The following is a 70,585-nucleotide window of genomic DNA, read 5'->3' on the forward strand; positions in this document are numbered from 1 at the left end:
ATTTGGACCTTTGACCTTTTGACCTTTGACCTTTGACCTTTTGACCTTTGACCTTTCTAGCGTTTTGGCCAAAAAAAAGCAGTTTTCTATGCATTTCAGGGGTACTGTGGGGTTTTTTGATTTTTGTATTGGCTGTGCCAAAAAAAAAAGCAGTTTTCTATGCATTTCAGGGGTACTGTGGGGTTTTTTGAACCCCCAATTTTTTTATTGGCTGTGCCAAAAAAAAGCAGTTTTCTATGCATTTCAGGGGTACTGTGGGGTTTTTTTAACCCCCAATTTTTTTATTGGCTGTGCCAAAAAAAAGCAGTTTTCTATGCATTTCAGGGGTACTGTGGGGTTTTTAGATTTTTGTATTGGCTGTGCCAAAAAAAAAGCAGTTTTCTATGCATTTCAGGGGTACTGTGGGGTTTTTTTAACCCCCAATTTTTTTATTGGCTGTGCCAAAAAAAAGCAGTTTTCTATGCATTTCAGGGGTACTGTGGGGTTTTTTGAACCCCCAATTTTTTTATTGGCTGTGCCAAAAAGAAGCAGTTTTCTATGCATTTCAGGGGTACTGTGGGGTTTTTTGAACCCCCAATTTTTTTATTGGCTGTGCCAAAAAAAAGCAGTTTTCTATGCATTTCAGGGGTACTGTGGGTTTTTTTTAACCCCCAATTTTTTTATTGGCTGTGCCAAAAAAAAGCAGTTTTCTATGCATTTCAGGGGTACTGTGGGGTTTTTTGATTTTTTTATTGGCTGTGCCAAAAAAAAAGCAGTTTTCTATGCATTTCAGGGGTACTGTGGGGTTTTTTGAACCCCCAATTTTTTTATTGGCTGTGCCAAAAAAAAGCAGTTTTCTATGCATTTCAGGGGTACTGTGGGGTTTTTTGAACCCCCAATTTTTTTATTGGCTATGCCAAAAAAAAGCAGTTTTCTATGCATTTCAGGGGTACTGTGGGGTTTTTTGATTTTTTTATTGGCTGTGCCAAAAAAAAAGCAGTTTTCTATGCATTTCAGGGGTACTGTGGGGTTTTTTTAACCCCCAATTTTTTTATTGGCTGTGCCAAAAAAAAGCAGTTTTCTATGCATTTCAGGGGTACTGTGGGGTTTTTTGAACCCCCAATTTTTTTATTGGCTGTGCCAAAAAAAAGCAGTTTTCTATGCATTTCAGGGGTACTGTGGGGTTTTTTGAACCCCCAATTTTTTTATTGGCTGTGCCAAAAAAAGCAGTTTTCTATGCATTTCAGGGGTTTTGACCTTTGACCTTTCTAGTGTTTTGACCTTTGACCTTTCTAGCGATGTAAAAAGCGCATCGTGGCATTTTGACCTTTCTAGCGATTTGACCTTTGACCTTTTGACCTTTGACCTTTTGACCTTTGACCTTTCTAGCGTTTTGACCTTTGACGTTTTGATTTTTGACCTTTCTAGCGATTTGACCTTTGACCTTTTGACCTTTGACCTTTTGACCTTTGACCTTTTGACCTTTGACCTTTCTAGCGTTTTGGCCAAAAAAAAGCAGTTTTCTATGCATTTCAGGGGTACTGTGGGGTTTTTTGAACCCCCAATTTTTTTATTGGCTGTGCCAAAAAAAAGCAGTTTTCTATGCATTTCAGGGGTACTGTGGGGTTTTTTGAACCCCCAATTTTTTTATTGGCTGTGCCAAAAAAAAGCAGTTTTCTATGCATTTCAGGGGTACTGTGGGGTTTTTTGAACCCCCAATTTTTTTATTGGCTGTGCCAAAAAAAAGCAGTTTTCTATGCATTTCAGGGGTACTGTGGGGTTTTTTGATTTTTGTATTGGCTGTGCAAAAAAAAAGCAGTTTTCTATGCATTTCAGGGGTACTGTGGGGTTTTTTGAACCCCCAATTTTTTTATTGGCTGTGCCAAAAAGAAGCAGTTTTCTATGCATTTCAGGGGTACTGTGGGGTTTTTTTAACCCCCAATTTTTTTATTGGCTGTGCCAAAAAGAAGCAGTTTTCTATGCATTTCAGGGGTACTGTGGGGTTTTTTGATTTTTGTATTGGCTGTGCCAAAAAAAAAGCAGTTTTCTATGCATTTCAGGGGTACTGTGGGGTTTTTTGAACCCCCAATTTTTTTATTGGCTGTGCCAAAAAAAAGCAGTTTTCTATGCATTTCAGGGGTACTGTGGGGTTTTTTTAACCCCCAATTTTTGTATTGGCTGTGCCAAAAAAAAGCAGTTTTCTATGCATTTCAGGGGTACTGTGGGGTTTTTTGATTTTTGTATTGGCTGTGCCAAAAAAAAAGCAGTTTTCTATGCATTTCAGGGGTACTGTGGGGTTTTTTGAACCCCCAATTTTTTTATTGGCTGTGCCAAAAAGAAGCAGTTTTCTATGCATTTCAGGGGTACTGTGGGGTTTTTTTAACCCCCAATTTTTTTATTGGCTGTGCCAAAAAAAAGCAGTTTTCTATGCATTTCAGGGGTACTGTGGGGTTTTTTGAACCCCCAATTTTTTTATTGGCTGTGCCAAAAAAAAGCAGTTTTCTATGCATTTCAGGGGTACTGTGGGGTTTTTTGATTTTTTTATTGGCTGTGCCAAAAAAAAAGCAGTTTTCTATGCATTTCAGGGGTACTGTGGGGTTTTTTGAACCCCCAATTTTTTTATTGGCTGTGCCAAAAAAAAGCAGTTTTCTATGCATTTCAGGGGTACTGTGGGGTTTTTTGAACCCCCAATTTTTTTATTGGCTATGCCAAAAAAAAGCAGTTTTCTATGCATTTCAGGGGTACTGTGGGGTTTTTTTATTTTTTTATTGGCTGTGCCAAAAAAAAAGCAGTTTTCTATGCATTTCAGGGGTACTGTGGGGTTTTTTTAACCCCCAATTTTTTTATTGGCTGTGCCAAAAAAAAGCAGTTTTCTATGCATTTCAGGGGTACTGTGGGGTTTTTTGAACCCCCAATTTTTTTATTGGCTGTGCCAAAAAAAAGCAGTTTTCTATGCATTTCAGGGGTACTGTGGGGTTTTTTGAACCCCCAATTTTTTTATTGGCTGTGCCAAAAAAAAGCAGTTTTCTATGCATTTCAGGGGTACTGTGGGGTTTTTTGAACCCCCAATTTTTTTATTGGCTATGCCAAAAAAAAGCAGTTTTCTATGCATTTCAGGGGTACTGTGGGGTTTTTTGATTTTTTTATTGGCTGTGCCAAAAAAAAAGCAGTTTTCTATGCATTTCAGGGGTACTGTGGGGTTTTTTTAACCCCCAATTTTTGTATTGGCTGTGCCAAAAAAAAGCAGTTTTCTATGCATTTCAGGGGTACTGTGGGGTTTTTTGAACCCCCAATTTTTTTATTGGCTGTGCCAAAAAAAAGCAGTTTTCTATGCATTTCAGGGGTACTGTGGGGTTTTTTGAACCCCCAATTTTTTTATTGGCTGTGCCAAAAAAAAGCAGTTTTCTATGCATTTCAGGGGTTTTGACCTTTGACCTTTCTAGTGTTTTGACCTTTGCCCTTTCTAGCGATGAAAAAAGCGCATCGTGGCATTTTGACCTTTCTAGCGATTTGACCTTTGACCTTTTGACCTTTGACCTTTTGACCTTTGACCTTTCTAGCGTTTTGACCTTTGACGTTTTGATTTTTGACCTTTCTAGCGATTTGACCTTTGACCTTTTGACCTTTGACCTTTTGACCTTTGACCTTTTGACCTTTGACCTTTCTAGCGTTTTGGCCAAAAAAAGCAGTTTTCTATGCATTTCAGGGGTACTGTGGGGTTTTTTGAACCCCCAATTTTTTTATTGGCTGTGCCAAAAAAAAGCAGTTTTCTATGCATTTCAGGGGTACTGTGGGGTTTTTTGATTTTTTTTATTGGCTGTGCCAAAAAAAAGCAGTTTTCTATGCATTTCAGGGGTACTGTGGGGTTTTTTGAACCCCCAATTTTTTTATTGGCTGTGCCAAAAAAAAGCAGTTTTCTATGCATTTCAGGGGTACTGTGGGGTTTTTTGAACCCCCAATTGTTTTATTGGCTGTGCCAAAAAAAAAAGCAGTTTTCTATGCATTTCAGGGGTACTGTGGGGTTTTTTGAACCCCCAATTGTTTTATTGGCTGTGCAAAAAAAAGCAGTTTTCTATGCATTTCAGGGGTTTTGACCTTTGACCTTTCTAGTGTTTTGACCTTTGCCCTTTCTAGCGATGAAAAAAGCGCATCGTGGCATTTTGACCTTTCTAGCGATTTGACCTTTGACCTTTTGACCTTTGACCTTTTGACCTTTGACCTTTCTAGCGTTTTGACCTTTGACGTTTTGATTTTTGACCTTTCTAGCGATTTGACCTTTGACCTTTTGACCTTTGACCTTTTGACCTTTGACCTTTCTAGCGTTTTGGCCAAAAAAAGCAGTTTTCTATGCATTTCAGGGGTACTGTGGGGTTTTTTGAACCCCCAATTTTTTTATTGGCTGTGCAAAAAAAAGCAGTTTTCTATGCATTTCAGGGGTTTTGACCTTTGACCTTTCTAGTGTTTTGACCTTTGACCTTTCTAGCGATGAAAAAAGCGCATCGTGGCATTTTGACCTTTCTAGCGATTTGACCTTTGACCTTTTGACCTTTGACCTTTGACCTTTCTAGCGTTTTGACCTTTGACGTTTTGATTTTTGACCTTTCTAGCGATTTGACCTTTGACCTTTTGACCTTTGACCTTTTGACCTTTGACCTTTCTAGCGTTTTGGACAAAAAAAAGCAGTTTTCTATGCATTTCAGGGGTACTGTGGGGTTTTTTTAACCCCCAATTTTTTTATTGGCTGTGCCAAAAAAAAGCAGTTTTCTATGCATTTCAGGGGTACTGTGGGGTTTTTAGATTTTTTTATTGGCTGTGCCAAAAAAAAGCAGTTTTCTATGCATTTCAGGGGTACTGTGGGGTTTTTTGAACCCCCAATTTTTTTATTGGCTGTGCCAAAAAAAAGCAGTTTTCTATGCATTTCAGGGGTACTGTGGGGATTTTTGAACCCCCAATTTTTTTATTGGCTGTGCCAAAAAAAAAGCAGTTTTCTATGCATTTCAGGGGTACTGTGGGGTTTTTTGAACCCCCAATTTTTTTATTGGCTTTGCCAAAAAAAGCAGTTTTCTATGCATTTCAGGGGTACTGTGGGGTATTTTGAACCCCCAATTTTTGTATTGGCTGTGCCAAAAAAAAGCAGTTTTCTATGCATTTCAGGGGTACTGTGGGTTTTTTTGAACCCCCAATTTTTTTATTGGCTGTGCCAAAAAAAAGCAGTTTTCTATGCATTTCAGGGGTACTGTGGGGTTTTTTGAACCCCCAATTTTTTTATTGGCTGTGCCAAAAAAAAAGCAGTTTTCTATGCATTTCAGGGGTACTGTGGGGTTTTTTGAACCCCCAATTTTTGTATTGGCTGTGCCAAAAAAAGCAGTTTTCTATGCATTTCAGGGGTTTTGACCTTTGACCTTTCTAGTGTTTTGACCTTTGACCTTTCTAGCGATGAAAAAAGCGCATCGTGGCATTTTGACCTTTCTAGCGATTTGACCTTTGACCTTTTGACCTTTGACCTTTGACCTTTCTAGCGTTTTGACCTTTGACGTTTTGATTTTTGACCTTTCTAGCGATTTGACCTTTGACCTTTTGACCTTTGACCTTTTGACCTTTGACCTTTCTAGCGTTTTGGACAAAAAAAAGCAGTTTTCTATGCATTTCAGGGGTACTGTGGGGTTTTTTTAACCCCCAATTTTTTTATTGGCTGTGCCAAAAAAAAGCAGTTTTCTATGCATTTCAGGGGTACTGTGGGGTTTTTAGATTTTTTTATTGGCTGTGCCAAAAAAAAGCAGTTTTCTATGCATTTCAGGGGTACTGTGGGGTTTTTTGAACCCCCAATTTTTTTATTGGCTGTGCCAAAAAAAAGCAGTTTTCTATGCATTTCAGGGGTACTGTGGGGATTTTTGAACCCCCAATTTTTTTATTGGCTGTGCCAAAAAAAAGCAGTTTTCTATGCATTTCAGGGGTACTGTGGGGTTTTTTGAACCCCCAATTTTTTTATTGGCTTTGCCAAAAAAAGCAGTTTTCTATGCATTTCAGGGGTACTGTGGGGTATTTTGAACCCCCAATTTTTGTATTGGCTGTGCCAAAAAAAAGCAGTTTTCTATGCATTTCAGGGGTACTGTGGGTTTTTTTGAACCCCCAATTTTTTTATTGGCTGTGCCAAAAAAAAGCAGTTTTCTATGCATTTCAGGGGTACTGTGGGGTTTTTTGAACCCCCAATTTTTTTATTGGCTGTGCCAAAAAAAAAGCAGTTTTCTATGCATTTCAGGGGTACTGTGGGGTTTTTTGAACCCCCAATTTTTGTATTGGCTGTGCCAAAAAAAACAGTTTTCTATGCATTTCAGGGGTTTTGACCTTTGACCTTTCTAGTGTTTTGACCTTTGACCTTTTGACCTTTGACCTTTTGACCTTTGACCTTTCTAGCGTTTTGACCTTTGACGTTTTGATTTTTGACCTTTCTAGCGATTTGACCTTTGACCTTTTGACCTTTGACCTTTTGACCTTTGACCTTTTGACCTTTGACCTTTCTAGCGTTTTGGCCAAAAAAAGCAGTTTTCTATGCATTTCAGGGGTACTGTGGGGTTTTTTGAACCCCCAATTTTTTTATTGGCTGTGCCAAAAAAAAGCAGTTTTCTATGCATTTCAGGGGTACTGTGGGGTTTTTTGAACCCCCAATTTTTTTATTGGCTGTGCCAAAAAAGCAGTTTTCTATGCATTTCAGGGGTACTGTGGGGTTTTTTGATTTTTTTTATTGGCTGTGCCAAAAAAAAGCAGTTTTCTATGAATTTCAGGGGTACTGTGGGGTTTTTTGAACCCCCAATTTTTTTATTGGCTGTGCCAAAAAAAAGCAGTTTTCTATGCATTTCAGGGGTACTGTGGGGTTTTTTGAACCCCCAATTTTTGTATTGGCTGTGCCAAAAAAAAGCAGTTTTCTATGCATTTCAGGGGTACTGTGGGGTTTTTTGAACCCCCAATTGTTTTATTGGCTGTGCCAAAAAAAAAGCAGTTTTCTATGCATTTCAGGGGTACTGTGGGGTTTTTTGAACCCCCAATTTTTTTATTGGCTGTGCAAAAAAAAGCAGTTTTCTATGCATTTCAGGGGTTTTGACCTTTGACCTTTCTAGTGTTTTGACCTTTGACCTTTCTAGCGATGAAAAAAGCGCATCGTGGCATTTTGACCTTTCTAGCGATTTGACCTTTGACCTTTGACCTTTCTAGCGTTTTGACCTTTGACGTTTTGATTTTTGACCTTTCTAGCGATTTGACCTTTGACCTTTTGACCTTTGACCTTTTGACCTTTGACCTTTTGACCTTTGACCTTTCTAGCGTTTTGGACCAAAAAAAGCAGTTTTCTATGCATTTCAGGGGTACTGTGGGGTTTTTTGAACCCCCAATTTTTTTATTGGCTGTGCAAAAAAAAGCAGTTTTCTATGCATTTCAGGGGTTTTGACCTTTGACCTTTCTAGTGTTTTGACCTTTGACCTTTCTAGCGATGAAAAAAGCGCATCGTGGCATTTTGACCTTTCTAGCGATTTGACCTTTGACCTTTGACCTTTCTAGCGTTTTGACCTTTGACGTTTTGATTTTTGACCTTTCTAGCGATTTGACCTTTGACCTTTTGACCTTTGACCTTTTGACCTTTGACCTTTTGACCTTTGACCTTTCTAGCGTTTTGGACCAAAAAAAGCAGTTTTCTATGCATTTCAGGGGTACTGTGGGGTTTTTTGAACCCCCAATTTTTTTATTGGCTGTGCCAAAAAAAAGCAGTTTTCTATGCATTTCAGGGGTACTGTGGGGTTTTTTGATTTTTTTATTGGCTGTGCCAAAAAAAGCAGTTTTCTATGCATTTCAGGGGTACTGTGGGGTTTTTTGAACCCCCAATTTTTTTATTGGCTGTGCCAAAACAAAGCAGTTTTCTATGCATTTCAGGGGTACTGTGGGGTTTTTTGAACCCCCAATTTTTTTATTGGCTGTGCCAAAAAAAAGCAGTTTTCTATGCATTTCAGGGGTACTGTGGGGTTTTTTGAACCCCCAATTTTTTTATTGGCTTTGCCAAAAAAAGCAGTTTTCTATGCATTTCAGGGGTACTGTGGGGTTTTTTGAACCCCCAATTTTTGTATTGGCTGTGCCAAAAAAAAGCAGTTTTCTATGCATTTCAGGGGTACTGTGGGTTTTTTTGAACCCCCAATTTTTTTATTGGCTGTGCCAAAAAAAATCAGTTTTCTATGCATTTCAGGGGTACTGTGGGGTTTTTTGAACCCCCAATTTTTTTATTGGCTGTGCCAAAAAAAAAGCAGTTTTCTATGCATTTCAGGGGTACTGTGGGGTTTTTTGAACCCCCAATTTTTTTATTGGCTGTGCCAAAAAAAGCAGTTTTCTATGCATTTCAGGGGTTTTGACCTTTGACCTTTCTAGTGTTTTGACCTTTGACCTTTTGACCTTTGACCTTTTGACCTTTGACCTTTCTAGCGTTTTGACCTTTGACGTTTTGATTTTTGACCTTTCTAGCGATTTGACCTTTGACCTTTTGACCTTTGACCTTTTGACCTTTGACCTTTTGACCTTTTGACCTTTGACCTTTCTAGCGTTTTGGCCAAAAAAAAGCAGTTTTCTATGCATTTCAGGGGTACTGTGGGGTTTTTTTAACCCCTAATTTTTTTATTGGCTGTGCCAAAAAAAAGCAGTTTTCTATGCATTTCAGGGGTACTGTGGGGTTTTTTGATTTTTTTATTGGCTGTGCCAAAAAAAAAGCAGTTTTCTATGCATTTCAGGGGTACTGTGGGGTTTTTTGAACCCCCAATTTTTTTATTGGCTGTGCCAAAAAAAAGCAGTTTTCTATGCATTTCAGGGGTACTGTGGGGTTTTTTGAACCCCCAATTTTTTTATTGGCTATGCCAAACAAAAGCAGTTTTCTATGCATTTCAGGGGTACTGTGGGGTTTTTTGATTTTTTTATTGGCTGTGCCAAAAAAAAAGCAGTTTTCTATGCATTTCAGGGGTACTGTGGGTTTTTTTTAACCCCCAATTTTTTTATTGGCTGTGCCAAAAAAAAGCAGTTTTCTATGCATTTCAGGGGTACTGTGGGGTTTTTTGAACCCCCAATTTTTTTATTGGCTGTGCCAAAAAAAAGCAGTTTTCTATGCATTTCAGGGGTACTGTGGGGTTTTTTGAACCCCCAATTTTTTTATTGGCTGTGCCAAAAAAAAGCAGTTTTCTATGCATTTCAGGGGTACTGTGGGGTTTTTTGAACCCCCAATTTTTTTATTGGCTGTGCCAAAAAAAAGCAGTTTTCTATGCATTTCAGGGGTACTGTGGGGTTTTTTGAACCCCCAATTTTTGTATTGGCAGTGCCAAAAAAAGCAGTTTTCTATGCATTTCAGGGGTTTTGACCTTTGACCTTTCTAGTGTTTTGACCTTTGCCCTTTCTAGCGATGAAAAAAGCGCATCGTGGCATTTTGACCTTTCTAGCGATTTGACCTTTGACCTTTTGACCTTTGACCTTTTGACCTTTGACCTTTCTAGCGTTTTGACCTTTGACGTTTTGATTTTTGACCTTTCTAGCGATTTGACCTTTGACCTTTTGACCTTTGACCTTTTGACCTTTGACCTTTTGACCTTTGACCTTTCTAGCGTTTTGGCCAAAAAAAGCAGTTTTCTATGCATTTCAGGGGTACTGTGGGGTTTTTTGAACCCCCAATTTTTTTATTGGCTGTGCCAAAAAAAAGCAGTTTTCTATGCATTTCAGGGGTACTGTGGGGTTTTTTGATTTTTTTATTGGCTGTGCCAAAAAAAGCAGTTTTCTATGCATTTCAGGGGTACTGTGGGGTTTTTTGAACCCCCAATTTTTTTATTGGCTGTGCCAAAACAAAGCAGTTTTCTATGCATTTCAGGGGTACTGTGGGGTTTTTTGAACCCCCAATTTTTTTATTGGCTGTGCCAAAAAAAAGCAGTTTTCTATGCATTTCAGGGGTACTGTGGGGTTTTTTGAACCCCCAATTTTTTTATTGGCTTTGCCAAAAAAAGCAGTTTTCTATGCATTTCAGGGGTACTGTGGGGTTTTTTGAACCCCCAATTTTTTTATTGGCTGTGCCAAAAAAAAGCAGTTTTCTATGCATTTCAGGGGTACTGTGGGGTTTTTTTAACCCCCAATTTTTGTATTGGCTGTGCCAAAAAAAAGCAGTTTTCTATGCATTTCAGGGGTACTGTGGGGTTTTTTGATTTTTTTTATTGGCTTTGCCAAAAAAAGCAGTTTTCTATGCATTTCAGGGGTACTGTGGGGTTTTTTGAACCCCCAATTTTTTTATTGGCTGTGCCAAAAAAAAGCAGTTTTCTATGCATTTCAGGGGTACTGTGGGGTTTTTTGAACCCCCAATTTTTGTATTGGCTGTGCCAAAAAAAAGCAGTTTTCTATGCATTTCAGGGGTACTGTGGGGTTTTTTGAACCCCCAATTGTTTTATTGGCTGTGCCAAAAAAAAAGCAGTTTTCTATGCATTTCAGGGGTACTGTGGGGTTTTTTGAACCCCCAATTTTTTTATTGGCTGTGCAAAAAAAAGCAGTTTTCTATGCATTTCAGGGGTTTTGACCTTTGACCTTTCTAGTGTTTTGACCTTTGACCTTTCTAGCGATGAAAAAAGCGCATCGTGGCATTTTGACCTTTCTAGCGATTTGACCTTTGACCTTTGACCTTTCTAGCGTTTTGACCTTTGACGTTTTGATTTTTGACCTTTCTAGCGATTTGACCTTTGACCTTTGACCTTTTGACCTTTGACCTTTTGACCTTTGACCTTTCTAGCGTTTTGGACCAAAAAAAGCAGTTTTCTATGCATTTCAGGGGTACTGTGGGGTTTTTTGAACCCCCAATTTTTTTATTGGCTGTGCCAAAAAAAAGCAGTTTTCTATGCATTTCAGGGGTACTGTGGGGTTTTTTGATTTTTTTATTGGCTGTGCCAAATAAAGCAGTTTTCTATGCATTTCAGGGGTACTGTGGGGTTTTTTGAACCCCCAATTTTTTTATTGGCTGTGCCAAAACAAAGCAGTTTTCTATGCATTTCAGGGGTACTGTGGGGTTTTTTGAACCCCCAATTTTTTTATTGGCTGTGCCAAAAAAAAGCAGTTTTCTATGCATTTCAGGGGTACTGTGGGGTTTTTTGAACCCCCAATTTTTTTATTGGCTTTGCCAAAAAAAGCAGTTTTCTATGCATTTCAGGGGTACTGTGGGGTTTTTTGAACCCCCAATTTTTGTATTGGCTGTGCCAAAAAAAAGCAGTTTTCTATGCATTTCAGGGGTACTGTGGGTTTTTTTGAACCCCCAATTTTTTTATTGGCTGTGCCAAAAAAAATCAGTTTTCTATGCATTTCAGGGGTACTGTGGGGTTTTTTGAACCCCCAATTTTTTTATTGGCTGTGCCAAAAAAAAAGCAGTTTTCTATGCATTTCAGGGGTACTGTGGGGTTTTTTGAACCCCCAATTTTTTTATTGGCTGTGCCAAAAAAGCAGTTTTCTATGCATTTCAGGGGTTTTGACCTTTGACCTTTCTAGTGTTTTGACCTTTGACCTTTTGACCTTTGACCTTTTGACCTTTGACCTTTCTAGCGTTTTGACCTTTGACGTTTTGATTTTTGACCTTTCTAGCGATTTGACCTTTGACCTTTTGACCTTTGACCTTTTGACCTTTGACCTTTTGCCCTTTTGACCTTTGACCTTTCTAGCGTTTTGGCCAAAAAAAAGCAGTTTTCTATGCATTTCAGGGGTACTGTGGGGTTTTTTGAACCCCTAATTTTTTTATTGGCTGTGCCAAAAAAAAGCAGTTTTCTATGCATTTCAGGGGTACTGTGGGGTTTTTTGATTTTTTTATTGGCTGTGCCAAAAAAAAAGCAGTTTTCTATGCATTTCAGGGGTACTGTGGGGTTTTTTGAACCCCCAATTTTTTTATTGGCTGTGCCAAAAAAAAGCAGTTTTCTATGCATTTCAGGGGTACTGTGGGGTTTTTTGAACCCCCAATTTTGTTATTGGCTATGCCAAAAAAAAGCAGTTTTCTATGCATTTCAGGGGTACTGTGGGGTTTTTTGATTTTTTTATTGGCTGTGCCAAAAAAAAAGCAGTTTTCTATGCATTTCAGGGGTACTGTGGGTTTTTTTTAACCCCCAATTTTTTTATTGGCTGTGCCAAAAAAAAGCAGTTTTCTATGCATTTCAGGGGTACTGTGGGGTTTTTTGAACCCCCAATTTTTTTATTGGCTGTGCCAAAAAAAAGCAGTTTTCTATGCATTTCAGGGGTACTGTGGGGTTTTTTGAACCCCCAATTTTTGTATTGGCTGTGCCAAAAAAAGCAGTTTTCTATGCATTTCAGGGGTTTTGACCTTTGACCTTTCTAGTGTTTTGACCTTTGCCCTTTCTAGCGATGAAAAAAGCGCATCGTGGCATTTTGACCTTTCTAGCGATTTGACCTTTGACCTTTTGACCTTTGACCTTTTGACCTTTGACCTTTCTAGCGTTTTGACCTTTGACGTTTTGATTTTTGACCTTTCTAGCGATTTGACCTTTGACCTTTTGACCTTTGACCTTTTGACCTTTGACCTTTTGACCTTTTGACCTTTGACCTTTCTAGCGTTTTGGCCAAAAAAAAGCAGTTTTCTATGCATTTCAGGGGTACTGTGGGGTTTTTTGAACCCCTAATTTTTTTATTGGCTGTGCCAAAAAAAAGCAGTTTTCTATGCATTTCAGGGGTACTGTGGGGTTTTTTGATTTTTTTATTGGCTGTGCCAAAAAAAAGCAGTTTTCTATGCATTTCAGGGGTACTGTGGGGTTTTTTGAACCCCCAATTTTTTTATTGGCTATGCCAAAAAAAAGCAGTTTTCTATGCATTTCAGGGGTACTGTGGGGTTTTTTTATTTTTTTATTGGCTGTGCCAAAAAAAAAGCAGTTTTCTATGCATTTCAGGGGTACTGTGGGTTTTTTTTAACCCCCAATTTTTTTATTGGCTGTGCCAAAAAAAAGCAGTTTTCTATGCATTTCAGGGGTACTGTGGGGTTTTTTGAACCCCCAATTTTTTTATTGGCTGTGCCAAAAAAAAGCAGTTTTCTATGCATTTCAGGGGTACTGTGGGGTTTTTTGAACCCCCAATTTTTTTATTGGCTGTGCCAAAAAAAAGCAGTTTTCTATGCATTTCAGGGGTACTGTGGGGTTTTTTGAACCCCCAATTTTTTTATTGGCTGTGCCAAAAAAAAGCAGTTTTCTATGCATTTCAGGGGTACTGTGGGGTTTTTTGAACCCCCAATTTTTGTATTGGCTGTGCCAAAAAAAGCAGTTTTCTATGCATTTCAGGGGTTTTGACCTTTGACCTTTCTAGTGTTTTGACCTTTGCCCTTTCTAGCGATGAAAAAAGCGCATCGTGGCATTTTGACCTTTCTAGCGATTTGACCTTTGACCTTTTGACCTTTGACCTTTTGACCTTTGACCTTTCTAGCGTTTTGACCTTTGACGTTTTGATTTTTGACCTTTCTAGCGATTTGACCTTTGACCTTTTGACCTTTGACCTTTTGACCTTTGACCTTTTGACCTTTGACCTTTCTAGCGTTTTGGCCAAAAAAAGCAGTTTTCTATGCATTTCAGGGGTACTGTGGGGTTTTTTGAACCCCCAATTTTTTTATTGGCTGTGCCAAAAAAAAGCAGTTTTCTATGCATTTCAGGGGTACTGTGGGGTTTTTTGAACCCCCAATTTTTTTATTGGCTGTGCCAAAAAAAAGCAGTTTTCTATGCATTTCAGGGGTACTGTGGGGTTTTTTGATTTTTTTTATTGGCTGTGCCAAAAAAAAGCAGTTTTCTATGCATTTCAGGGGTACTGTGGGGTTTTTTGAACCCCCAATTTTTTTATTGGCTGTGCCAAAAAAAAGCAGTTTTCTATGCATTTCAGGGGTACTGTGGGGTTTTTTGAACCCCCAATTTTTGTATTGGCTGTGCCAAAAAAAAGCAGTTTTCTATGCATTTCAGGGGTACTGTGGGGTTTTTTGAACCCCCAATTGTTTTATTGGCTGTGCCAAAAAAAAGCAGTTTTCTATGCATTTCAGGGGTACTGTGGGGTTTTTTGAACCCCCAATTTTTGTATTGGCTGTGCCAAAAAAAAGCAGTTTTCTATGCATTTCAGGGGTACTGTGGGGTTTTTTGAACCCCCAATTTTTGTATTGGCTGTGCCAAAAAAAAGCAGTTTTCTATGCATTTCAGGGGTACTGTGGGGTTTTTTGAACCCCCAATTTTTGTATTGGCTGTGCCAAAAAAAAGCAGTTTTCTATGCATTTCAGGGGTACTGTGGGGTTTTTTGAACCCCCAATTGTTTTATTGGCTGTGCCAAAAAAAAGCAGTTTTCTATGCATTTCAGGGGTACTGTGGGGTTTTTTGATTTTTGTATTGGCTGTGCCAAAAAAAAAGCAGTTTTCTATGCATTTCAGGGGTACTGTGGGGTTTTTTGAACCCCCAATTTTTTTATTGGCTGTGCCAAAAAGAAGCAGTTTTCTATGCATTTCAGGGGTACTGTGGGTTTTTTTTAACCCCCAATTTTTTTATTGGCTGTGCCAAAAAAAAGCAGTTTTCTATGCATTTCAGGGGTACTGTGGGGTTTTTTGAACCCCCAATTTTTTTATTGGCTGTGCCAAAAAAAAGCAGTTTTCTATGCATTTCAGGGGTACTGTGGGGTTTTTTTAACCCCCAATTTTTTTATTGGCTGTGCCAAAAAAAAGCAGTTTTCTATGCATTTCAGGGGTACTGTGGGGTTTTTTGATTTTTTTATTGGCTGTGCCAAAAAAAAAGCAGTTTTCTATGCATTTCAGGGGTACTGTGGGGTTTTTTGAACCCCCAATTTTTTTATTGGCTGTGCCAAAAAAAAGCAGTTTTCTATGCATTTCAGGGGTACTGTGGGGTTTTTTGAACCCCCAATTTTTTTATTGGCTATGCCAAAAAAAAGCAGTTTTCTATGCATTTCAGGGGTACTGTGGGGTTTTTTGATTTTTTTATTGGCTGTGCCAAAAAAAAAGCAGTTTTCTATGCATTTCAGGGGTACTGTGGGGTTTTTTTAACCCCCAATTTTTTTATTGGCTGTGCCAAAAAAAAGCAGTTTTCTATGCATTTCAGGGGTACTGTGGGGTTTTTTGAACCCCCAATTTTTTTATTGGCTGTGCCAAAAAAAAGCAGTTTTCTATGCATTTCAGGGGTACTGTGGGGTTTTTTGAACCCCCAATTTTTTTATTGGCTGTGCCAAAAAAAAGCAGTTTTCTATGCATTTCAGGGGTACTGTGGGGTTTTTTGAACCCCCAATTTTTTTATTGGCTATGCCAAAAAAAAGCAGTTTTCTATGCATTTCAGGGGTACTGTGGGGTTTTTTGATTTTTTTATTGGCTGTGCCAAAAAAAAAGCAGTTTTCTATGCATTTCAGGGGTACTGTGGGTTTTTTTTAACCCCCAATTTTTTTATTGGCTGTGCCAAAAAAAAGCAGTTTTCTATGCATTTCAGGGGTACTGTGGGGTTTTTTGAACCCCCAATTTTTTTATTGGCTGTGCCAAAAAAAAGCAGTTTTCTATGCATTTCAGGGGTACTGTGGGGTTTTTTGAACACCCAATTTTTTTATTGGCTGTGCCAAAAAAAAGCAGTTTTCTATGCATTTCAGGGGTACTGTGGGGTTTTTTGAACCCCCAATTTTTTTATTGGCTGTGCCAAAAAAAAGCAGTTTTCTATGCATTTCAGGGGTACTGTGGGGTTTTTTGAACCCCCAATTGTTTTATTGGCTGTGCCAAAAAAAAAGCAGTTTTCTATGCATTTCAGGGGTACTGTGGGGTTTTTTGAACCCCCAATTGTTTTATTGGCTGTGGCATTTTGACCTTTCTAGCGATTTGACCTTTGACCTTTGACCTTTCTAGCGTTTTGACCTTTGACGTTTTGATTTTTGACCTTTCTAGCGATTTGACCTTTGACCTTTTGACCTTTGACCTTTTGACCTTTGACCTTTTGACCTTTGACCTTTCTAGCGTTTTGGACCAAAAAAAGCAGTTTTCTATGCATTTCAGGGGTACTGTGGGGTTTTTTGAACCCCCAATTTTTTTATTGGCTGTGCAAAAAAAAGCAGTTTTCTATGCATTTCAGGGGTTTTGACCTTTGACCTTTCTAGTGTTTTGACCTTTGACCTTTCTAGCGATGAAAAAAGCGCATCGTGGCATTTTGACCTTTCTAGCGATTTGACCTTTGACCTTTGACCTTTCTAGCGTTTTGACCTTTGACGTTTTGATTTTTGACCTTTCTAGCGATTTGACCTTTGACCTTTTGACCTTTGACCTTTTGACCTTTGACCTTTTGACCTTTGACCTTTCTAGCGTTTTGGACCAAAAAAAGCAGTTTTCTATGCATTTCAGGGGTACTGTGGGGTTTTTTGAACCCCCAATTTTTTTATTGGCTGTGCCAAAAAAAAGCAGTTTTCTATGCATTTCAGGGGTACTGTGGGGTTTTTTGATTTTTTTATTGGCTGTGCCAAAAAAAGCAGTTTTCTATGCATTTCAGGGGTACTGTGGGGTTTTTTGAACCCCCAATTTTTTTATTGGCTGTGCCAAAACAAAGCAGTTTTCTATGCATTTCAGGGGTACTGTGGGGTTTTTTGAACCCCCAATTTTTTTATTGGCTGTGCCAAAAAAAAGCAGTTTTCTATGCATTTCAGGGGTACTGTGGGGTTTTTTGAACCCCCAATTTTTTTATTGGCTTTGCCAAAAAAAGCAGTTTTCTATGCATTTCAGGGGTACTGTGGGGTTTTTTGAACCCCCAATTTTTGTATTGGCTGTGCCAAAAAAAAGCAGTTTTCTATGCATTTCAGGGGTACTGTGGGTTTTTTTGAACCCCCAATTTTTTTATTGGCTGTGCCAAAAAAAATCAGTTTTCTATGCATTTCAGGGGTACTGTGGGGTTTTTTGAACCCCCAATTTTTTTATTGGCTGTGCCAAAAAAAAAGCAGTTTTCTATGCATTTCAGGGGTACTGTGGGGTTTTTTGAACCCCCAATTTTTTTATTGGCTGTGCCAAAAAAAGCAGTTTTCTATGCATTTCAGGGGTTTTGACCTTTGACCTTTCTAGTGTTTTGACCTTTGACCTTTTGACCTTTGACCTTTTGACCTTTGACCTTTCTAGCGTTTTGACCTTTGACGTTTTGATTTTTGACCTTTCTAGCGATTTGACCTTTGACCTTTTGACCTTTGACCTTTTGACCTTTGACCTTTTGACCTTTTGACCTTTGACCTTTCTAGCGTTTTGGCAAAAAAAAAAGCAGTTTTCTATGCATTTCAGGGGTACTGTGGGGTTTTTTGAACCCCTAATTTTTTTATTGGCTGTGCCAAAAAAAAGCAGTTTTCTATGCATTTCAGGGGTACTGTGGGGTTTTTTGATTTTTTTATTGGCTGTGCCAAAAAAAAAGCAGTTTTCTATGCATTTCAGGGGTACTGTGGGGTTTTTTGAACCCCCAATTTTTTTATTGGCTGTGCCAAAAAAAAGCAGTTTTCTATGCATTTCAGGGGTACTGTGGGGTTTTTTGAACCCCCAATTTTTTTATTGGCTATGCCAAAAAAAAGCAGTTTTCTATGCATTTCAGGGGTACTGTGGGGTTTTTTGATTTTTTTATTGGCTGTGCCAAAAAAAAAGCAGTTTTCTATGCATTTCAGGGGTACTGTGGGTTTTTTTTAACCCCCAATTTTTTTTATTGGCTGTGCCAAAAAAAAGCAGTTTTCTATGCATTTCAGGGGTACTGTGGGGTTTTTTGAACCCCCAATTTTTTTATTGGCTGTGCCAAAAAAAAGCAGTTTTCTATGCATTTCAGGGGTACTGTGGGGTTTTTTGAACCCCCAATTTTTTTATTGGCTGTGCCAAAAAAAAGCAGTTTTCTATGCATTTCAGGGGTACTGTGGGGTTTTTTGAACCCCCAATTTTTTTATTGGCTGTGCCAAAAAAAAGCAGTTTTCTATGCATTTCAGGGGTACTGTGGGGTTTTTTGAACCCCCAATTTTTGTATTGGCTGTGCCAAAAAAAGCAGTTTTCTATGCATTTCAGGGGTTTTGACCTTTGACCTTTCTAGTGTTTTGACCTTTGCCCTTTCTAGCGATGAAAAAAGCGCATCGTGGCATTTTGACCTTTCTAGCGATTTGACCTTTGACCTTTTGACCTTTGACCTTTTGACCTTTGACCTTTCTAGCGTTTTGACCTTTGACGTTTTGATTTTTGACCTTTCTAGCGATTTGACCTTTGACCTTTTGACCTTTGACCTTTTGACCTTTGACCTTTTGACCTTTGACCTTTCTAGCGTTTTGGCCAAAAAAAGCAGTTTTCTATGCATTTCAGGGGTACTGTGGGGTTTTTTGAACCCCCAATTTTTTTATTGGCTGTGCCAAAAAAAAGCAGTTTTCTATGCATTTCAGGGGTACTGTGGGGTTTTTTGATTTTTTTATTGGCTGTGCCAAAAAAAGCAGTTTTCTATGCATTTCAGGGGTACTGTGGGGTTTTTTGAACCCCCAATTTTTTTATTGGCTGTGCCAAAACAAAGCAGTTTTCTATGCATTTCAGGGGTACTGTGGGGTTTTTTGAACCCCCAATTTTTTTATTGGCTGTGCCAAAAAAAGCAGTTTTCTATGCATTTCAGGGGTACTGTGGGGTTTTTTGAACCCCCAATTTTTTTATTGGCTTTGCCAAAAAAAGCAGTTTTCTATGCATTTCAGGGGTACTGTGGGGTTTTTTGAACCCCCAATTTTTTTATTGGCTGTGCCAAAAAAAAGCAGTTTTCTATGCATTTCAGGGGTACTGTGGGGTTTTTTGAACCCCCAATTTTTGTATTGGCTGTGCCAAAAAAAAGCAGTTTTCTATGCATTTCAGGGGTACTGTGGGGTTTTTTGATTTTTTTTATTGGCTTTGCCAAAAAAAGCAGTTTTCTATGCATTTCAGGGGTACTGTGGGGTTTTTTGAACCCCCAATTTTTTTATTGGCTGTGCCAAAAAAAAGCAGTTTTCTATGCATTTCAGGGGTACTGTGGGGTTTTTTGAACCCCCAATTGTTTTATTGGCTGTGCCAAAAAAAAAGCAGTTTTCTATGCATTTCAGGGGTACTGTGGGGTTTTTTGAACCCCCAATTTTTTTATTGGCTGTGCAAAAAAAAGCAGTTTTCTATGCATTTCAGGGGTTTTGACCTTTGACCTTTCTAGTGTTTTGACCTTTGACCTTTCTAGCGATGAAAAAAGCGCATCGTGGCATTTTGACCTTTCTAGCGATTTGACCTTTGACCTTTGACCTTTCTAGCGTTTTGACCTTTGACGTTTTGATTTTTGACCTTTCTAGCGATTTGACCTTTGACCTTTTGACCTTTGACCTTTTGACCTTTGACCTTTTGACCTTTGACCTTTCTAGCGTTTTGGACCAAAAAAAGCAGTTTTCTATGCATTTCAGGGGTACTGTGGGGTTTTTTGAACCCCCAATTTTTTTATTGGCTGTGCCAAAAAAAAGCAGTTTTCTATGCATTTCAGGGGTACTGTGGGGTTTTTTGATTTTTTTATTGGCTGTGCCAAAAAAAGCAGTTTTCTATGCATTTCAGGGGTACTGTGGGGTTTTTTGAACCCCCAATTTTTTTATTGGCTGTGCCAAAACAAAGCAGTTTTCTATGCATTTCAGGGGTACTGTGGGGTTTTTTGAACCCCCAATTTTTTTATTGGCTGTGCCAAAAAAAAGCAGTTTTCTATGCATTTCAGGGGTACTGTGGGGTTTTTTGAACCCCCAATTTTTTTATTGGCTTTGCCAAAAAAAGCAGTTTTCTATGCATTTCAGGGGTACTGTGGGGTTTTTTGAACCCCCAATTTTTGTATTGGCTGTGCCAAAAAAAAGCAGTTTTCTATGCATTTCAGGGGTACTGTGGGTTTTTTTGAACCCCCAATTTTTTTATTGGCTGTGCCAAAAAAAAGCAGTTTTCTATGCATTTCAGGGGTACTGTGGGGTTTTTTGAACCCCCAATTTTTTTATTGGCTGTGCCAAAAAAAAAGCAGTTTTCTATGCATTTCAGGGGTACTGTGGGGTTTTTTGAACCCCCAATTGTTTTATTGGCTGTGCCAAAAAAAGCAGTTTTCTATGCATTTCAGGGGTTTTGACCTTTGACCTTTCTAGTGTTTTGACCGTTGACCTTTTGACCTTTGACCTTTTGACCTTTGACCTTTTGACCTTTTGACCTTTGACCTTTCTAGCGTTTTGGCCAAAAAAAAGCAGTTTTCTATGCATTTCAGGGGTACTGTGGGGTTTTTTGAACCCCTAATTTTTTTATTGGCTGTGCCAAAAAAAAGCAGTTTTCTATGCATTTCAGGGGTACTGTGGGGTTTTTTGATTTTTTTATTGGCTGTGCCAAAAAAAAAGCAGTTTTCTATGCATTTCAGGGGTACTGTGGGGTTTTTTGAACCCCCAATTTTTTTATTGGCTGTGCCAAAAAAAAGCAGTTTTCTATGCATTTCAGGGGTACTGTGGGGTTTTTTGAACCCCCAATTTTTTTATTGGCTATGCCAAAAAAAAGCAGTTTTCTATGCATTTCAGGGGTACTGTGGGGTTTTTTTATTTTTTTATTGGCTGTGCCAAAAAAAAAGCAGTTTTCTATGCATTTCAGGGGTACTGTGGGTTTTTTTTAACCCCCAATTTTTTTATTGGCTGTGCCAAAAAAAAGCAGTTTTCTATGCATTTCAGGGGTACTGTGGGGTTTTTTGAACCCCCAATTTTTTTATTGGCTGTGCCAAAAAAAAGCAGTTTTCTATGCATTTCAGGGGTACTGTGGGGTTTTTTGAACCCCCAATTTTTTTATTGGCTGTGCCAAAAAAAAGCAGTTTTCTATGCATTTCAGGGGTACTGTGGGGTTTTTTGAACCCCCAATTTTTTTATTGGCTGTGCCAAAAAAAAGCAGTTTTCTATGCATTTCAGGGGTACTGTGGGGTTTTTTGAACCCCCAATTTTTGTATTGGCTGTGCCAAAAAAAGCAGTTTTCTATGCATTTCAGGGGTTTTGACCTTTGACCTTTCTAGTGTTTTGACCTTTGCCCTTTCTAGCGATGAAAAAAGCGCATCGTGGCATTTTGACCTTTCTAGCGATTTGACCTTTGACCTTTTGACCTTTGACCTTTTGACCTTTGACCTTTCTAGCGTTTTGACCTTTGACGTTTTGATTTTTGACCTTTCTAGCGATTTGACCTTTGACCTTTTGACCTTTGACCTTTTGACCTTTGACCTTTTGACCTTTGACCTTTCTAGCGTTTTGGCCAAAAAAAGCAGTTTTCTATGCATTTCAGGGGTACTGTGGGGTTTTTTGAACCCCCAATTTTTTTATTGGCTGTGCCAAAAAAAAGCAGTTTTCTATGCATTTCAGGGGTACTGTGGGGTTTTTTGAACCCCCAATTTTTTTATTGGCTGTGCCAAAAAAAAGCAGTTTTCTATGCATTTCAGGGGTACTGTGGGGTTTTTTGATTTTTTTTATTGGCTGTGCCAAAAAAAAGCAGTTTTCTATGCATTTCAGGGGTACTGTGGGGTTTTTTGAACCCCCAATTTTTTTATTGGCTGTGCCAAAAAAAAGCAGTTTTCTATGGATTTCAGGGGTACTGTGGGGTTTTTTGAACCCCCAATTTTTGTATTGGCTGTGCCAAAAAAAAGCAGTTTTCTATGCATTTCAGGGGTACTGTGGGGTTTTTTGAACCCCCAATTGTTTTATTGGCTGTGCCAAAAAAAAGCAGTTTTCTATGCATTTCAGGGGTACTGTGGGGTTTTTAGATTTTTTTTATTGGCTGTGCCAAAAAAAAGCAGTTTTCTATGCATTTCAGGGGTACTGTGGGGTTTTTTGAACCCCCAATTTTTTTATTGGCTGTGCCAAAAAAATGCAGTTTTCTATGCATTTCAGGGGTACTGTGGGGATTTTTGAACCCCCAATTTTTTTATTGGCTGTGCCAAAAAAAAGCAGTTTTCTATGCATTTCAGGGGTACTGTGGGGTTTTTTGAACCCCCAATTTTTTTATTGGCTTTGCCAAAAAAAGCAGTTTTCTATGCATTTCAGGGGTACTGTGGGGTATTTTGAACCCCCAATTTTTGTATTGGCTGTGCCAAAAAAAAGCAGTTTTCTATGCATTTCAGGGGTACTGTGGGTTTTTTTGAACCCCCAATTTTTTTATTGGCTGTGCCAAAAAAAAGCAGTTTTCTATGCATTTCAGGGGTACTGTGGGGTTTTTTGAACCCCCAATTTTTTTATTGGCTGTGCCAAAAAAAAAGCAGTTTTCTATGCATTTCAGGGGTACTGTGGGGTTTTTTGAACCCCCAATTTTTTTATTGGCTGTGCCAAAAAAAACAGTTTTCTATGCATTTCAGGGGTTTTGACCTTTGACCTTTCTAGTGTTTTGACCGTTGACCTTTTGACCTTTGACCTTTTGACCTTTGACCTTTCTAGCGTTTTGACCTTTGACGTTTTGATTTTTGACCTTTCTAGCGATTTGACCTTTGACCTTTTGACCTTTGACCTTTTGACCTTTGACCTTTTGACCTTTGACCTTTCTAGCGTTTTGGCCAAAAAAAGCAGTTTTCTATGCATTTCAGGGGTACTGTGGGGTTTTTTGAACCCCCAATTTTTTTATTGGCTGTGCCAAAAAAAAGCAGTTTTCTATGCATTTCAGGGGTACTGTGGGGTTTTTTGAACCCCCAATTTTTTTATTGGCTGTGCCAAAAAAAAGCAGTTTTCTATGCATTTCAGGGGTACTGTGGGGTTTTTTGAACCCCCAATTTTTTTATTGGCTGTGCCAAAAAAAAAGCAGTTTTCTATGCATTTCAGGGGTACTGTGGGGTTTTTTGAACCCCCAATTTTTGTATTGGCTGTGCCAAAAAAAAGCAGTTTTCTATGCATTTCAGGGGTACTGTGGGGTTTTTTTAACCCCCAATTGTTTTATTGGCTGTGCCAAAAAAAAAGCAGTTTTCTATGCATTTCAGGGGTACTGTGGGGTTTTTTGAACCCCCAATTTTTTTATTGCCTGTGCAAAAAAAAGCAGTTTTCTATGCATTTCAGGGGTTTTGACCTTTGACCTTTCTAGTGTTTTGACCTTTGACCTTTCTAGCGATGAAAAAAGCGCATCGTGGCATTTTGACCTTTCTAGCGATTTGACCTTTGACCTTTGACCTTTCTAGCGTTTTGACCTTTGACGTTTTGATTTTTGACCTTTCTAGCGATTTGACCTTTGACCTTTTGACCTTTGACCTTTTGACCTTTGACCTTTTGACCTTTGACCTTTCTAGCGTTTTGGACCAAAAAAAGCAGTTTTCTATGCATTTCAGGGGTACTGTGGGGTTTTTTGAACCCCCAATTTTTTTATTGGCTGTGCCAAAAAAAAGCAGTTTTCTATGCATTTCAGGGGTACTGTGGGGTTTTTTGATTTTTTTATTGGCTGTGCCAAAAAAAGCAGTTTTCTATGCATTTCAGGGGTACTGTGGGGTTTTTTGAACCCCCAATTTTTTTATTGGCTGTGCCAAAACAAAGCAGTTTTCTATGCATTTCAGGGGTACTGTGGGGTTTTTTGAACCCCCAATTTTTTTATTGGCTGTGCCAAAAAAAAGCAGTTTTCTATGCATTTCAGGGGTACTGTGGGGTTTTTTGAACCCCCATTTTTTTTATTGGCTTTGCCAAAAAAAGCAGTTTTCTATGCATTTCAGGGGTACTGTGGGGTTTTTTGAACCCCCAATTTTTGTATTGGCTGTGCCAAAAAAAAGCAGTTTTCTATGCATTTCAGGGGTACTGTGGGTTTTTTTGAACCCCCAATTTTTTTATTGGCTGTGCCAAAAAAAAGCAGTTTTCTATGCATTTCAGGGGTACTGTGGGGTTTTTTGAACCCCCAATTTTTTTATTGGCTGTGCCAAAAAAAAAAGCAGTTTTCTATGCATTTCAGGGGTACTGTGGGGTTTTTTGAACCCCCAATTTTTTTATTGGCTGTGCCAAAAAAAGCAGTTTTCTATGCATTTCAGGGGTTTTGACCTTTGACCTTTCTAGTGTTTTGACCTTTGACCTTTTGACCTTTGACCTTTTGACCTTTGACCTTTCTAGCGTTTTGACCTTTGACGTTTTGATTTTTGACCTTTCTAGCGATTTGACCTTTGACCTTTTGACCTTTGACCTTTTGACCTTTGACCTTTTGACCTTTTGACCTTTGACCTTTCTAGCGTTTTGGCCAAAAAAAAGCAGTTTTCTATGCATTTCAGGGGTACTGTGGGGTTTTTTGAACCCCTAATTTTTTTATTGGCTGTGCCAAAAAAAAGCAGTTTTCTATGCATTTCAGGGGTACTGTGGGGTTTTTTGATTTTTTTATTGGCTGTGCCAAAAAAAAAGCAGTTTTCTATGCATTTCAGGGGTACTGTGGGGTTTTTTGAACCCCCAATTTTTTTATTGGCTGTGCCAAAAAAAAGCAGTTTTCTATGCATTTCAGGGGTACTGTGGGGTTTTTTGAACCCCCAATTTTTTTATTGGCTATGCCAAAAAAAAGCAGTTTTCTATGCATTTCAGGGGTACTGTGGGGTTTTTTGATTTTTTTATTGGCTGTGCCAAAAAAAAAGCAGTTTTCTATGCATTTCAGGGGTACTGTGGGGTTTTTTTAACCCCCAATTTTTTTATTGGCTGTGCCAAAAAAAAGCAGTTTTCTATGCATTTCAGGGGTACTGTGGGGTTTTTTGAACCCCCAATTTTTTTATTGGCTGTGCCAAAAAAAAGCAGTTTTCTATGCATTTCAGGGGTACTGTGGGGTTTTTTGAACCCCCAATTTTTTTATTGGCTGTGCCAAAAAAAAGCAGTTTTCTATGCATTTCAGGGGTACTGTGGGGTTTTTTGAACCCCCAATTTTTTTATTGGCTGTGCCAAAAAAAAGGAGTTTTCTATGCATTTCAGGGGTACTGTGGGGTTTTTTGAACCCCCAATTTTTGTATTGGCTGTGCCAAAAAAAGCAGTTTTCTATGCATTTCAGGGGTTTTGACCTTTGACCTTTCTAGTGTTTTGACCTTTGCCCTTTCTAGCGATGAAAAAAGCGCATCGTGGCATTTTGACCTTTCTAGCGATTTGACCTTTGACCTTTTGACCTTTGACCTTTTGACCTTTGACCTTTCTAGCGTTTTGACCTTTGACGTTTTGATTTTTGACCTTTCTAGCGATTTGACCTTTGACCTTTTGACCTTTGACCTTTTGACCTTTGACCTTTTGACCTTTGACCTTTCTAGCGTTTTGGCCAAAAAAAGCAGTTTTCTATGCATTTCAGGGGTACTGTGGGGTTTTTTGAACCCCCAATTTTTTTATTGGCTGTGCCAAAAAAAAGCAGTTTTCTATGCATTTCAGGGGTACTGTGGGGTTTTTTGAACCCCCAATTTTTTTATTGGCTGTGCCAAAAAAAAGCAGTTTTCTATGCATTTCAGGGGTACTGTGGGGTTTTTTGATTTTTTTTATTGGCTGTGCCAAAAAAAAGCAGTTTTCTATGCATTTCAGGGGTACTGTGGGGTTTTTTGAACCCCCAATTTTTTTATTGGCTGTGCCAAAAAAAAGCAGTTTTCTATGCATTTCAGGGGTACTGTGGGGTTTTTTGAACCCCCAATTTTTGTATTGGCTGTGCCAAAAAAAAGCAGTTTTCTATGCATTTCAGGGGTACTGTGGGGTTTTTTGAACCCCCAATTGTTTTATTGGCTGTGCCAAAAAAAAAGCAGTTTTCTATGCATTTCAGGGGTACTGTGGGGTTTTTTGAACCCCCAATTGTTTTATTGGCTGTGCAAAAAAAAGCAGTTTTCTATGCATTTCAGGGGTTTTGACCTTTGACCTTTCTAGTGTTTTGACCTTTGCCCTTTCTAGCGATGAAAAAAGCGCATCGTGGCATTTTGACCTTTCTAGCGATTTGACCTTTGACCTTTTGACCTTTGACCTTTTGACCTTTGACCTTTCTAGCGTTTTGACCTTTGACGTTTTGATTTTTGACCTTTCTAGCGATTTGACCTTTGACCTTTTGACCTTTGACCTTTTGACCTTTGACCTTTCTAGCGTTTTGGCCAAAAAAAGCAGTTTTCTATGCATTTCAGGGGTACTGTGGGGTTTTTTGAACCCCCAATTTTTTTATTGGCTGTGCCAAAAAAAAGCAGTTTTCTATGCATTTCAGGGGTACTGTGGGGTTTTTTGAACCCCCAATTTTTTTATTGGCTGTGCCAAAAAAAAGCAGTTTTCTATGCATTTCAGGGGTACTGTGGGGTTTTTTGATTTTTTTTATTGGCTGTGCCAAAAAAAAGCAGTTTTCTATGCATTTCAGGGGTACTGTGGGGTTTTTTGAACCCCCAATTTTTTTATTGGCTGTGCCAAAAAAAAGCAGTTTTCTATGCATTTCAGGGGTACTGTGGGGTTTTTTGAACCCCCAATTTTTGTATTGGCTGTGCCAAAAAAAAGCAGTTTTCTATGCATTTCAGGGGTACTGTGGGGTTTTTTGAACCCCTAATTTTTTTATTGGCTGTGCAAAAAAAAGCAGTTTTCTATGCATTTCAGGGGTTTTGACCTTTGACCTTTCTAGTGTTTTGACCTTTGACCTTTCTAGCGATGAAAAAAGCGCATCGTGGCATTTTGACCTTTCTAGCGATTTGACCTTTGACCTTTGACCTTTCTAGCGTTTTGACCTTTGACGTTTTGATTTTTGACCTTTCTAGCGATTTGACCTTTGACCTTTTGACCTTTGACCTTTTGACCTTTGACCTTTTGACCTTTGACCTTTCTAGCGTTTTGGACAAAAAAAAGCAGTTTTCTATGCATTTCAGGGGTACTGTGGGGTTTTTTGAACCCCCAATTTTTTTATTGGCTGTGCCAAAAAAAAGCAGTTTTCTATGCATTTCAGGGGTACTGTGGGGTTTTTTGATTTTTTTATTGGCTGTGCCAAAAAAAGCAGTTTTCTATGCATTTCAGGGGTACTGTGGGGTTTTTTGAACCCCCAATTTTTTTATTGGCTGTGCCAAAACAAAGCAGTTTTCTATGCATTTCAGGGGTACTGTGGGGTTTTTTGAACCCCCAATTTTTTTATTGGCTGTGCCAAAAAAAAGCAGTTTTCTATGCATTTCAGGGGTACTGTGGGGTTTTTTGAACCCCCAATTTTTTTATTGGCTTTGCCAAAAAAAGCAGTTTTCTATGCATTTCAGGGGTACTGTGGGGTTTTTTTAACCCCCAATTTTTGTATTGGCTGTGCCAAAAAAAAGCAGTTTTCTATGCATTTCAGGGGTACTGTGGGTTTTTTTGAACCCCCAATTTTTTTATTGGCTGTGCCAAAAAAAAGCAGTTTTCTATGCATTTCAGGGGTACTGTGGGGTTTTTTGAACCCCCAATTTTTTTATTGGCTGTGCAAAAAAAAAAGCAGTTTTCTATGCATTTCAGGGGTACTGTGGGGTTTTTTGAACCCCCAATTTTTTTATTGGCTGTGCCAAAAAAAGCAGTTTTCTATGCATTTCAGGGGTTTTGACCTTTGACCTTTCTAGTGTTTTGACCTTTGACCTTTTGACCTTTGACCTTTTGACCTTTGACCTTTCTAGCGTTTTGACCTTTGACGTTTAGATTTTTGACCTTTCTAGCGATTTGACCTTTGACCTTTTGACCTTTGACCTTTTGACCTTTGACCTTTTGACCTTTTGACCTTTTGACCTTTGACCTTTCTAGCGTTTTGGCCAAAAAAAAGCAGTTTTCTATGCATTTCAGGGGTACTGTGGGGTTTTTTGAACCCCTAATTTTTTTATTGGCTGTGCCAAAAAAAGCAGTTTTCTATGCATTTCAGGGGTTTTGACCTTTGACCTTTCTAGTGTTTTGACCTTTGACCTTTCTAGCGATGAAAAAAGCGCATCGTGGCATTTTGACCTTTCTAGCGATTTGACCTTTGACCTTTGACCTTTCTAGCGTTTTGACCTTTGACGTTTTGATTTTTGACCTTTCTAGCGATTTGACCTTTGACCTTTTGACCTTTGACCTTTTGACCTTTGACCTTTTGACCTTTGACCTTTCTAGCGTTTTGGACCAAAAAAAAGCAGTTTTCTATGCATTTCAGGGGTACTGTGGGGTTTTTTGAACCCCCAATTTTTGTATTGGCTGTGCCAAAAAAAAGCAGTTTTCTATGCATTTCAGGGGTACTGTGGGGTTTTTTGAACCCCCAATTTTTTTATTGGCTGTGCCAAAAAAAAAAGCAGTTTTCTATGCATTTCAGGGGTACTGTGGGGTTTTTTGAACCCCCAATTTTTTTATTGGCTGTGCCAAAAAAAGCAGTTTTCTATGCATTTCAGGGGTTTTGACCTTTGACCTTTCTAGTGTTTTGACCTTTGACCTTTTGACCTTTGACCTTTTGACCTTTGACCTTTCTAGCGTTTTGACCTTTGACGTTTTGATTTTTGACCTTTCTAGCGATTTGACCTTTGACCTTTTGACCTTTGACCTTTTGACCTTTGACCTTTTGACCTTTTGACCTTTGACCTTTCTAGCGTTTTGGCCAAAAAAAAGCAGTTTTCTATGCATTTCAGGGGTACTGTGGGGTTTTTTGAACCCCTAATTTTTTTATTGGCTGTGCCAAAAAAAAGCAGTTTTCTATGCATTTCAGGGGTACTGTGGGGTTTTTTGATTTTTTTATTGGCTGTGCCAAAAAAAAAGCAGTTTTCTATGCATTTCAGGGGTACTGTGGGGTTTTTTGAACCCCCAATTTTTTTATTGGCTGTGCCAAAAAAAAGCAGTTTTCTATGCATTTCAGGGGTACTGTGGGGTTTTTTGAACCCCCAATTTTTTTATTGGCTATGCCAAAAAAAAGCAGTTTTCTATGCATTTCAGGGGTACTGTGGGGTTTTTTGATTTTTTTATTGGCTGTGCCAAAAAAAAAAGCAGTTTTCTATGCATTTCAGGGGTACTGTGGGGTTTTTTTAACCCCCAATTTTTTTATTGGCTGTGCCAAAAAAAAGCAGTTTTCTATGCATTTCAGGGGTACTGTGGGGTTTTTTGAACCCCCAATTTTTTTATTGGCTGTGCCAAAAAAAAGCAGTTTTCTATGCATTTCAGGGGTACTGTGGGGTTTTTTGAACCCCCAATTTTTTTATTGGCTGTGCCAAAAAAAAGCAGTTTTCTATGCATTTCAGGGGTACTGTGGGGTTTTTTGAACCCCCAATTTTTTTATTGGCTGTGCCAAAAAAAAGGAGTTTTCTATGCATTTCAGGGGTACTGTGGGGTTTTTTGAACCCCCAATTTTTGTATTGGCTGTGCCAAAAAAAGCAGTTTTCTATGCATTTCAGGGGTTTTGACCTTTGACCTTTCTAGTGTTTTGACCTTTGCCCTTTCTAGCGATGAAAAAAGCGCATCGTGGCATTTTGACCTTTCTAGCGATTTGACCTTTGACCTTTTGACCTTTGACCTTTTGACCTTTGACCTTTCTAGCGTTTTGACCTTTGACGTTTTGATTTTTGACCTTTCTAGCGATTTGACCTTTGACCTTTTGACCTTTGACCTTTTGACCTTTGACCTTTTGACCTTTGACCTTTCTAGCGTTTTGGCCAAAAAAAGCAGTTTTCTATGCATTTCAGGGGTACTGTGGGGTTTTTTGAACCCCCAATTTTTTTATTGGCTGTGCCAAAAAAAAGCAGTTTTCTATGCATTTCAGGGGTACTGTGGGGTTTTTTGAACCCCCAATTTTTTTATTGGCTGTGCCAAAAAAAAGCAGTTTTCTATGCATTTCAGGGGTACTGTGGGGTTTTTTGATTTTTTTTATTGGCTGTGCCAAAAAAAAGCAGTTTTCTATGCATTTCAGGGGTACTGTGGGGTTTTTTGAACCCCCAATTTTTTTATTGGCTGTGCCAAAAAAAAGCAGTTTTCTATGCATTTCAGGGGTACTGTGGGGTTTTTTGAACCCCCAATTTTTGTATTGGCTGTGCCAAAAAAAAGCAGTTTTCTATGCATTTCAGGGGTACTGTGGGGTTTTTTGAACCCCCAATTGTTTTATTGGCTGTGCCAAAAAAAAAGCAGTTTTCTATGCATTTCAGGGGTACTGTGGGGTTTTTTGAACCCCCAATTGTTTTATTGGCTGTGCAAAAAAAAGCAGTTTTCTATGCATTTCAGGGGTTTTGACCTTTGACCTTTCTAGTGTTTTGACCTTTGCCCTTTCTAGCGATGAAAAAAGCGCATCGTGGCATTTTGACCTTTCTAGCGATTTGACCTTTGACCTTTTGACCTTTGACCTTTTGACCTTTGACCTTTCTAGCGTTTTGACCTTTGACGTTTTGATTTTTGACCTTTCTAGCGATTTGACCTTTGACCTTTTGACCTTTGACCTTTTGACCTTTGACCTTTCTAGCGTTTTGGCCAAAAAAAGCAGTTTTCTATGCATTTCAGGGGTACTGTGGGGTTTTTTGAACCCCCAATTTTTTTATTGGCTGTGCCAAAAAAAAGCAGTTTTCTATGCATTTCAGGGGTACTGTGGGGTTTTTTGAACCCCCAATTTTTTTATTGGCTGTGCCAAAAAAAAGCAGTTTTCTATGCATTTCAGGGGTACTGTGGGGTTTTTTGATTTTTTTTATTGGCTGTGCCAAAAAAAAGCAGTTTTCTATGCATTTCAGGGGTACTGTGGGGTTTTTTGAACCCCCAATTTTTTTATTGGCTGTGCCAAAAAAAAGCAGTTTTCTATGCATTTCAGGGGTACTGTGGGGTTTTTTGAACCCCCAATTTTTGTATTGGCTGTGCCAAAAAAAAGCAGTTTTCTATGCATTTCAGGGGTACTGTGGGGTTTTTTGAACCCCTAATTTTTTTATTGGCTGTGCAAAAAAAAGCAGTTTTCTATGCATTTCAGGGGTTTTGACCTTTGACCTTTCTAGTGTTTTGACCTTTGACCTTTCTAGCGATGAAAAAAGCGCATCGTGGCATTTTGACCTTTCTAGCGATTTGACCTTTGACCTTTGACCTTTCTAGCGTTTTGACCTTTGACGTTTTGATTTTTGACCTTTCTAGCGATTTGACCTTTGACCTTTTGACCTTTGACCTTTTGACCTTTGACCTTTTGACCTTTGACCTTTCTAGCGTTTTGGACAAAAAAAAGCAGTTTTCTATGCATTTCAGGGGTACTGTGGGGTTTTTTGAACCCCCAATTTTTTTATTGGCTGTGCCAAAAAAAAGCAGTTTTCTATGCATTTCAGGGGTACTGTGGGGTTTTTTGATTTTTTTATTGGCTGTGCCAAAAAAAGCAGTTTTCTATGCATTTCAGGGGTACTGTGGGGTTTTTTGAACCCCCAATTTTTTTATTGGCTGTGCCAAAACAAAGCAGTTTTCTATGCATTTCAGGGGTACTGTGGGGTTTTTTGAACCCCCAATTTTTTTATTGGCTGTGCCAAAAAAAAGCAGTTTTCTATGCATTTCAGGGGTACTGTGGGGTTTTTTGAACCCCCAATTTTTTTATTGGCTTTGCCAAAAAAAGCAGTTTTCTATGCATTTCAGGGGTACTGTGGGGTTTTTTTAACCCCCAATTTTTGTATTGGCTGTGCCAAAAAAAAGCAGTTTTCTATGCATTTCAGGGGTACTGTGGGTTTTTTTGAACCCCCAATTTTTTTATTGGCTGTGCCAAAAAAAAGCAGTTTTCTATGCATTTCAGGGGTACTGTGGGGTTTTTTGAACCCCCAATTTTTTTATTGGCTGTGCAAAAAAAAAAGCAGTTTTCTATGCATTTCAGGGGTACTGTGGGGTTTTTTGAACCCCCAATTTTTTTATTGGCTGTGCCAAAAAAAGCAGTTTTCTATGCATTTCAGGGGTTTTGACCTTTGACCTTTCTAGTGTTTTGACCTTTGACCTTTTGACCTTTGACCTTTTGACCTTTGACCTTTCTAGCGTTTTGACCTTTGACGTTTAGATTTTTGACCTTTCTAGCGATTTGACCTTTGACCTTTTGACCTTTGACCTTTTGACCTTTGACCTTTTGACCTTTTGACCTTTGACCTTTCTAGCGTTTTGGCCAAAAAAAGCAGTTTTCTATGCATTTCAGGGGTACTGTGGGGTTTTTTGAACCCCTAATTTTTTTATTGGCTGTGCCAAAAAAAGCAGTTTTCTATGCATTTCAGGGGTTTTGACCTTTGACCTTTCTAGTGTTTTGACCTTTGACCTTTCTAGCGATGAAAAAAGCGCATCGTGGCATTTTGACCTTTCTAGCGATTTGACCTTTGACCTTTGACCTTTCTAGCGTTTTGACCTTTGACGTTTTGATTTTTGACCTTTCTAGCGATTTGACCTTTGACCTTTTGACCTTTGACCTTTTGACCTTTGACCTTTTGACCTTTGACCTTTCTAGCGTTTTGGACCAAAAAAAAGCAGTTTTCTATGCATTTCAGGGGTACTGTGGGGTTTTTTGAACCCCCAATTTTTTTATTGGCTGTGCCAAAAAAAAGCAGTTTTCTATGCATTTCAGGGGTACTGTGGGGTTTTTTGATTTTTTTATTGGCTGTGCCAAAAAAAAGCAGTTTTCTATGCATTTCAGGGGTACTGTGGGGTTTTTTGAACCCCCAATTTTTTTATTGGCTGTGCCAAAAAAAAGCAGTTTTCTATGCATTTCAGGGGTACTGTGGGGTTTTTTGAACCCCCAATTTTTTTATTGGCTGTGCCAAAAAAAAGCAGTTTTCTATGCATTTCAGGGGTACTGTGGGGTTTTTTGAACCCCCAATTTTTTTATTGGCTTTGCCAAAAAAAGCAGTTTTCTATGCATTTCAGGGGTACTGTGGGGTTTTTTGAACCCCCAATTTTTGTATTGGCTGTGCCAAAAAAAAGCAGTTTTCTATGCATTTCAGGGGTACTGTGGGTTTTTTTGAACCCCCAATTTTTTTATTGGCTGTGCCAAAAAAAAGCAGTTTTCTATGCATTTCAGGGGTACTGTGGGGTTTTTTGAACCCCCAATTTTTTTATTGGCTGTGCCAAAAAAAAAGCAGTTTTCTATGCATTTCAGGGGTACTGTGGGGTTTTTTGAACCCCCAATTTTTTTATTGGCTGTGCCAAAAAAAGCAGTTTTCTATGCATTCCAGGGGTTTTGACCTTTGACCTTTCTAGTGTTTTGACATTTGACCTTTTGACCTTTGACCTTTTGACCTTTGACCTTTCTAGCGTTTTGACCTTTGACGTTTTGATTTTTGACCTTTCTAGCGATTTGACCTTTGACCTTTTGACCTTTGACCTTTTGACCTTTGACCTTTGACCTTTGACCTTTCTAGCGTTTTGGACAAAAAAAAGCAGTTTTCTATGCATTTCAGGGGTACTGTGGGGTTTTTTGAACCCCCAATTTTTGTATTGGCTGTGCCCAAAAAAAGCAGTTTTCTATGCATTTCAGGGGTACTGTGGGGTTTTTTGAACCCCCAATTTTTTTATTGGCTGTGCCAAAAAAAAGCAGTTTTCTATGCATTTCAGGGGTACTGTGGGGTTTTTTGAACCCCCAATTTTTGTATTGGCTGTGCCAAAAAAAGCAGTTTTCTATGCATTTCAGGGGTTTTGACCTTTGACCTTTCTAGTGTTTTGACCTTTGACCTTTCTAGCGATGAAAAAAGCGCATCGTGGCATTTTGACCTTTCTAGCGATTTGACCTTTGACCTTTGACCTTTCTAGCGTTTTGACCTTTGACGTTTTGATTTTTGACCTTTCTAGCGATTTGACCTTTGACCTTTTGACCTTTGACCTTTTGACCTTTGACCTTTTGACCTTTGACCTTTCTAGCGTTTTGGACAAAAAAAAGCAGTTTTCTATGCATTTCAGGGGTACTGTGGGGTTTTTTGAACCCCCAATTTTTTTATTGGCTGTGCCAAAAAAAAGCAGTTTTCTATGCATTTCAGGGGTACTGTGGGGTTTTTTGATTTTTTTATTGGCTGTGCCAAAAAAAGCAGTTTTCTATGCATTTCAGGGGTACTGTGGGGTTTTTTGAACCCCCAATTTTTTTATTGGCTGTGCCAAAACAAAGCAGTTTTCTATGCATTTCAGGGGTACTGTGGGGTTTTTTGAACCCCCAATTTTTTTATTGGCTGTGCCAAAAAAAAGCAGTTTTCTATGCATTTCAGGGGTACTGTGGGGTTTTTTGAACCCCCAATTTTTTTATTGGCTTTGCCAAAAAAAGCAGTTTTCTATGCATTTCAGGGGTACTGTGGGGTTTTTTTAACCCCCAATTTTTGTATTGGCTGTGCCAAAAAAAAGCAGTTTTCTATGCATTTCAGGGGTACTGTGGGTTTTTTTGAACCCCCAATTTTTTTATTGGCTGTGCCAAAAAAAAGCAGTTTTCTATGCATTTCAGGGGTACTGTGGGGTTTTTTGAACCCCCAATTTTTTTATTGGCTGTGCAAAAAAAAAAGCAGTTTTCTATGCATTTCAGGGGTACTGTGGGGTTTTTTGAACCCCCAATTTTTTTATTGGCTGTGCCAAAAAAAGCAGTTTTCTATGCATTTCAGGGGTTTTGACCTTTGACCTTTCTAGTGTTTTGACCTTTGACCTTTTGACCTTTGACCTTTTGACCTTTGACCTTTCTAGCGTTTTGACCTTTGACGTTTAGATTTTTGACCTTTCTAGCGATTTGACCTTTGACCTTTTGACCTTTGACCTTTTGACCTTTGACCTTTTGACCTTTTGACCTTTGACCTTTCTAGCGTTTTGGCCAAAAAAAAGCAGTTTTCTATGCATTTCAGGGGTACTGTGGGGTTTTTTGAACCCCTAATTTTTTTATTGGCTGTGCCAAAAAAAGCAGTTTTCTATGCATTTCAGGGGTTTTGACCTTTGACCTTTCTAGTGTTTTGACCTTTGACCTTTCTAGCGATGAAAAAAGCGCATCGTGGCATTTTGACCTTTCTAGCGATTTGACCTTTGACCTTTGACCTTTCTAGCGTTTTGACCTTTGACGTTTTGATTTTTGACCTTTCTAGCGATTTGACCTTTGACCTTTTGACCTTTGACCTTTTGACCTTTGACCTTTTGACCTTTGACCTTTCTAGCGTTTTGGACCAAAAAAAAGCAGTTTTCTATGCATTTCAGGGGTACTGTGGGGTTTTTTGAACCCCCAATTTTTTTATTGGCTGTGCCAAAAAAAAGCAGTTTTCTATGCATTTCAGGGGTACTGTGGGGTTTTTTGATTTTTTTATTGGCTGTGCCAAAAAAAAGCAGTTTTCTATGCATTTCAGGGGTACTGTGGGGTTTTTTGAACCCCCAATTTTTTTATTGGCTGTGCCAAAAAAAAGCAGTTTTCTATGCATTTCAGGGGTACTGTGGGGTTTTTTGAACCCCCAATTTTTTTATTGGCTTTGCCAAAAAAAGCAGTTTTCTATGCATTTCAGGGGTACTGTGGGGTTTTTTGAACCCCCAATTTTTGTATTGGCTGTGCCAAAAAAAAGCAGTTTTCTATGCATTTCAGGGGTACTGTGGGTTTTTTTGAACCCCCAATTTTTTTATTGGCTGTGCCAAAAAAAAGCAGTTTTCTATGCATTTCAGGGGTACTGTGGGGTTTTTTGAACCCCCAATTTTTTTATTGGCTGTGCCAAAAAAAAAGCAGTTTTCTATGCATTTCAGGGGTACTGTGGGGTTTTTTGAACCCCCAATTTTTTTATTGGCTGTGCCAAAAAAAGCAGTTTTCTATGCATTCCAGGGGTTTTGACCTTTGACCTTTCTAGTGTTTTGACATTTGACCTTTTGACCTTTGACCTTTTGACCTTTGACCTTTCTAGCGTTTTGACCTTTGACGTTTTGATTTTTGACCTTTCTAGCGATTTGACCTTTGACCTTTTGACCTTTGACCTTTTGACCTTTGACCTTTGACCTTTGACCTTTCTAGCGTTTTGGACAAAAAAAAGCAGTTTTCTATGCATTTCAGGGGTACTGTGGGGTTTTTTGAACCCCCAATTTTTGTATTGGCTGTGCCCAAAAAAAGCAGTTTTCTATGCATTTCAGGGGTACTGTGGGGTTTTTTGAACCCCCAATTTTTTTATTGGCTGTGCCAAAAAAAAGCAGTTTTCTATGCATTTCAGGGGTACTGTGGGGTTTTTTGAACCCCCAATTTTTGTATTGGCTGTGCCAAAAAAAGCAGTTTTCTATGCATTTCAGGGGTTTTGACCTTTGACCTTTCTAGTGTTTTGACCTTTGACCTTTCTAGCGATGAAAAAAGCACATCGTGGCATTTTGACCTTTCTAGCGATTTGACCTTTGACCTTTTGACCTTTGACCTTTCTAGCGTTTTGACCTTTGACGTTTTGATTTTTGACCTTTCTAGCGATTTGACCTTTGACATTTGGACCTTTGACCTTTTGACCTTTGACCTTTGACCTTTTGACCTTTGACCTTTCTAGCGTTTTGGCCAAAAAAAAGCAGTTTTCTATGCATTTCAGGGGTACTGTGGGGTTTTTTGATTTTTGTATTGGCTGTGCCAAAAAAAAAGCAGTTTTCTATGCATTTCAGGGGTACTGTGGGGTTTTTTGAACCCCCAATTTTTTTATTGGCTGTGCCAAAAAAAAGCAGTTTTCTATGCATTTCAGGGGTACTGTGGGGTTTTTTGAACCCCCAATTTTTTTATTGGCTGTGCCAAAAAAAAGCAGTTTTCTATGCATTTCAGGGGTACTGTGGGGTTTTTTGAACCCCCAATTTTTGTATTGGCTGTGCCAAAAAAAAGCAGTTTTCTATGCATTTCAGGGGTACTGTGGGGTTTTTTTAACCCCCAATTTTTTTATTGGCTGTGCCAAAAAAAAGCAGTTTTCTATGCATTTCAGGGGTACTGTGGGGTTTTTTTATTTTTTTTATTGGCTGTGGCAAAAAAAAAGCAGTTTTCTATGCATTTCAGGGGTACTGTGGGGTTTTTTGAACCCCCAATTTTTTTATTGGCTGTGCCAAAAAAAAGCAGTTTTCTATGCATTTCAGGGGTACTGTGGGGTTTTTTGAACCCCCAATTTTTGTATTGGCTGTGCCAAAAAAAAGCAGTTTTCTATGCATTTCAGGGGTACTGTGGGGTTTTTTGATTTTTTTATTGGCTGTGCCAAAAAAAAAGCAGTTTTCTATGCATTTCAGGGGTACTGTGGGGTTTTTTTAACCCCCAATTTTTTTATTGGCTGTGCAAAAAAAAAGCAGTTTTCTATGCATTTCAGGGGTACCGTGGGGTTTTTTGAACCCCCAATTTTTTTATTGGCTGTGCCAAAAAAAAGCAGTTTTCTATGCATTTCAGGGGTACTGTGGGGTTTTTTGAACCCCCAATTTTTTTATTGGCTGTGCCAAAAAAAAGCAGTTTTCTATGCATTTCAGGGGTACTGTGGGGTTTTTTGAACCCCCAATTTTTGTATTGGCTGTGCCAAAAAAAGCAGTTTTCTATGCATTTCAGGGGTTTTGACCTTTGACCTTTCTAGTGTTTTGACCTTTGCCCTTTCTAGCGATGAAAAAAGCGCATCGTGGCATTTTGACCTTTCTAGCGATTTGACCTTTGACCTTTTGACCTTTGACCTTTTGACCTTTGACCTTTCTAGCGTTTTGACCTTTGACGTTTTGATTTTTGACCTTTCTAGCGATTTGACCTTTGACCTTTTGACCTTTGACCTTTTGACCTTTGACCTTTTGACCTTTCTAGCGTTTTGGCCAAAAAAAGCAGTTTTCTATGCATTTCAGGGGTACTGTGGGGTTTTTTGAACCCCCAATTTTTTTATTGGCTGTGCCAAAAAAAAGCAGTTTTCTATGCATTTCAGGGGTACTGTGGGGTTTTTTGAACCCCCAATTTTTGTATTGGCTGTGCCAAAAAAAAGCAGTTTTCTATGCATTTCAGGGGTACTGTGGGGTTTTTTTATTTTTTTATTGGCTGTGCCAAAAAAAAGCAGTTTTCTATGCATTTCAGGGGTACTGTGGGGTTTTTTGAACCCCCAATTTTTTTATTGGCTGTGCCAAAAAAAGCAGTTTTCTATGCATTTCAGGGGTTTTGACCTTTGACCTTTCTAGTGTTTTGACCTTTGACCTTTCTAGCGATGTAAAAAGCGCATCGTGGCATTTTGACCTTTCTAGCGATTTGACCTTTGACCTTTTGACCTTTGACCTTTTGACCTTTGACCTTTCTAGCGTTTTGACCTTTGACGTTTTGATTTTTGACCTTTCTAGCGATTTGACCTTTGACCTTTTGACCTTTGACCTTTTGACCTTTGACCTTTTGACCTTTGACCTTTCTAGCGTTTTGGCCAAAAAAAAGCAGTTTTCTATGCATTTCAGGGGTACTGTGGGGTTTTTTGAACCCCCAATTTTTTTATTGGCTGTGCCCAAAAAAAGCAGTTTTCAATGCATTTCAGGGGTACTGTGGGGTTTTTTGAACCCCCAATTTTTTTATTGGCTGTGCCAAAAAAAAGCAGTTTTCTATGCATTTCAGGGGTACTGTGGGGTTTTTTGAACCCCCAATTTTTGTATTGGCTGTGCCAAAAAAAAGCAGTTTTCTATGCATTTCAGGGGTACTGTGGGGTTTTTTGATTTTTTTATTGGCTGTGCAAAAAAAAAGCAGTTTTCTATGCATTTCAGGGGTACTGTGGGGTTTTTTGAACCCCCAATTTTTTTATTGGCTATGCCAAAAAAAAAGCAGTTTTCTATGCATTTCAGGGGTACTGTGGGGTTTTTTGAACCCCCAATTTTTTTATTGGCTGTGCCAAAAAAAAGCAGTTTTCTATGCATTTCAGGGGTACTGTGGGGTTTTTTGAACCCCCAATTTTTGTATTGGCTGTGCCAAAAAAAAGCAGTTTTCTATGCATTTCAGGGGTACTGTGGGGTTTTTTGAACCCCCAATTTTTTTATTGGCTGTGCCAAAAAAAAAGCAGTTTTCTATGCATTTCAGGGGTACTGTGGGTTTTTTTTATTTTTTTATTGGCTGTGCCAAAAAAAAGCAGTTTTCTATGCATTTCAGGGGTACTGTGGGGTTTTTTGAACCCCCAATTTTTTTATTGGCTGTGCCAAAAAAAAAACGTTTTCTATGCATTTCAGGGGTACTGTGGGGTTTTTTTATTTTTTTATTGGCTGTGCCAAAAAAAAGCAGTTTTCTATGCATTTCACAATTTTTGTATTGGCTGTGCCCAAAAAAAGCAGTTTTCTATGCATTTCAGGGGTACTGTGGGGTTTTTTGAACCCCCAATTTTTTTATTGGCTGTGCCAAAAAAAAGCAGTTTTCTATGCATTTCAGGGGTACTGTGGGGGTTTTTTATTTTTTTATTGGCTGTGCCAAAAAAAAGCAGTTTTCTATTCATTTCAGGGGTACTGTGGGGTTTTTTGAACCCCCAATTTTTGTATTGGCTGTGCCAAAAAAAAGCAGTTTTCTATGCATTTCAGGGGTACTGTGGGGTTTTTTGAACCCCCAATTTTTTTATTGGCTGTGCCAAAAAAAAAACGTTTTCTATGCATTTCAGGGGTACTGTGGGGTTTTTTGATTTTTTTATTGGCTGTGCCAAAAAAAAGCAGTTTTCTATGCATTTCACAATTTTTGTATTGGCTGTGCCCAAAAAAAGCAGTTTTCTATGCATTTCAGGGGTACTGTGGGGTTTTTTGAACCCCCAATTTTTTTATTGGCTGTGCCAAAAAAAAAGCAGTTTTCTATGCATTTCAGGGGTACTGTGGGGTTTTTTGAACCCCCAATTTTTGTATTGGCTGTGCCAAAAAAAAGCAGTTTTCTATGCATTTCAGGGGTACTGTGGGGTTTTTTGAACCCCCAATTTTTGTATTGGCTGTGCCAAAAAAAGCAGTTTTCTATGCATTTCAGGGGTTTTTACCTTTGACCTTTCTAGTGTTTTGACCTTTGACCTTTCTAGCGATGAAAAAAGCGCATCGTGGCATTTTGACCTTTCTAGCGATTTGACCTTTGACCTTTTGACCTTTGACCTTTTGACCTTTGACCTTTCTAGCGTTTTGACCTTTGACGTTTTGATTTTTGACCTTTCTAGCGATTTGACCTTTGACATTTGGACCTTTGACCTTTTGACCTTTGACCTTTGACCTTTTGACCTTTGACCTTTCTAGCGTTTTGGCCAAAAAAAAGCAGTTTTCTATGCATTTCAGGGGTACTGTGGGGTTTTTTGATTTTTGTATTGGCTGTGCCAAAAAAAAAGCAGTTTTCTATGCATTTCAGGGGTACTGTGGGGTTTTTTGAACCCCCAATTTTTTTATTGGCTGTGCCAAAAAAAAGCAGTTTTCTATGCATTTCAGGGGTACTGTGGGGTTTTTTGAACCCCCAATTTTTGTATTGGCTGTGCCAAAAAAAAGCAGTTTTCTATGCATTTCAGGGGTACTGTGGGGTTTTTTTAACCCCCAATTTTTTTATTGGCTGTGCCAAAAAAAAGCAGTTTTCTATGCATTTCAGGGGTACTGTGGGGTTTTTTGATTTTTTTATTGGCTGTGCCAAAAAAAAAGCAGTTTTCTATGCATTTCAGGGGTACTGTGGGGTTTTTAGAACCCCCAATTTTTTTATTGGCTGTGCCAAAAAAAAGCAGTTTTCTATGCATTTCAGGGGTACTGTGGGGTTTTTTGAACCCCCAATTTTTTTATTGGCTGTGCCAAAAAAAGCAGTTTTCTATGCATTTCAGGGGTTTTGACCTTTGACCTTTCTAGTGTTTTGACCTTTGACCTTTCTAGCGATGTAAAAAGCGCATCGTGGCATTTTGACCTTTCTAGCGATTTGACCTTTGACCTTTTGACCTTTGACCTTTTGACCTTTGCCCTTTCTAGCGTTTTGACCTTTGACGTTTTGATTTTTGACCTTTCTAGCGATTTGACCTTTGACCTTTTGACCTTTGACCTTTTGACCTTTGACCTTTTGACCTTTGACCTTTCTAGCGTTTTGGCCAAAAAAAAGCAGTTTTCTATGCATTTCAGGGGTACTGTGGGGTTTTTTGAACCCCCAATTTTTTTATTGGCTGTGCCCAAAAAAAGCAGTTTTCAATGCATTTCAGGGGTACTGTGGGGTTTTTTGAACCCCCAATTTTTTTATTGGCTGTGCCAAAAAAAAGCAGTTTTCTATGCATTTCAGGGGTACTGTGGGGTTTTTTGAACCCCCAATTTTTGTATTGGCTGTGCCAAAAAAAAGCAGTTTTCTATGCATTTCAGGGGTACTGTGGGGTTTTTTGATTTTTTTATTGGCTGTGCAAAAAAAAAGCAGTTTTCTATGCATTTCAGGGGTACTGTTGGGTTTTTTGAACCCCCAATTTTTTTATTGGCTATGCCAAAAAAAAAGCAGTTTTCTATGCATTTCAGGGGTACTGTGGGGTTTTTTGAACCCCCAATTTTTTTATTGGCTGTGCCAAAAAAAAGCAGTTTTCTATGCATTTCAGGGGTACTGTGGGGTTTTTTGAACCCCCAATTTTTGTATTGGCTGTGCCAAAAAAAAGCAGTTTTCTATGCATTTCAGGGGTACTGTGGGGTTTTTTGAACCCCCAATTTATTTATTGGCTGTGCCAAAAAAAAAGCAGTTTTCTATGCATTTCAGGGGTACTGTGGGGTTTTTTTATTTTTTTATTGGCTGTGCCAAAAAAAAGCAGTTTTCTATGCATTTCAGGGGTACTGTGGGGTTTTTTGAACCCCCAATTTTTGTATTGGCTGTGCCAAAAAAAAGCAGTTTTCTATGCATTTCAGGGGTACTGTGGGGTTTTTTGAACCCCCAATTTTTTTATTGGCTGTGCCAAAAAAAAAACGTTTTCTATGCATTTCAGGGGTACTGTGGGGTTTTTTGATTTTTTTATTGGCTGTGCCAAAAAAAAGCAGTTTTCTATGCATTTCACAATTTTTGTATTGGCTGTGCCCAAAAAAAGCAGTTTTCTATGCATTTCAGGGGTACTGTGGGGTTTTTTGAACCCCCAATTTTTTTATTGGCTGTGCCAAAAAAAAGCAGTTTTCTATGCATTTCAGGGGTACTGTGGGGTTTTTTGAACCCCCAATTTTTGTATTGGCTGTGCCAAAAAAAAGCAGTTTTCTATGCATTTCAGGGGTACTGTGGGGTTTTTTGAACCCCCAATTTTTGTATTGGCTGTGCCAAAAAAAGCAGTTTTCTATGCATTTCAGGGGTTTTTACCTTTGACCTTTCTAGTGTTTTGACCTTTGACCTTTCTAGCGATGAAAAAAGCGCATCGTGGCATTTTGACCTTTCTAGCGATTTGACCTTTGACCTTTTGACCTTTGACCTTTTGACCTTTGACCTTTCTAGCGTTTTGACCTTTGACGTTTTGATTTTTGACCTTTCTAGCGATTTGACCTTTGACATTTGGACCTTTGACCTTTTGACCTTTGACCTTTGACCTTTTGACCTTTGACCTTTCTAGCGTTTTGGCCAAAAAAAAGCAGTTTTCTATGCATTTCAGGGGTACTGTGGGGTTTTTTGAACCCCCAATTTTTTTATTGGCTGTGCCAAAAATAGCAGTTTTCTATGCATTTCAGGGGTACTGTGGGGTTTTTTGAACCCCCAATTTTTGTATTGGCTGTGCCAAAAAAAGCAGTTTTCTATGCATTTCAGGGGTTTTTACCTTTGACCTTTCTAGTGTTTTGACCTTTGACCTTTCTAGCGATGAAAAAAGCGCATCGTGGCATTTTGACCTTTCTAGCGATTTGACCTTTGACCTTTTGACCTTTGACCTTTTGACCTTTGACCTTTCTAGCGTTTTGACCTTTGACGTTTTGATTTTTGACCTTTCTAGCGATTTGACCTTTGACATTTGGACCTTTGACCTTTTGACCTTTGACCTTTGACCTTTTGACCTTTGACCTTTCTAGCGTTTTGGCCAAAAAAAAGCAGTTTTCTATGCATTTCAGGGGTACTGTGGGGTTTTTTGATTTTTGTATTGGCTGTGCCAAAAAAAAAGCAGTTTTCTATGCATTTCAGGGGTACTGTGGGGTTTTTTGAACCCCCAATTTTTTTATTGGCTGTGCCAAAAAAAAGCAGTTTTCTATGCATTTCAGGGGTACTGTGGGGTTTTTTGAACCCCCAATTTTTGTATTGGCTGTGCCAAAAAAAAGCAGTTTTCTATGCATTTCAGGGGTACTGTGGGTTTTTTTTAACCCCCAATTTTTTTATTGGCTGTGCCAAAAAAAAGCAGTTTTCTATGCATTTCAGGGGTACTGTGGGGTTTTTTGATTTTTTTATTGGCTGTGCCAAAAAAAAAGCAGTTTTCTATGCATTTCAGGGGTACTGTGGGGTTTTTAGAACCCCCAATTTTTTTATTGGCTGTGCCAAAAAAAAGCAGTTTTCTATGCATTTCAGGGGTACTGTGGGGTTTTTTGAACCCCCAATTTTTGTATTGGCTGTGCCAAAAAAAAGCAGTTTTCTATGCATTTCAGGGGTACTGTGGGGTTTTTTTAACCCCCAATTTTTTTATTGGCTGTGCCAAAAAAAAGCAGTTTTCTATGCATTTCAGGGGTACTGTGGGGTTTTTTGATTTTTTTTATTGGCTGTGCAAAAAAAAAGCAGTTTTCTATGCATTTCAGGGGTACTGTGGGGTTTTTTGAACCCCCAATTTTTTTATTGGCTGTGCCAAAAAAAAGCAGTTTTCTATGCATTTCAGGGGTACTGTGGGGTTTTTTGAACCCCCAATTTTTGTATTGGCTGTGCCAAAAAAAAGCAGTTTTCTATGCATTTCAGGGGTACTGTGGGGTTTTTTGAACCCCCAATTGTTTTATTGGCTGTGCCAAAAAAAAAGCAGTTTTCTATGCATTTCAGGGGTACTGTGGGGTTTTTTGAACCCCCAATTTTTGTATTGGCTGTGCCAAAAAAAGCAGTTTTCTATGCATTTCAGGGGTTTTGACCTTTGACCTTTCTAGTGTTTTGACCTTTGACCTTTCTAGCGATTTGACCTTTGACCTTTTGACCTTTGACCTTTGACCTTTCTAGCGTTTTGACCTTTGACGTTTTGATTTTTGACCTTTCTAGCGATTTGACCTTTGACCTTTTGACCTTTGACCTTTTGACCTTTGACCTTTTGACCTTTGACCTTTCTAGCGTTTTGGACAAAAAAAAGCAGTTTTCTATGCATTTCAGGGGTACTGTGGGGTTTTTTGAACCCCCAATTTTTTTATTGGCTGTGCCAAAAAAAAGCAGTTTTCTATGCATTTCAGGGGTACTGTGGGGTTTTTTGATTTTTGTATTGGCTGTGCCAAAAAAAAGCAGTTTTCTATGCATTTCAGGGGTACTGTGGGGTTTTTTGAACCCCCAATTTTTTTATTGGCTATGCCAAAAAAAAGCAGTTTTCTATGCATTTCAGGGGTACTGTGGGGTTTTTTGAACCCCCAATTTTTTTATTGGCTGTGCCAAAAAAAAGCATTTTTCTATGCATTTCAGGGGTACTGTGGGGTTTTTTGAACCCCCAATTTTTTTATTGGCTTTGCCAAAAAAAGCAGTTTTCTATGCATTTCAGGGGTACTGTGGGGTTTTTTGAACCCCCAATTTTTGTATTGGCTGTGCCAAAAAAAAGCAGTTTTCTATGCATTTCAGGGGTACTGTGGGTTTTTTTGAACCCCCAATTTTTGTATTGGCTGTGCCAAAAAAAAGCAGTTTTCTATGCATTTCAGGGGTACTGTGGGGTTTTTTGAACCCCCAATTTTTTTATTGGCTGTGCCAAAAAAAAAGCAGTTTTCTATGCATTTCAGGGGTACTGTGGGGTTTTTTGAACCCCCAATTTTTGTATTGGCTGTGCCAAAAAAAAGCAGTTTTCTATGCATTTCAGGGGTACTGTGGGGTTTTTTGAACCCCCAATTTTTGTATTGGCTGTGCCAAAAAAAGCAGTTTTCTATGCATTTCAGGGGTTTTTACCTTTGACCTTTCTAGTGTTTTGACCTTTGACCTTTCTAGCGATGAAAAAAGCGCATCGTGGCATTTTGACCTTTCTAGCGATTTGACCTTTGACCTTTTGACCTTTGACCTTTTGACCTTTGACCTTTCTAGCGTTTTGACCTTTGACGTTTTGATTTTTGACCTTTCTAGCGATTTGACCTTTGACATTTGGACCTTTGACCTTTTGACCTTTGACCTTTGACCTTTTGACCTTTGACCTTTCTAGCGTTTTGGCCAAAAAAAAGCAGTTTTCTATGCATTTCAGGGGTACTGTGGGGTTTTTTGATTTTTGTATTGGCTGTGCCAAAAAAAAAGCAGTTTTCTATGCATTTCAGGGGTACTGTGGGGTTTTTTGAACCCCCAATTTTTTTATTGGCTGTGCCAAAAAAAAGCAGTTTTCTATGCATTTCAGGGGTACTGTGGGGTTTTTTGAACCCCCAATTTTTGTATTGGCTGTGCCAAAAAAAAGCAGTTTTCTATGCATTTCAGGGGTACTGTGGGGTTTTTTTAACCCCCAATTTTTTTATTGGCTGTGCCAAAAAAAAGCAGTTTTCTATGCATTTCAGGGGTACTGTGGGGTTTTTTGATTTTTTTATTGGCTGTGCCAAAAAAAAAGCAGTTTTCTATGCATTTCAGGGGTACTGTGGGGTTTTTAGAACCCCCAATTTTTTTATTGGCTGTGCCAAAAAAAAGCAGTTTTCTATGCATTTCAGGGGTACTGTGGGGTTTTTTGAACCCCCAATTTTTTTATTGGCTGTGCCAAAAAAAGCAGTTTTCTATGCATTTCAGGGGTTTTGACCTTTGACCTTTCTAGTGTTTTGACCTTTGACCTTTCTAGCGATGTAAAAAGCGCATCGTGGCATTTTGACCTTTCTAGCGATTTGACCTTTGACCTTTTGACCTTTGACCTTTTGACCTTTGACCTTTCTAGCGTTTTGACCTTTGACGTTTTGATTTTTGACCTTTCTAGCGATTTGACCTTTGACCTTTTGACCTTTGACCTTTTGACCTTTGACCTTTTGACCTTTGACCTTTCTAGCGTTTTGGCCAAAAAAAAGCAGTTTTCTATGCATTTCAGGGGTACTGTGGGGTTTTTTGAACCCCCAATTTTTTTATTGGCTGTGCCCAAAAAAAGCAGTTTTCAATGCATTTCAGGGGTACTGTGGGGTTTTTTGAACCCCCAATTTTTTTATTGGCTGTGCCAAAAAAAAGCAGTTTTCTATGCATTTCAGGGGTACTGTGGGGTTTTTTGAACCCCCAATTTTTGTATTGGCTGTGCCAAAAAAAAGCAGTTTTCTATGCATTTCAGGGGTACTGTGGGGTTTTTTGATTTTTTTATTGGCTGTGCAAAAAAAAAGCAGTTTTCTATGCATTTCAGGGGTACTGTTGGGTTTTTTGAACCCCCAATTTTTTTATTGGCTATGCCAAAAAAAAAGCAGTTTTCTATGCATTTCAGGGGTACTGTGGGGTTTTTTGAACCCCCAATTTTTTTATTGGCTGTGCCAAAAAAAAGCAGTTTTCTATGCATTTCAGGGGTACTGTGGGGTTTTTTGAACCCCCAATTTTTGTATTGGCTGTGCCAAAAAAAAGCAGTTTTCTATGCATTTCAGGGGTACTGTGGGGTTTTTTGAACCCCCAATTTTTTTATTGGCTGTGCCAAAAAAAAAGCAGTTTTCTATGCATTTCAGGGGTACTGTGGGGTTTTTTTATTTTTTTATTGGCTGTGCCAAAAAAAAGCAGTTTTCTATGCATTTCAGGGGTACTGTGGGGTTTTTTGAACCCCCAATTTTTGTATTGGCTGTGCCAAAAAAAAGCAGTTTTCTATGCATTTCAGGGGTACTGTGGGGTTTTTTGAACCCCCAATTTTTTTATTGGCTGTGCCAAAAAAAAAACGTTTTCTATGCATTTCAGGGGTACTGTGGGGTTTTTTGATTTTTTTATTGGCTGTGCCAAAAAAAAGCAGTTTTCTATGCATTTCACAATTTTTGTATTGGCTGTGCCCAAAAAAAGCAGTTTTCTATGCATTTCAGGGGTACTGTGGGGTTTTTTGAACCCCCAATTTTTTTATTGGCTGTGCCAAAAAAAAGCAGTTTTCTATGCATTTCAGGGGTACTGTGGGGTTTTTTGAACCCCCAATTTTTGTATTGGCTGTGCCAAAAAAAAGCAGTTTTCTATGCATTTCAGGGGTACTGTGGGGTTTTTTGAACCCCCAATTTTTGTATTGGCTGTGCCAAAAAAAGCAGTTTTCTATGCATTTCAGGGGTTTTTACCTTTGACCTTTCTAGTGTTTTGACCTTTGACCTTTCTAGCGATGAAAAAAGCGCATCGTGGCATTTTGACCTTTCTAGCGATTTGACCTTTGACCTTTTGACCTTTGACCTTTTGACCTTTGACCTTTCTAGCGTTTTGACCTTTGACGTTTTGATTTTTGACCTTTCTAGCGATTTGACCTTTGACATTTGGACCTTTGACCTTTTGACCTTTGACCTTTGACCTTTTGACCTTTGACCTTTCTAGCGTTTTGGCCAAAAAAAAGCAGTTTTCTATGCATTTCAGGGGTACTGTGGGGTTTTTTGAACCCCCAATTTTTGTATTGGCTGTGCCAAAAATAGCAGTTTTCTATGCATTTCAGGGGTACTGTGGGGTTTTTTGAACCCCCAATTTTTGTATTGGCTGTGCCAAAAAAAGCAGTTTTCTATGCATTTCAGGGGTTTTTACCTTTGACCTTTCTAGTGTTTTGACCTTTGACCTTTCTAGCGATGAAAAAAGCGCATCGTGGCATTTTGACCTTTCTAGCGATTTGACCTTTGACCTTTTGACCTTTGACCTTTTGACCTTTGACCTTTCTAGCGTTTTGACCTTTGACGTTTTGATTTTTGACCTTTCTAGCGATTTGACCTTTGACATTTGGACCTTTGACCTTTTGACCTTTGACCTTTGACCTTTTGACCTTTGACCTTTCTAGCGTTTTGGCCAAAAAAAAGCAGTTTTCTATGCATTTCAGGGGTACTGTGGGGTTTTTTGATTTTTGTATTGGCTGTGCCAAAAAAAAAGCAGTTTTCTATGCATTTCAGGGGTACTGTGGGGTTTTTTGAACCCCCAATTTTTTTATTGGCTGTGCCAAAAAAAAGCAGTTTTCTATGCATTTCAGGGGTACTGTGGGGTTTTTTGAACCCCCAATTTTTGTATTGGCTGTGCCAAAAAAAAGCAGTTTTCTATGCATTTCAGGGGTACTGTGGGTTTTTTTTAACCCCCAATTTTTTTATTGGCTGTGCCAAAAAAAAGCAGTTTTCTATGCATTTCAGGGGTACTGTGGGGTTTTTTGATTTTTTTATTGGCTGTGCCAAAAAAAAAGCAGTTTTCTATGCATTTCAGGGGTACTGTGGGGTTTTTAGAACCCCCAATTTTTTTATTGGCTGTGCCAAAAAAAAGCAGTTTTCTATGCATTTCAGGGGTACTGTGGGGTTTTTTGAACCCCCAATTTTTGTATTGGCTGTGCCAAAAAAAAGCAGTTTTCTATGCATTTCAGGGGTACTGTGGGGTTTTTTTAACCCCCAATTTTTTTATTGGCTGTGCCAAAAAAAAGCAGTTTTCTATGCATTTCAGGGGTACTGTGGGGTTTTTTGATTTTTTTTATTGGCTGTGCCAAAAAAAAGCAGTTTTCTATGCATTTCAGGGGTACTGTGGGGTTTTTTGAACCCCCAATTTTTTTATTGGCTGTGCCAAAAAAAAGCAGTTTTCTATGCATTTCAGGGGTACTGTGGGGTTTTTTGAACCCCCAATTTTTGTATTGGCTGTGCCAAAAAAAAGCAGTTTTCTATGCATTTCAGGGGTACTGTGGGGTTTTTTGAACCCCCAATTGTTTTATTGGCTGTGCCAAAAAAAAAGCAGTTTTCTATGCATTTCAGGGGTACTGTGGGGTTTTTTGAACCCCCAATTTTTGTATTGGCTGTGCCAAAAAAAGCAGTTTTCTATGCATTTCAGGGGTTTTGACCTTTGACCTTTCTAGTGTTTTGACCTTTGACCTTTCTAGCGATGAAAAAAGCGCATCGTGGCATTTTGACCTTTCTAGCGATTTGACCTTTGACCTTTTGACCTTTGACCTTTGACCTTTCTAGCGTTTTGACCTTTGACGTTTTGATTTTTGACCTTTCTAGCGATTTGACCTTTGACCTTTTGACCTTTGACCTTTTGACCTTTGACCTTTCTAGCGTTTTGACCTTTGACGTTTTGATTTTTGACCTTTCTAGCGATTTGACCTTTGACATTTGGACCTTTGACCTTTTGACCTTTGACCTTTGACCTTTTGACCTTTGACCTTTCTAGCGTTTTGGCCAAAAAAAAGCAGTTTTCTATGCATTTCAGGGGTACTGTGGGGTTTTTTGATTTTTGTATTGGCTGTGCCAAAAAAAAAGCAGTTTTCTATGCATTTCAGGGGTACTGTGGGGTTTTTTGAACCCCCAATTTTTTTATTGGCTGTGCCAAAAAAAAGCAGTTTTCTATGCATTTCAGGGGTACTGTGGGGTTTTTTGAACCCCCAATTTTTGTATTGGCTGTGCCAAAAAAAAGCAGTTTTCTATGCATTTCAGGGGTACTGTGGGTTTTTTTTAACCCCCAATTTTTTTATTGGCTGTGCCAAAAAAAAACAGTTTTCTATGCATTTCAGGGGTACTGTGGGGTTTTTTGATTTTTTTATTGGCTGTGCCAAAAAAAAAGCAGTTTTCTATGCATTTCAGGGGTACTGTGGGGTTTTTAGAACCCCCAATTTTTTTATTGGCTGTGCCAAAAAAAAGCAGTTTTCTATGCATTTCAGGGGTACTGTGGGGTTTTTTGAACCCCCAATTTTTGTATTGGCTGTGCCAAAAAAAAGCAGTTTTCTATGCATTTCAGGGGTACTGTGGGGTTTTTTTAACCCCCAATTTTTTTATTGGCTGTGCCAAAAAAAAGCAGTTTTCTATGCATTTCAGGGGTACTGTGGGGTTTTTTGATTTTTTTTATTGGCTGTGCCAAAAAAAAGCAGTTTTCTATGCATTTCAGGGGTACTGTGGGGTTTTTTGAACCCCCAATTTTTTTATTGGCTGTGCCAAAAAAAAGCAGTTTTCTATGCATTTCAGGGGTACTGTGGGGTTTTTTGAACCCCCAATTTTTGTATTGGCTGTGCCAAAAAAAAGCAGTTTTCTATGCATTTCAGGGGTACTGTGGGGTTTTTTGAACCCCCAATTGTTTTATTGGCTGTGCCAAAAAAAAAGCAGTTTTCTATGCATTTCAGGGGTACTGTGGGGTTTTTTGAACCCCCAATTTTTGTATTGGCTGTGCCAAAAAAAGCAGTTTTCTATGCATTTCAGGGGTTTTGACCTTTGACCTTTCTAGTGTTTTGACCTTTGACCTTTCTAGCGATGAAAAAAGCGCATCGTGGCATTTTGACCTTTCTAGCGATTTGACCTTTGACCTTTTGACCTTTGACCTTTGACCTTTCTAGCGTTTTGACCTTTGACGTTTTGATTTTTGACCTTTCTAGCGATTTGACCTTTGACCTTTTGACCTTTGACCTTTTGACCTTTGACCTTTTGACCTTTGACCTTTCTAGCGTTTTGGACAAAAAAAAGCAGTTTTCTATGCATTTCAGGGGTACTGTGGGGTTTTTTGAACCCCCAATTTTTTTATTGGCTGTGCCAAAAAAAAGCAGTTTTCTATGCATTTCAGGGGTACTGTGGGGTTTTTTGATTTTTGTATTGGCTGTGCCAAAAAAAAGCAGTTTTCTATGCATTTCAGGGGTACTGTGGGGTTTTTTGAACCCCCAATTTTTTTATTGGCTATGCCAAAAAAAAGCAGTTTTCTATGCATTTCAGGGGTACTGTGGGGTTTTTTGAACCCCCAATTTTTTTATTGGCTGTGCCAAAAAAAAGCATTTTTCTATGCATTTCAGGGGTACTGTGGGGTTTTTTGAACCCCCAATTTTTTTATTGGCTTTGCCAAAAAAAGCAGTTTTCTATGCATTTCAGGGGTACGGTGGGGTTTTTTGAACCCCCAATTTTTGTATTGGCTGTGCCAAAAAAAAGCAGTTTTCTATGCATTTCAGGGGTACTGTGGGTTTTTTTGAACCCCCAATTTTTGTATTGGCTGTGCCAAAAAAAAGCAGTTTTCTATGCATTTCAGGGGTACTGTGGGGTTTTTTGAACCCCCAATTTTTTTATTGGCTGTGCCAAAAAAAAGCAGTTTTCTATGCATTTCAGGGGTACTGTGGGGTTTTTTGAACCCCCAATTTTTTTATTGGCTGTGCCAAAAAAGCAGTTTTCTATGCATTTCAGGGGTTTTGACCTTTGACCTTTCTAGTGTTTTGACCTTTGACCTTTTGACCTTTGACCTTTTGACCTTTGACCTTTCTAGCGTTTTGACCTTTGACGTTTTGATTTTTGACCTTTCTAGCGATTTGACCTTTGACCTTTTGACCTTTGACCTTTTGACCTTTGACCTTTTGACCTTTGACCTTTCTAGCGTTTTGGCCAAAAAAAAGCAGTTTTCTATGCATTTCAGGGGTACTGTGGGGTTTTTTGAACCCCTAATTTTTTTATTGGCTGTGCCAAAAAAAAGCAGTTTTCTATGCATTTCAGGGGTACTGTGGGGTTTTTTGAACCCCCAATTTTTTTATTGGCTGTGCCAAAAAAAAGCAGTTTTCTATGCATTTCAGGGGTACTGTGGGGTTTTTTGATTTTTTGATTGGCTGTGCCAAAAAAAAGCAGTTTTCTATGCATTTCAGGGGTACTGTGGGGTTTTTTGAACCCCCAATTCTTTTATTGGCTGTGCCAAAAAAAAGCAGTTTTCTATGCATTTCAGGGGTACTGTGGGTTTTTTTTTACCCCCAATTTTTGTATTGGCTGTGCCAAAAAAAGCAGTTTTCTATGCATTTCAGGGGTTTTTACCTTTGACCTTTCTAGTGTTTTGACCTTTGACCTTTCTAGCGATGAAAAAAGCGCATCGTGGCATTTTGACCTTTCTAGCGATGAAAAAAGCGCATCGTGGCATTTTGACCTTTCTAGCGATTTGACCTTTGACCTTTTGACCTTTGACCTTTTGACCTTTGACCTTTCTAGCGTTTTGACCTTTGACGTTTTGATTTTTGACCTTTCTAGCGATTTGACCTTTGACATTTGGACCTTTGACCTTTTGACCTTTGACCTTTGACCTTTTGACCTTTGACCTTTCTAGCGTTTTGGCCAAAAAAAAGCAGTTTTCTATGCATTTCAGGGGTACTGTGGGGTTTTTTGATTTTTGTATTGGCTGTGCCAAAAAAAAAGCAGTTTTCTATGCATTTCAGGGGTACTGTGGGGTTTTTTGAACCCCCAATTTTTTTATTGGCTGTGCCAAAAAAAAGCAGTTTTCTATGCATTTCAGGGGTACTGTGGGGTTTTTTGAACCCCCAATTTTTGTATTGGCTGTGCCAAAAAAAGCAGTTTTCTATGCATTTCAGGGGTTTTTACCTTTGACCTTTCTAGTGTTTTGACCTTTGACCTTTCTAGCGATGAAAAAAGCGCATCGTGGCATTTTGACCTTTCTAGCGATTTGACCTTTGACCTTTTGACCTTTGACCTTTTGACCTTTGACCTTTCTAGCGTTTTGACCTTTGACGTTTTGATTTTTGACCTTTCTAGCGATTTGACCTTTGACATTTGGACCTTTGACCTTTTGACCTTTGACCTTTGACCTTTTGACCTTTGACCTTTCTAGCGTTTTGGCCAAAAAAAAGCAGTTTTCTATGCATTTCAGGGGTACTGTGGGGTTTTTTGATTTTTGTATTGGCTGTGCCAAAAAAAAAGCAGTTTTCTATGCATTTCAGGGGTACTGTGGGGTTTTTTGAACCCCCAATTTTTTTATTGGCTGTGCCAAAAAAAAGCAGTTTTCTATGCATTTCAGGGGTACTGTGGGGTTTTTTGAACCCCCAATTTTTGTATTGGCTGTGCCAAAAAAAAGCAGTTTTCTATGCATTTCAGGGGTACTGTGGGTTTTTTTTAACCCCCAATTTTTTTATTGGCTGTGCCAAAAAAAAGCAGTTTTCTATGCATTTCAGGGGTACTGTGGGGTTTTTTGATTTTTTTATTGGCTGTGCCAAAAAAAAAGCAGTTTTCTATGCATTTCAGGGGTACTGTGGGGTTTTTAGAACCCCCAATTTTTTTATTGGCTGTGCCAAAAAAAAGCAGTTTTCTATGCATTTCAGGGGTACTGTGGGGTTTTTTGAACCCCCAATTTTTGTATTGGCTGTGCCAAAAAAAAGCAGTTTTCTATGCATTTCAGGGGTACTGTGGGGTTTTTTTAACCCCCAATTTTTTTATTGGCTGTGCCAAAAAAAAGCAGTTTTCTATGCATTTCAGGGGTACTGTGGGGTTTTTTGATTTTTTTTATTGGCTGTGCCAAAAAAAAGCAGTTTTCTATGCATTTCAGGGGTACTGTGGGGTTTTTTGAACCCCCAATTTTTTTATTGGCTGTGCCAAAAAAAAGCAGTTTTCTATGCATTTCAGGGGTACTGTGGGGTTTTTTGAACCCCCAATTTTTGTATTGGCTGTGCCAAAAAAAAGCAGTTTTCTATGCATTTCAGGGGTACTGTGGGGTTTTTTGAACCCCCAATTGTTTTATTGGCTGTGCCAAAAAAAAAGCAGTTTTCTATGCATTTCAGGGGTACTGTGGGGTTTTTTGAACCCCCAATTTTTGTATTGGCTGTGCCAAAAAAAGCAGTTTTCTATGCATTTCAGGGGTTTTGACCTTTGACCTTTCTAGTGTTTTGACCTTTGACCTTTCTAGCGATGAAAAAAGCGCATCGTGGCATTTTGACCTTTCTAGCGATTTGACCTTTGACCTTTTGACCTTTGACCTTTGACCTTTCTAGCGTTTTGACCTTTGACGTTTTGATTTTTGACCTTTCTAGCGATTTGACCTTTGACCTTTTGACCTTTGACCTTTTGACCTTTGACCTTTTGACCTTTGACCTTTCTAGCGTTTTGGACAAAAAAAAGCAGTTTTCTATGCATTTCAGGGGTACTGTGGGGTTTTTTGAACCCCCAATTTTTTTATTGGCTGTGCCAAAAAAAAGCAGTTTTCTATGCATTTCAGGGGTACTGTGGGGTTTTTTGATTTTTGTATTGGCTGTGCCAAAAAAAAGCAGTTTTCTATGCATTTCAGGGGTACTGTGGGGTTTTTTGAACCCCCAATTTTTTTATTGGCTGTGCCAAAAAAAAGCAGTTTTCTATGCATTTCAGGGGTACTGTGGGGTTTTTTGAACCCCCAATTTTTTTATTGGCTGTGCCAAAAAAAAGCATTTTTCTATGCATTTCAGGGGTACTGTGGGGTTTTTTGAACCCCCAATTTTTTTATTGGCTTTGCCAAAAAAAGCAGTTTTCTATGCATTTCAGGGGTACTGTGGGGTTTTTTGAACCCCCAATTTTTGTATTGGCTGTGCCAAAAAAAAGCAGTTTTCTATGCATTTCAGGGGTACTGTGGGTTTTTTTGAACCCCCAATTTTTGTATTGGCTGTGCCAAAAAAAAGCAGTTTTCTATGCATTTCAGGGGTACTGTGGGGTTTTTTGAACCCCCAATTTTTTTATTGGCTGTGCCAAAAAAAAGCAGTTTTCTATGCATTTCAGGGGTACTGTGGGGTTTTTTGAACCCCCAATTTTTTTATTGGCTGTGCCAAAAAAGCAGTTTTCTATGCATTTCAGGGGTTTTGACCTTTGACCTTTCTAGTGTTTTGACCTTTGACCTTTTGACCTTTGACCTTTTGACCTTTGACCTTTCTAGCGTTTTGACCTTTGACGTTTTGATTTTTGACCTTTCTAGCGATTTGACCTTTGACCTTTTGACCTTTGACCTTTTGACCTTTGACCTTTTGACCTTTGACCTTTCTAGCGTTTTGGCCAAAAAAAAGCAGTTTTCTATGCATTTCAGGGGTACTGTGGGGTTTTTTGAACCCCTAATTTTTTTATTGGCTGTGCCAAAAAAAAGCAGTTTTCTATGCATTTCAGGGGTACTGTGGGGTTTTTTGAACCCCCAATTTTTTTATTGGCTGTGCCAAAAAAAAGCAGTTTTCTATGCATTTCAGGGGTACTGTGGGGTTTTTTGATTTTTTGATTGGCTGTGCCAAAAAAAAGCAGTTTTCTATGCATTTCAGGGGTACTGTGGGGTTTTTTGAACCCCCAATTCTTTTATTGGCTGTGCCAAAAAAAAGCAGTTTTCTATGCATTTCAGGGGTACTGTGGGGTTTTTTTTACCCCCAATTTTTTTATTGGCTGTGCCAAAAAAAAGCAGTTTTCTATGCATTTCAGGGGTACTGTGGGGTTTTTTGAACCCCCAATTTTTGTATTGGCTGTGCCAAAAAAAAGCAGTTTTCTATGCATTTCAGGGGTACTGTGGGGTTTTTTGAACCCCCAATTTTTTTATTGGCTGTGCCAAAAAAAAGCAGTTTTCTATGCATTTCAGGGGTACTGTGGGGTTTTTTGAACCCCCAATTTTTGTATTGGCTGTGCCAAAAAAAAGCAGTTTTCTATGCATTTCAGGGGTACTGTGGGGTTTTTTGAACCCCCAATTTTTTTATTGGCTGTGCCAAAAAAAAGCAGTTTTCTATGCATTTCAGGGGTACTGTGGGTTTTTTTTAACCCCCAATTTTTTTATTGGCTGTGCCAAAAAAAAGCAGTTTTCTATGCATTTCAGGGGTACTGTGGGGTTTTTTGATTTTTTTTATTGGCTGTGCCAAAAAAAAAGCAGTTTTCTATGCATTTCAGGGGTACTGTGGGGTTTTTTGAACCCCCAATTTTTTTATTGGCTGTGCCAAAAAAAAGCAGTTTTCTATGCATTTCAGGGGTACTGTGGGGTTTTTTGAACCCCCAATTTTTTTATTGGCTGTGCCAAAAAAAAGCAGTTTTCTATGCATTTCAGGGGTACTGTGGGGTTTTTTGATTTTTTTATTGGCTGTGCCAAAAAAAAAGCAGTTTTCTATGCATTTCAGGGGTACTGTGGGGTTTTTTTAACCCCCAATTTTTTTATTGGCTGTGCCAAAAAAAAGCAGTTTTCTATGCATTTCAGGGGTACTGTGGGGTTTTTTGAACCCCCAATTTTTTTATTGGCTGTGCCAAAAAAAAGCAGTTTTCTATGCATTTCAGGGGTACTGTGGGGTTTTTTGAACCCCCAATTTTTTTATTGGCTGTGCCAAAAAAAAGCAGTTTTCTATGCATTTCAGGGGTACTGTGGGGTTTTTTGAACCCCCAATTTTTGTATTGGCTGTGCCAAAAAAAGCAGTTTTCTATGCATTTCAGGGGTTTTGACCTTTGACCTTTCTAGTGTTTTGACCTTTGCCCTTTCTAGCGATGAAAAAAGCGCATCGTGGCATTTTGACCTTTCTAGCGATTTGACCTTTGACCTTTTGACCTTTGACCTTTTGACCTTTGACCTTTCTAGCGTTTTGACCTTTGACGTTTTGATTTTTGACCTTTCTAGCGATTTGACCTTTGACCTTTGACCTTTTGACCTTTGACCTTTTGACCTTTTGACCTTTCTAGCGTTTTGGCCAAAAAAAGCAGTTTTCTATGCATTTCAGGGGTACTGTGGGGTTTTTTGAACCCCCAATTTTTTTATTGGCTGTGCCAAAAAAAAGCAGTTTTCTATGCATTTCAGGGGTACTGTGGGGTTTTTTGAACCCCCAATTTTTGTATTGGCTGTGCCAAAAAAAAAGCAGTTTTCTATGCATTTCAGGGGTACTGTGGGGTTTTTTTATTTTTTTATTGGCTGTGCCAAAAAAAAGCAGTTTTCTATGCATTTCAGGGGTACTGTGGGGTTTTTTGAACCCCCAATTTTTTTATTGGCTGTGCCAAAAAAAGCAGTTTTCTATGCATTTCAGGGGTTTTGACCTTTGACCTTTCTAGTGTTTTGACCTTTGACCTTTCTAGCGATGTAAAAAGCGCATCGTGGCATTTTGACCTTTCTAGCGATTTGACCTTTGACCTTTTGACCTTTGACCTTTTGACCTTTGACCTTTCTAGCGTTTTGACCTTTGACATTTTGATTTTTGACCTTTCTAGCGATTTGACCTTTTGACCTTTGACCTTTTGACCTTTGACCTTTTGACCTTTGACCTTTCTAGCGTTTTGGCCAAAAAAAAGCAGTTTTCTATGCATTTCAGGGGTACTGTGGGGTTTTTTGAACCCCCAATTTTTTTATTGGCTGTGCCCAAAAAAAGCAGTTTTCAATGCATTTCAGGGGTACTTTGGGGTTTTTTGAACCCCCAATTTTTTTATTGGCTGTGCCAAAAAAAAGCAGTTTTCTATGCATTTCAGGGGTACTGTGGGGTTTTTTGAACCCCCAATTTTTGTATTGGCTGTGCCAAAAAAAGCAGTTTTCTATGCATTTCAGGGGTACTGTGGGGTTTTTTGATTTTTTTATTGGCTGTGCAAAAAAAAAGCAGTTTTCTATGCATTTCAGGGGTACTGTGGGGTTTTTTGAACCCCCAATTTTTTTATTGGCTATGCCAAAAAAAAAGCAGTTTTCTATGCATTTCAGGGGTACTGTGGGGTTTTTTGAACCCCCAATTTTTTTATTGGCTGTGCCAAAAAAAAGCAGTTTTCTATGCATTTCAGGGGTACTGTGGGGTTTTTTGAACCCCCAATTTTTGTATTGGCTGTGCCAAAAAAAAGCAGTTTTCTATGCATTTCAGGGGTACTGTGGGGTTTTTTGAACCCCCAATTTTTTTATTGGCTGTGCCAAAAAAAAAGCAGTTTTCTATGCATTTCAGGGGTACTGTGGGGTTTTTTTATTTTTTTATTGGCTGTGCCAAAAAAAAGCAGTTTTCTATGCATTTCAGGGGTACTGTGGGGTTTTTTGAACCCCCAATTTTTGTATTGGCTGTGCCAAAAAAAAGCAGTTTTCTATGCATTTCAGGGGTACTGTGGGGTTTTTTGAACCCCCAATTTTTTTATTGGCTGTGCCAAAAAAAGCAGTTTTCTATGCATTTCAGGGGTTTTTACCTTTGACCTTTCTAGTGTTTTGACCTTTGACCTTTCTAGCGATGAAAAAAGCGCATCGTGGCATTTTGACCTTTCTAGCGATTTGACCTTTGACCTTTTGACCTTTGACCTTTTGACCTTTGACCTTTCTAGCGTTTTGACCTTTGACGTTTTGATTTTTGACCTTTCTAGCGATTTGACCTTTGACATTTGGACCTTTGACCTTTTGACCTTTGACCTTTGACCTTTTGACCTTTGACCTTTCTAGCGTTTTGGCCAAAAAAAAGCAGTTTTCTATGCATTTCAGGGGTACTGTGGGGTTTTTTGATTTTTGTATTGGCTGTGCCAAAAAAAAAGCAGTTTTCTATGCATTTCAGGGGTACTGTGGGGTTTTTTGAACCCCCAATTTTTTTATTGGCTGTGCCAAAAAAAAGCAGTTTTCTATGCATTTCAGGGGTACTGTGGGGTTTTTTGAACCCCCAATTTTTGTATTGGCTGTGCCAAAAAAAAGCAGTTTTCTATGCATTTCAGGGGTACTGTGGGTTTTTTTTAACCCCCAATTTTTTTATTGGCTGTGCCAAAAAAAAGCAGTTTTCTATGCATTTCAGGGGTACTGTGGGGTTTTTTGATTTTTTTATTGGCTGTGCCAAAAAAAAAGCAGTTTTCTATGCATTTCAGGGGTACTGTGGGGTTTTTAGAACCCCCAATTTTTTTATTGGCTGTGCCAAAAAAAAGCAGTTTTCTATGCATTTCAGGGGTACTGTGGGGTTTTTTGAACCCCCAATTTTTGTATTGGCTGTGCCAAAAAAAAGCAGTTTTCTATGCATTTCAGGGGTACTGTGGGTTTTTTTTAACCCCCAATTTTTTTATTGGCTGTGCCAAAAAAAAGCAGTTTTCTATGCATTTCAGGGGTACTGTGGGGTTTTTTGATTTTTTTTATTGGCTGTGCCAAAAAAAAGCAGTTTTCTATGCATTTCAGGGGTACTGTGGGGTTTTTTGAACCCCCAATTTTTTTATTGGCTGTGCCAAAAAAAAGCAGTTTTCTATGCATTTCAGGGGTACTGTGGGGTTTTTTGAACCCCCAATTTTTGTATTGGCTGTGCCAAAAAAAAGCAGTTTTCTATGCATTTCAGGGGTACTGTGGGGTTTTTTGAACCCCCAATTGTTTTATTGGCTGTGCCAAAAAAAAAGCAGTTTTCTATGCATTTCAGGGGTACTGTGGGGTTTTTTGAACCCCCAATTTTTGTATTGGCTGTGCCAAAAAAAGCAGTTTTCTATGCATTTCAGGGGTTTTGACCTTTGACCTTTCTAGTGTTTTGACCTTTGACCTTTCTAGCGATGAAAAAAGCGCATCGTGGCATTTTGACCTTTCTAGCGATTTGACCTTTGACCTTTTGACCTTTGACCTTTGACCTTTCTAGCGTTTTGACCTTTGACGTTTTGATTTTTGACCTTTCTAGCGATTTGACCTTTGACCTTTTGACCTTTGACCTTTTGACCTTTGACCTTTTGACCTTTGACCTTTCTAGCGTTTTGGACAAAAAAAAGCAGTTTTCTATGCATTTCAGGGGTACTGTGGGGTTTTTTGAACCCCCAATTTTTTTATTGGCTGTGCCAAAAAAAAGCAGTTTTCTATGCATTTCAGGGGTACTGTGGGGTTTTTTGATTTTTGTATTGGCTGTGCCAAAAAAAAGCAGTTTTCTATGCATTTCAGGGGTACTGTGGGGTTTTTTGAACCCCCAATTTTTTTATTGGCTGTGCCAAAAAAAAGCAGTTTTCTATGCATTTCAGGGGTACTGTGGGGTTTTTTGAACCCCCAATTTTTTTATTGGCTGTGCCAAAAAAAAGCATTTTTCTATGCATTTCAGGGGTACTGTGGGGTTTTTTGAACCCCCAATTTTTTTATTGGCTTTGCCAAAAAAAGCAGTTTTCTATGCATTTCAGGGGTACTGTGGGGTTTTTTGAACCCCCAATTTTTGTATTGGCTGTGCCAAAAAAAAGCAGTTTTCTATGCATTTCAGGGGTACTGTGGGTTTTTTTGAACCCCCAATTTTTGTATTGGCTGTGCCAAAAAAAAGCAGTTTTCTATGCATTTCAGGGGTACTGTGGGGTTTTTTGAACCCCCAATTTTTTTATTGGCTGTGCCAAAAAAAAGCAGTTTTCTATGCATTTCAGGGGTACTGTGGGGTTTTTTGAACCCCCAATTTTTTTATTGGCTGTGCCAAAAAAGCAGTTTTCTATGCATTTCAGGGGTTTTGACCTTTGACCTTTCTAGTGTTTTGACCTTTGACCTTTTGACCTTTGACCTTTTGACCTTTGACCTTTCTAGCGTTTTGACCTTTGACGTTTTGATTTTTGACCTTTCTAGCGATTTGACCTTTGACCTTTTGACCTTTGACCTTTTGACCTTTGACCTTTTGACCTTTGACCTTTCTAGCGTTTTGGCCAAAAAAAAGCAGTTTTCTATGCATTTCAGGGGTACTGTGGGGTTTTTTGAACCCCTAATTTTTTTATTGGCTGTGCCAAAAAAAAGCAGTTTTCTATGCATTTCAGGGGTACTGTGGGGTTTTTTGAACCCCCAATTTTTTTATTGGCTGTGCCAAAAAAAAGCAGTTTTCTATGCATTTCAGGGGTACTGTGGGGTTTTTTGATTTTTTGATTGGCTGTGCCAAAAAAAAGCAGTTTTCTATGCATTTCAGGGGTACTGTGGGGTTTTTTGAACCCCCAATTCTTTTATTGGCTGTGCCAAAAAAAAGCAGTTTTCTATGCATTTCAGGGGTACTGTGGGGTTTTTTTTACCCCCAATTTTTTTATTGGCTGTGCCAAAAAAAAGCAGTTTTCTATGCATTTCAGGGGTACTGTGGGGTTTTTTGAACCCCCAATTTTTGTATTGGCTGTGCCAAAAAAAAGCAGTTTTCTATGCATTTCAGGGGTACTGTGGGGTTTTTTGAACCCCCAATTTTTTTATTGGCTGTGCCAAAAAAAAGCAGTTTTCTATGCATTTCAGGGGTACTGTGGGGTTTTTTGAACCCCCAATTTTTGTATTGGCTGTGCCAAAAAAAAAGCAGTTTTCTATGCATTTCAGGGGTACTGTGGGGTTTTTTGAACCCCCAATTTTTTTATTGGCTGTGCCAAAAAAAAGCAGTTTTCTATGCATTTCAGGGGTACTGTGGGGTTTTTTGAACCCCCAATTTTTGTATTGGCTGTGCCAAAAAAAAGCAGTTTTCTATGCATTTCAGGGGTACTGTGGGTTTTTTTTAACCCCCAATTTTTTTATTGGCTGTGCCAAAAAAAAGCAGTTTTCTATGCATTTCAGGGGTACTGTGGGGTTTTTTGATTTTTTTTATTGGCTGTGCCAAAAAAAAAGCAGTTTTCTATGCATTTCAGGGGTACTGTGGGGTTTTTTGAACCCCCAATTTTTTTATTGGCTGTGCCAAAAAAAAGCAGTTTTCTATGCATTTCAGGGGTACTGTGGGGTTTTTTGAACCCCCAATTTTTTTATTGGCTGTGCCAAAAAAAAGCAGTTTTCTATGCATTTCAGGGGTACTGTGGGGTTTTTTGATTTTTTTATTGGCTGTGCCAAAAAAAAAGCAGTTTTCTATGCATTTCAGGGGTACTGTGGGGTTTTTTTAACCCCCAATTTTTTTATTGGCTGTGCCAAAAAAAAGCAGTTTTCTATGCATTTCAGGGGTACTGTGGGGTTTTTTGAACCCCCAATTTTTTTATTGGCTGTGCCAAAAAAAAGCAGTTTTCTATGCATTTCAGGGGTACTGTGGGGTTTTTTGAACCCCCAATTTTTTTATTGGCTGTGCCAAAAAAAAGCAGTTTTCTATGCATTTCAGGGGTACTGTGGGGTTTTTTGAACCCCCAATTTTTGTATTGGCTGTGCCAAAAAAAGCAGTTTTCTATGCATTTCAGGGGTTTTGACCTTTGACCTTTCTAGTGTTTTGACCTTTGCCCTTTCTAGCGATGAAAAAAGCGCATCGTGGCATTTTGACCTTTCTAGCGATTTGACCTTTGACCTTTTGACCTTTGACCTTTTGACCTTTGACCTTTCTAGCGTTTTGACCTTTGACGTTTTGATTTTTGACCTTTCTAGCGATTTGACCTTTGACCTTTGACCTTTTGACCTTTGACCTTTTGACCTTTTGACCTTTCTAGCGTTTTGGCCAAAAAAAGCAGTTTTCTATGCATTTCAGGGGTACTGTGGGGTTTTTTGAACCCCCAATTTTTTTATTGGCTGTGCCAAAAAAAAGCAGTTTTCTATGCATTTCAGGGGTACTGTGGGGTTTTTTGAACCCCCAATTTTTGTATTGGCTGTGCCAAAAAAAAAGCAGTTTTCTATGCATTTCAGGGGTACTGTGGGGTTTTTTTATTTTTTTATTGGCTGTGCCAAAAAAAAGCAGTTTTCTATGCATTTCAGGGGTACTGTGGGGTTTTTTGAACCCCCAATTTTTTTATTGGCTGTGCCAAAAAAAGCAGTTTTCTATGCATTTCAGGGGTTTTGACCTTTGACCTTTCTAGTGTTTTGACCTTTGACCTTTCTAGCGATGTAAAAAGCGCATCGTGGCATTTTGACCTTTCTAGCGATTTGACCTTTGACCTTTTGACCTTTGACCTTTTGACCTTTGACCTTTCTAGCGTTTTGACCTTTGACATTTTGATTTTTGACCTTTCTAGCGATTTGACCTTTTGACCTTTGACCTTTTGACCTTTGACCTTTTGACCTTTGACCTTTCTAGCGTTTTGGCCAAAAAAAAGCAGTTTTCTATGCATTTCAGGGGTACTGTGGGGTTTTTTGAACCCCCAATTTTTGTATTGGCTGTGCCCAAAAAAAGCAGTTTTCAATGCATTTCAGGGGTACTGTGGGGTTTTTTGAACCCCCAATTTTTTTATTGGCTGTGCCAAAAAAAAGCAGTTTTCTATGCATTTCAGGGGTACTGTGGGGTTTTTTGAACCCCCAATTTTTGTATTGGCTGTGCCAAAAAAAAGCAGTTTTCTATGCATTTCAGGGGTACTGTGGGGTTTTTTGATTTTTTTATTGGCTGTGCAAAAAAAAAGCAGTTTTCTATGCATTTCAGGGGTACTGTGGGGTTTTTTGAACCCCCAATTTTTTTATTGGCTATGCCAAAAAAAAAGCAGTTTTCTATGCATTTCAGGGGTACTGTGGGGTTTTTTGAACCCCCAATTTTTTTATTGGCTGTGCCAAAAAAAAGCAGTTTTCTATGCATTTCAGGGGTACTGTGGGGTTTTTTGAACCCCCAATTTTTGTATTGGCTGTGCCAAAAAAAAGCAGTTTTCTATGCATTTCAGGGGTACTGTGGGGTTTTTTGAACCCCCAATTTTTTTATTGGCTGTGCCAAAAAAAAAGCAGTTTTCTATGCATTTCAGGGGTACTGTGGGGTTTTTTTATTTTTTTATTGGCTGTGCCAAAAAAAAGCAGTTTTCTATGCATTTCAGGGGTACTGTGGGGTTTTTTGAACCCCCAATTTTTGTATTGGCTGTGCCAAAAAAAAGCAGTTTTCTATGCATTTCAGGGGTACTGTGGGGTTTTTTGAACCCCCAATTTTTTTATTGGCTGTGCCAAAAAAGCAGTTTTCTATGCATTTCAGGGGTTTTGACCTTTGACCTTTCTAGTGTTTTGACCTTTGACCTTTTGACCTTTTGACCTTTGACCTTTTGACCTTTGACCTTTCTAGCGTTTTGACCTTTGACGTTTTGATTTTTGACCTTTCTAGCGATTTGACCTTTGACATTTGGACCTTTGACCTTTTGACCTTTGACCTTTGACCTTTTGACCTTTGACCTTTCTAGCGTTTTGGCCAAAAAAAAGCAGTTTTCTATGCATTTCAGGGGTACTGTGGGGTTTTTTGATTTTTGTATTGGCTGTGCCAAAAAAAAAGCAGTTTTCTATGCATTTCAGGGGTACTGTGGGGTTTTTTGAACCCCCAATTTTTTTATTGGCTGTGCCAAAAAAAAGCAGTTTTCTATGCATTTCAGGGGTACTGTGGGGTTTTTTGAACCCCCAATTTTTTTATTGGCTGTGCCAAAAAAAAGCAGTTTTCTATGCATTTCAGGGGTACTGTGGGGTTTTTTGAACCCCCAATTTTTGTATTGGCTGTGCCAAAAAAAAGCAGTTTTCTATGCATTTCAGGGGTACTGTGGGGTTTTTTTAACCCCCAATTTTTTTATTGGCTGTGCCAAAAAAAAGCAGTTTTCTATGCATTTCAGGGGTACTGTGGGGTTTTTTTATTTTTTTTTATTTGCTGTGCCAAAAAAAAAGCAGTTTTCTATGCATTTCAGGGGTACTGTGGGGTTTTTTGAACCCCCAATTTTTTTATTGGCTGTGCCAAAAAAAAGCAGTTTTCTATGCATTTCAGGGGTACTGTGGGGTTTTTTGAACCCCCAATTTTTTTATTGGCTGTGCCAAAAAAAAGCAGTTTTCTATGCATTTCAGGGGTACTGTGGGGTTTTTTGATTTTTTTATTGGCTGTGCCAAAAAAAAAGCAGTTTTCTATGCATTTCAGGGGTACTGTGGGGTTTTTTTAACCCCCAATTTTTTTATTGGCTGTGCCAAAAAAAAGCAGTTTTCTATGCATTTCAGGGGTACTGTGGGGTTTTTTGAACCCCCAATTTTTTTATTGGCTGTGCCAAAAAAAAGCAGTTTTCTATGCATTTCAGGGGTACTGTGGGGTTTTTTGAACCCCCAATTTTTTTATTGGCTGTGCCAAAAAAAAGCAGTTTTCTATGCATTTCAGGGGTACTGTGGGGTTTTTTGAACCCCCAATTTTTGTATTGGCTGTGCCAAAAAAAGCAGTTTTCTATGCATTTCAGGGGTTTTGACCTTTGACCTTTCTAGTGTTTTGACCTTTGACCTTTTGACCTTTGACCTTTTGACCTTTGACCTTTCTAGCGTTTTGACCTTTGACGTTTTGATTTTTGACCTTTCTAGCGATTTGACCTTTGACATTTGGACCTTTGACCTTTTGACCTTTGACCTTTGACCTTTTGACCTTTGACCTTTCTAGCGTTTTGGCCAAAAAAAAGCAGTTTTCTATGCATTTCAGGGGTACTGTGGGGTTTTTTGATTTTTGTATTGGCTGTGCCAAAAAAAAAGCAGTTTTCTATGCATTTCAGGGGTACTGTGGGGTTTTTTGAACCCCCAATTTTTTTATTGGCTGTGCCAAAAAAAAGCAGTTTTCTATGCATTTCAGGGGTACTGTGGGGTTTTTTGAACCCCCAATTTTTTTATTGGCTGTGCCAAAAAAAAGCAGTTTTCTATGCATTTCAGGGGTACTGTGGGGTTTTTTGAACCCCCAATTTTTGTATTGGCTGTGCCAAAAAAAAGCAGTTTTCTATGCATTTCAGGGGTACTGTGGGGTTTTTTTAACCCCCAATTTTTTTATTGGCTGTGCCAAAAAAAAGCAGTTTTCTATGCATTTCAGGGGTACTGTGGGGTTTTTTTATTTTTTTTTATTTGCTGTGCCAAAAAAAAAGCAGTTTTCTATGCATTTCAGGGGTACTGTGGGGTTTTTTGAACCCCCAATTTTTTTATTGGCTGTGCCAAAAAAAAGCAGTTTTCTATGCATTTCAGGGGTACTGTGGGGTTTTTTGAACCCCCAATTTTTTTATTGGCTGTGCCAAAAAAAAGCAGTTTTCTATGCATTTCAGGGGTACTGTGGGGTTTTTTGATTTTTTTATTGGCTGTGCCAAAAAAAAAGCAGTTTTCTATGCATTTCAGGGGTACTGTGGGGTTTTTTTAACCCCCAATTTTTTTATTGGCTGTGCCAAAAAAAAGCAGTTTTCTATGCATTTCAGGGGTACTGTGGGGTTTTTTGAACCCCCAATTTTTTTATTGGCTGTGCCAAAAAAAAGCAGTTTTCTATGCATTTCAGGGGTACTGTGGGGTTTTTTGAACCCCCAATTTTTTTATTGGCTGTGCCAAAAAAAAGCAGTTTTCTATGCATTTCAGGGGTACTGTGGGGTTTTTTGAACCCCCAATTTTTGTATTGGCTGTGCCAAAAAAAGCAGTTTTCTATGCATTTCAGGGGTACTGTGGGGTTTTTTGAACCCCCAATTTTTTTATTGGCTGTGCCAAAAAAAAGCAGTTTTCTATGCATTTCAGGGGTACTGTGGGGTTTTTTGAACCCCCAATTTTTTTATTGGCTGTGCCAAAAAAAAGCAGTTTTCTATGCATTTCAGGGGTACTGTGGGGTTTTTTGAACCCCCAATTTTTGTATTGGCTGTGCCAAAAAAAGCAGTTTTCTATGCATTTCAGGGGTTTTGACCTTTGACCTTTCTAGTGTTTTGACCTTTGCCCTTTCTAGCGATGAAAAAAGCGCATCGTGGCATTTTGACCTTTCTAGCGATTTGACCTTTGACCTTTTGACCTTTGACCTTTTGACCTTTGACCTTTCTAGCGTTTTGACCTTTGACGTTTTGATTTTTGACCTTTCTAGCGATTTGACCTTTGACCTTTGACCTTTTGACCTTTGACCTTTTGACCTTTTGACCTTTCTAGCGTTTTGGCCAAAAAAAGCAGTTTTCTATGCATTTCAGGGGTACTGTGGGGTTTTTTGAACCCCCAATTTTTTTATTGGCTGTGCCAAAAAAAAGCAGTTTTCTATGCATTTCAGGGGTACTGTGGGGTTTTTTGAACCCCCAATTTTTGTATTGGCTGTGCCAAAAAAAAAGCAGTTTTCTATGCATTTCAGGGGTACTGTGGGGTTTTTTTATTTTTTTATTGGCTGTGCCAAAAAAAAGCAGTTTTCTATGCATTTCAGGGGTACTGTGGGGTTTTTTGAACCCCCAATTTTTTTATTGGCTATGCCAAAAAAAAAGCAGTTTTCTATGCATTTCAGGGGTACTGTGGGGTTTTTTGAACCCCCAATTTTTTTATTGGCTGTGCCAAAAAAAAGCAGTTTTCTATGCATTTCAGGGGTACTGTGGGGTTTTTTGAACCCCCAATTTTTGTATTGGCTGTGCCAAAAAAAAGCAGTTTTCTATGCATTTCAGGGGTACTGTGGGGTTTTTTGAACCCCCAATTTTTTTATTGGCTGTGCCAAAAAAAAAGCAGTTTTCTATGCATTTCAGGGGTACTGTGGGGTTTTTTTATTTTTTTATTGGCTGTGCCAAAAAAAAGCAGTTTTCTATGCATTTCAGGGGTACTGTGGGGTTTTTTGAACCCCCAATTTTTGTATTGGCTGTGCCAAAAAAAAGCAGTTTTCTATGCATTTCAGGGGTACTGTGGGGTTTTTTGAACCCCCAATTTTTTTATTGGCTGTGCCAAAAAAGCAGTTTTCTATGCATTTCAGGGGTTTTGACCTTTGACCTTTCTAGTGTTTTGACCTTTGACCTTTTGACCTTTGACCTTTTGACCTTTGACCTTTCTAGCGTTTTGACCTTTGACGTTTTGATTTTTGACCTTTCTAGCGATTTGACCTTTGACATTTGGACCTTTGACCTTTTGACCTTTGACCTTTGACCTTTTGACCTTTGACCTTTCTAGCATTTTGGCCAAAAAAAAGCAGTTTTCTATGCATTTCAGGGGTACTGTGGGGTTTTTTGATTTTTGTATTGGCTGTGCCAAAAAAAAAGCAGTTTTCTATGCATTTCAGGGGTACTGTGGGGTTTTTTGAACCCCCAATTTTTTTATTGGCTGTGCCAAAAAAAAGCAGTTTTCTATGCATTTCAGGGGTACTGTGGGGTTTTTTGAACCCCCAATTTTTTTATTGGCTGTGCCAAAAAAAAGCAGTTTTCTATGCATTTCAGGGGTACTGTGGGGTTTTTTGAACCCCCAATTTTTGTATTGGCTGTGCCAAAAAAAAGCAGTTTTCTATGCATTTCAGGGGTACTGTGGGGTTTTTTTAACCCCCAATTTTTTTATTGGCTGTGCCAAAAAAAAGCAGTTTTCTATGCATTTCAGGGGTACTGTGGGGTTTTTTTATTTTTTTTTATTTGCTGTGCCAAAAAAAAAGCAGTTTTCTATGCATTTCAGGGGTACTGTGGGGTTTTTTGAACCCCCAATTTTTTTATTGGCTGTGCCAAAAAAAAGCAGTTTTCTATGCATTTCAGGGGTACTGTGGGGTTTTTTGAACCCCCAATTTTTTTATTGGCTGTGCCAAAAAAAAGCAGTTTTCTATGCATTTCAGGGGTACTGTGGGGTTTTTTGATTTTTTTATTGGCTGTGCCAAAAAAAAAGCAGTTTTCTATGCATTTCAGGGGTACTGTGGGGTTTTTTTAACCCCCAATTTTTTTATTGGCTGTGCCAAAAAAAAGCAGTTTTCTATGCATTTCAGGGGTACTGTGGGGTTTTTTGAACCCCCAATTTTTTTATTGGCTGTGCCAAAAAAAAGCAGTTTTCTATGCATTTCAGGGGTACTGTGGGGTTTTTTGAACCCCCAATTTTTTTATTGGCTGTGCCAAAAAAAAGCAGTTTTCTATGCATTTCAGGGGTACTGTGGGGTTTTTTGAACCCCCAATTTTTGTATTGGCTGTGCCAAAAAAATCAGTTTTCTATGCATTTCAGGGGTTTTGACCTTTGACCTTTCTAGTGTTTTGACCTTTGACCTTTTGACCTTTGACCTTTTGACCTTTGACCTTTCTAGCGTTTTGACCTTTGACGTTTTGATTTTTGACCTTTCTAGCGATTTGACCTTTGACATTTGGACCTTTGACCTTTTGACCTTTGACCTTTGACCTTTTGACCTTTGACCTTTCTAGCGTTTTGGCCAAAAAAAAGCAGTTTTCTATGCATTTCAGGGGTACTGTGGGGTTTTTTGATTTTTGTATTGGCTGTGCCAAAAAAAAAGCAGTTTTCTATGCATTTCAGGGGTACTGTGGGGTTTTTTGAACCCCCAATTTTTTTATTGGCTGTGCCAAAAAAAAGCAGTTTTCTATGCATTTCAGGGGTACTGTGGGGTTTTTTGAACCCCCAATTTTTTTATTGGCTGTGCCAAAAAAAAGCAGTTTTCTATGCATTTCAGGGGTACTGTGGGGTTTTTTGAACCCCCAATTTTTGTATTGGCTGTGCCAAAAAAAAGCAGTTTTCTATGCATTTCAGGGGTACTGTGGGGTTTTTTTAACCCCCAATTTTTTTATTGGCTGTGCCAAAAAAAAGCAGTTTTCTATGCATTTCAGGGGTACTGTGGGGTTTTTTTATTTTTTTTTATTTGCTGTGCCAAAAAAAAAGCAGTTTTCTATGCATTTCAGGGGTACTGTGGGGTTTTTTGAACCCCCAATTTTTTTATTGGCTGTGCCAAAAAAAAGCAGTTTTCTATGCATTTCAGGGGTACTGTGGGGTTTTTTGAACCCCCAATTTTTTTATTGGCTGTGCCAAAAAAAAGCAGTTTTCTATGCATTTCAGGGGTACTGTGGGGTTTTTTGATTTTTTTATTGGCTGTGCCAAAAAAAAAGCAGTTTTCTATGCATTTCAGGGGTACTGTGGGGTTTTTTTAACCCCCAATTTTTTTATTGGCTGTGCCAAAAAAAAGCAGTTTTCTATGCATTTCAGGGGTACTGTGGGGTTTTTTGAACCCCCAATTTTTTTATTGGCTGTGCCAAAAAAAAGCAGTTTTCTATGCATTTCAGGGGTACTGTGGGGTTTTTTGAACCCCCAATTTTTTTATTGGCTGTGCCAAAAAAAAGCAGTTTTCTATGCATTTCAGGGGTACTGTGGGGTTTTTTGAACCCCCAATTTTTGTATTGGCTGTGCCAAAAAAAGCAGTTTTCTATGCATTTCAGGGGTACTGTGGGGTTTTTTGAACCCCCAATTTTTTTATTGGCTGTGCCAAAAAAAAGCAGTTTTCTATGCATTTCAGGGGTACTGTGGGGTTTTTTGAACCCCCAATTTTTTTATTGGCTGTGCCAAAAAAAAGCAGTTTTCTATGCATTTCAGGGGTACTGTGGGGTTTTTTGAACCCCCAATTTTTGTATTGGCTGTGCCAAAAAAAGCAGTTTTCTATGCATTTCAGGGGTTTTGACCTTTGACCTTTCTAGTGTTTTGACCTTTGCCCTTTCTAGCGATGAAAAAAGCGCATCGTGGCATTTTGACCTTTCTAGCGATTTGACCTTTGACCTTTTGACCTTTGACCTTTTGACCTTTGACCTTTCTAGCGTTTTGACCTTTGACGTTTTGATTTTTGACCTTTCTAGCGATTTGACCTTTGACCTTTGACCTTTTGACCTTTGACCTTTTGACCTTTTGACCTTTCTAGCGTTTTGGCCAAAAAAAGCAGTTTTCTATGCATTTCAGGGGTACTGTGGGGTTTTTTGAACCCCCAATTTTTTTATTGGCTGTGCCAAAAAAAAGCAGTTTTCTATGCATTTCAGGGGTACTGTGGGGTTTTTTGAACCCCCAATTTTTGTATTGGCTGTGCCAAAAAAAAAGCAGTTTTCTATGCATTTCAGGGGTACTGTGGGGTTTTTTTATTTTTTTATTGGCTGTGCCAAAAAAAAGCAGTTTTCTATGCATTTCAGGGGTACTGTGGGGTTTTTTGAACCCCCAATTTTTTTATTGGCTGTGCCAAAAAAAGCAGTTTTCTATGCATTTCAGGGGTTTTGACCTTTGACCTTTCTAGTGTTTTGACCTTTGACCTTTCTAGCGATGTAAAAAGCGCATCGTGGCATTTTGACCTTTCTAGCGATTTGACCTTTGACCTTTTGACCTTTGACCTTTTGACCTTTGACCTTTCTAGCGTTTTGACCTTTGACATTTTGATTTTTGACCTTTCTAGCGATTTGACCTTTTGACCTTTGACCTTTTGACCTTTGACCTTTTGACCTTTGACCTTTCTAGCGTTTTGGCCAAAAAAAAGCAGTTTTC

The sequence above is a fragment of the Electrona antarctica genome, assembly GCF_951216825.1.
Source record: "Electrona antarctica genome assembly, chromosome: 10".
NCBI lineage: Eukaryota > Metazoa > Chordata > Actinopteri > Myctophiformes > Myctophidae > Electrona > Electrona antarctica.